Here is a 64821-nt window from a genome sequence, read left to right on the forward strand (position 1 = left end):
TTTGCCTCTTTTTTTTAAAGCATTACAGCTTCTGGCTTTAGCACAGGAGAGTAATCACACCTTTTGAAACAAGCAAAAATACAAACTGCCTACTTGATGTTACCATCTGCTTGCCCTGACAAGAGAAAAGATATTCTTGACCTAATACAACAGTGCACATCAACTAAAATCACAGGTACTTTAGGCAGGATTAAAATGTAATATGCAGTAACAACAATGGTCTAAGGCAGGAAAAACTTGGATTGTTGAACATCTTATTACAAAACACATTCTCTTATTCTGTATTAATGAGGCAAGGCTCATTTCTGTAAATGAGATATTACCCTGTGCTAAGTGTCCTGGCCATGCATGAGGACTGCCCTGCCCCAACCCTTCCCACCTCCTGCCCAGTGACTTCCCTGAAGATGCCTGTTGATCATGTGCACAACCATGCAGACAAAACTACTGACATTTTATAAAGGACTGTATTAATTAAGCATTGTTGTTGAAAGAACAAAGACTCTCAGCCATTTTTCTAGGGAACTAGAAGGATTCCCATTAGATGCAAAATCAATGTAACTTCTCTTTCTGGGAATAAAGTCTACACTTGGTGTCCTCTCCCAAAATCCAACAATAACTCCCAACTTTGCAGCAGACTTTCACAATCAGGATTCTCCATGTCCTTCATTAACAAGACAATGAAAGCAAAGGATACTGAGACAGAGCATGACCAACATCCACATAAAACACATAGCTCAGGACTAAAGATCTGCACAGTTCTGCTACCGTGGTGTCATATTTTAGGAAACCTACATTTGTAAGGGACACTGAAGGAAATAGACAAACACTTAAATAGCTAACTCTGAAGAAAATAAAAAGTAATCTACTATTCCCTTTTTGATATTGAATAGCAAGTATAAAATTACACGTGGAATCTCCTATTCTAAAGTAAAAAGTAGTGTTATGTCTGACAGTAAAGCTGAAAGAAAGAAAACTATAAGAAAGTCATAATAGTCCCAGCCCCCACCTCCTCTCTGGATCTGCCTGCTCAAACAGATCAGGAGCAGACAATGAAATTCTTCCCTCCTCCCATTCTAAGAAAACAGTGAAAACTGTCAAACTCACGAGCCATATTGTTTCCTAATCTACAGGGGCTGAGAATATAAATTATATTTGCCTCAGGCTGGTCCAGCAGAGCATGCTTTTTTGATTGTCATATCCAGTTAAGAAAAGCAATATGCTTAAAATGGAGCTTCTATTTTTGACTAATAAACATGCTCTGGTCCAATTTTTAACTGGCTCAACCCATAACAGCAATATTTGATATCCTCAGTATGTCTATGCATTAGCTCTTTTTCTCTTAAAATGGCAAACAGTAAAACAGATAGCCAAACACAGCCAAACTCAAAAAACCATTTATCAGTGACTCAATTCAGCTTGTAACAATACAGATGTTGCCAGCTTTTATATCCCAGACAAACACTAACCTGATAAATGGGAAATAAGCCTTAAAGAGCTTGCCTGCACTGGGACATGTCACTGTCCAAGAGCTACACGCACAGGCTGGAGCTGACGGAGGTTTAATGCAGATCTTGGTTTGGCAAGGTTTGCTGAGCACTTCCCTTCTGCTCACTGCAGAGATCTGCCACTACTGAACCTGAACTGCTGTGACTCCATGTCCCAGTTCAGGAACACTGGGAACATGCCAAGAGACCAGTGAGCTTGGTATTGCATCACGCAGCCATGGCCCGTCTGGCACTCAGCCTGTGGCTGGCGTGCACTACAGCTCTTTAGTTTTATTTTCCTTTCTGAAAAATATTAAAAAACCAATACAGCAAAACACCATGCAAAACTACTTCTGGTGCTTCTGCAGTTCAAGCTTTAGGTCAACACCAATGTTGGAGTATTTACTCGAGAGCAGAAATTCAAGCTTGCTGTGCTGTAACCACAAGAAATAAAGAAAATGAACCCAAACCAAATTTCTTCCAGCACCTCAAGAACAAGACTGGCAAAAAACTCAAATAATTTCAAGGAATGATAGACTCACTACTTGTTTGCTGTCCTTTCCTTCCTATATATGCTTTCCTTTCTCTGTGTGGTGATTAGTCTTACACTGGTGAAGTTTTTAGCGTGTTAACTGGAGAACATACTAATCCAATTATGATGCTATAGGATTTTCTTAAGATTCCTGAGAGTTGTATTGGTCATGGATAGACAACTACATAATTGGAACTCTTTTTTCCCCCCTTTCATTTAATTGAGGAAGCATGGAAGTGGCATTTCGATTGTGACATTTATTTTGCTTTATTCCTCCAGTGAAGAGCCACAACAAAGGTTACACTTTCAATGCGTATTGAAGAGACAGAGTAAATTTTGCATTCAGTTATTCATTTATAGTTGTAAGAGTATAAACTGCTGTTCAGCAAGTAATTCTGTCTTTGTTTTAAGTCATAAAAGTCAAAATATCATTCCTGCTGCAACATTTTGAAAGTCACCCCACGTTATTGCTAGTTTCACCTCCTTTCCCTTCTGTCACCACTTCAGCATACCGTATTTTTTTAAGGTGTCTCTAAATTAACCACCAAATAATGAAAAAGTTTTTTTACTTCATTTCTTTTATCACCGCAGGGTCAGCATTTCACTCTACAAAGATTTTATATCTCCTCTGTTTTCACTGTAGAACAGCCTTACAGTAGATCACGTAAGTCCTCAGCACTACGTTACTATCAGGAAGGTGCCCTTCCATGCATACCTTTTTTGAGGGAGACCCACCTGGCCCAGCAAATGCTGTACCCCTCCCATTTCTCTTCCATGTTGTGGAGCAGCTGGTCCCTAACTCCCAGTACCCTTACTGGTGGATTAGATAAACATCTTCAGATTCCTTTTCTCATCAAATTCTCCAGATGCGATTCAGCACTGCTTTGAAAAGGAAAGCTTCCAAACCAAAGGATAGGCAGCTAAAAGCTGAGGAAGCAGGAGGCATTGGAAGGCCTACAAATCTTTCTTCATGAATGCAAACCAGCTACACCTGGCACACAGAGCCACACGGTTGAAGACTGCAGTGGTTGATGTATTAAATACCTGAGGACAACCATCAAGAGCAAATTCATTACAAACCTCTCAGTGTGCACAACACAACCTGTGCACTTGGAAAGCAAGCAATGCTGAGCTTAAACTGTATTTTAAGACATCACGTGAAAAGAATGGGGAATTCTGCTTCTGCTCCTCATTCCGATAATTATCACTCCCCACAAACAACAGGGATATGTTTCATTCACAAAACAGTACTTCTGGCCCCATTTTGAGACAGTCAAGTGCTGCTCTGTTCAGATTTGCAAGGTCTACATAACCTTAACAGCTAAGTCCCATCATGAAAAGCTACTTAGGAACAACTCTGAAATACATCTGATTCTGTAACATGCTTTAGAAAGTCAGACAAGGTAGATAAGTCCCTCTTTTAACATGGACTCTGATCACAGTTGAAATCAAGACTTTACACCTGTTAGTTTTAATAAGAGGTAGGAGATAGATACCCTTTTTTCACAGCACAGGGGCTTCCTCTCTGAAGGGTGAAGCCACTGTGAGTCAACAATGACACTTAGAGAACTTAATTACAGCATTTCCCTCTCTTACGAAGGGAAGGTAACCAAGAACTTTACAGTTCTTGCAGATGAAAAGAGCACCTGCTGCTTAACTACCATTGGAACCAAGCCCAGCGCATGCAGACGGCAGCAGACGGGGTGACGGGAGAAGTGGATGGTCCACGCTGGGGAAACGAGGCCCTACCGCCCCTCACAGCAGCGGGCAACCCCGGCCACTTGCCCTCATGGGCTCTGTGGCCGCCAGTTTTCAGCAAGGCGACCCCTCCGCTTTGATCCGGGTAGCGACTGGGAAGCTCACCCCAGGGAGCGCCCGCAACCCACCACCAGGTCCCATGGCCACCACCAGCCGGACTTTGACATCCCCCCTCACCTTCCACCAGCTCGTCCAGGCTGGTGAGCTTCTTGCTGCCATCGATGGTGTAGATGGTGCGGACCCCCTGGGGCAGGTTCACGTTGTCCGACAGGGACCGGGTGAGCTCCACCAGGAGGGCGTCGAAGGAACGGAAGCGGTCGGGGGAGATGGCGTACACCAAGCCCTTGAAGTACCTGTCCCCGTTGCGGTAGAAGCGGGCTTTGCGCGCCTTCTTCTCGGAGCTGAGCGCCTGCAGGGTGCGGGTGCGGTAGAGGCTGCAGTGGGCGCTGTGCGCCGGGCTGGGCACCAGCCCATTGCCCCGCGGCCCCGCGCCGCCGCCGGACCCGGAGCCTCCGCGCCGCGGCCCGGAGCGCTGCTGCCGCTTGTCCCGCTCCTCGAAGTGCTCCAGCTCGATGCTCCGGCTGCTCGCCATGGGGAGCCGCCTGCCCGCCCTCCCAGCTCCGCTACGAGCTGCTACGCCTGCCCGCCGCGCTCGCAAGGGCTCGGGCCGCCTAATTGAGCATCGCGCCCGGCAGCTCTCGCCGGGAGGGCTGCGGCTGAGCGCGGAGCCCGACCTGGCCCGCCAGCGCAGCCCCGGCCCCGCCGGAGCCGCCGCTACCCGCTGCTGCGCCCGCGGCCGCGCACAAAAGCATCCCTCATGCCCGAGCGCGGCTCCCCCCGACTACGGGCGATGCCGGGGGCCGAGCGAGAGGCTCGGAGGAGCCCCGCGGCCGCGCCCCCGCGCTGTGCCCATGCGGGCTCGCACAATGCGCGGGTGCCCTGCTCAGCCTCTTCCCTTCTGGCTCCGCTGGGCAGCGGCGGCGGGGCCGGAGCGCCTATTCCGCCAGCTCCGGCTCTGCTCCCGCACCGGAGGCACCGGCACCGCCACTCGGCGCGGGGAGCGGCGCAGCCTCCCGGCTCCCCGGCGGGCCAGGCGCCGCTGCCCCCGGCTCGGCAGGGAAGCAGCCGCAGCGGATCCGGCGGGAGCGGCGCTGGCGGCCCGGCCGTGGAGCGCAGCGGAGCCGGAGCGGGCGGGGCTGCCGGGCCGGGGGCCGGGCGGGCGCGGGGGCGGTGCCAGCTCGGATCGCGTCCGGCGCGGGGTTGGGAGCGGCCGTGGGAAGGGTGGGAGCGGCCGTGGGAAGGGTGGGAGCGGCGGCCCCGGGCGGGGAGCGGGAAGGGAAAGGGGTTCTTCTAGGAAAGGGCAGTTTGGAGGAGCAGTTTTCCCGTAGGGGTAGCGCTGCCCTTCTTGCGGCCGTCCAAGGGCCCCGCGTCCTTCAGGCTGCCCGCCAGCCCTCTCCGGGCGTTACGTGGGCTCAGTCACTGCGTTAAAACGCTAAAAATGTACGGCCCTCAGCCTAAAATACATCCCGTGGGGTAGAAGAGTACGCATCCCTGTGGTTTGTTGGAAGAACTGCTTTAAATGGCACGTAGTGATAGGACATGGGGTGATGGATTCAAACTGAGAGTAGGCGTAGATTGGATACTGGGAAATTCTTCCCTGTGAAGGTGGTGACGCACAGGTTGCCCAGAGAAGCTGCTGATGCCCCATCCCTGGAAGTGTTCCAGGCCAGGTTGAACGGGGCTTTGGGCAACCTGGTCCGGTGAAAGGCAGGGGGGTTGGAACTAGATTGTCTTTGAGGTCCCTTCCAATCCAAATCGTTCTGTGATTCTATGATTTTCCTTTTGTATTTGCCACCATCTCTCTCTGGGGACTCAAATAACCCCATTCACACAGCCTAAACCTCCTAAATGTGCTGCAGCTCACATTCCATGGCTTCCCCAGGGATCTTCTCAGTGCTCCTGAGGTTGCTCAAATCAAATTCACTTTTCATAGAAATGGCCAAAAAATGCACTGAAATGGATGCAATTTCAACTTTCTGCCAACCTACTTTCAACCATTACAGGACGAATTTTCTTTTCTTGGTGTGATGAGAATGTAAAAAAATGTACAAGATTTTACAATTATGTACATGTTTCCCCTTTTTTTAGGTCTCTTGCATTGGGAAGTGCCAGTTGTGTTATGTTGTTATAGATGACCACTGCTTGTGCTCTTCTGTCCAATATCTTTTGCCACACTTTTGATGGATTATTTTTCTCTTTTCATGTTTTGAAACGCCAATAAAATTGAGCACTTTCTCACCATTATTACTGGGTGCCTTACAAAGTAGATTAAACATCTAGCTACAATATTCTAAAGATGATACATGGAAAACATCAGTGAAACTCACTCTTTATTGAAGCACCAACTTCTGTGATGCCTGAAAACCTCCACAGGCAAAAAGAAGTGATAAACTATGGCGCTGTATTATCTCCTCTTGTGGTAAAACCAACAAAGGGAACTGAATGAGAGGGAATTTTGTTACAGTCAGGGCAAATACACTTGCTAAGATTAGACATGCAGGTCTTGCCTAGAAACCAGGACCTAGAAGCAACAAAACAGCATGGATTAACTTTTTAGACTGTCTTTGATACGTAGTTTCTAGTTCTGATTACAGGCAAAGTTACACAGATGAAATTTAAACTCACGTGTGTAACTTTGCTCCAAAGCGGATGGGTCTCAGCTGCAAAGCTGTATTTTTTCCAAACGGTACCACTCTGCATGGGTGTGTCTGGCCTATGCAGAACAAGTCACATTTCTTAGTTCAAACCTCAGCTGAAGGTTATTTGGACTAACCTTTTTGAGTTTACTCAGAAGCAGGTCACAAAAGCCCAGGGAAATTTAATCCCCCCACCTCATACACACCTTTTGTCTCTCTGAGCTGTTAAATATTGCCACAGTACAGTGCTCAGCTGTGTGTAGAGGACTCATGCAGACTAGCATGTAAATATATATATGAATTTAATGTATTGGCTGTGTCTGTGACTGAATATAGGTTAGAGAATCCAGTGCCAGGGTTATCATTTCGCCAGTTTGAAGTTTTGTTGCTGGGTGGTAGCATAGGTCATGTGCAGGGCTTGCTCTGACTTCTGAACTCTCTAGCTAGAGATGGGATGGAGGGAAAGGGATTTTGCACAACTTTTGGTAAAGTAAAGCTAAAAGGGAATTCTCTCTCCTCCTCAAAGGGAATTCCTGCTACAGAGATTTTTTTTAAGCCTGTAGAGCAACTGTGTTTTATAGGGCATATAAACATGAAACTGACTTCTGGTCTGTAAAACTACTTCTGGACAAAGAGGCTATTTACAGAAAGGCTGGGATTAGATCTGCATGTGTAACTGCTAAGGAACCTCAAACATGGTCCTTCAACTTGTGCTCTCTTTTTTTTTTTGCTTCTCCTCAGATGTTGTGTGTGTTTTTAATAAGCTCCATAAGCCCCCGTTGAGAATGGTTCACAGTGCATCCATTGGTGTTTATGCTTTGCCTTTTCTTTGCCACCTTGCTTCCCCTACAGAGTTGTCTGTTGTCAAACAGATGTTTTAAAAGACTTTCCAAGATGAGGAATATAATGCCAAAACAACCCCATATGCAGCTGAAGGACATTTGTTGTTACACTTTAGAAAATTAATGTGATTAATATGCAGTCCAGTAGGGAACTGAGCTATGCATTCCCATTGTCTTCTTCCAAAATAGGGTTGACAAATTAGCAGTTCACTTAACAGCAAGCAAGGTTACAGGTATAAATTATACCTTGCTTATTAACCTAAATCTCCAGACACCATTAAAATGTGATTATTATTCATTCTTGCTCTATAAATATACATTTCCTCTTTGAAAAGAAAAGAGCTTCCAGTTTTCATGTCCACCTAATTAATCAGTTCACTCACCTGACTTTGCTTTGCTTTTTTTCTTTCTCTTTTATTGTGGTAGGCATAATGAATTCTTGGTTTAAATCTCTCACTGCATCTGGAAGAGCTCCTGTGTGGTTTTGTTGCTCAGTTGGTTGCTTGTTTGGTTGTTTTAAAACAAGCAAGCCCTGTGAGAAATTCCTAAAAGGAAACCAAGAAAACTTTACCATCCCATGGAATGTCTTTTCTTCTTCTGTTACTTGAACTCTTTACCTTCCTGTTTGTAATCAGTGACATTCAAGACACTTAGAACATTTAATAGGATTGAGAGGTGACATTCAGTTCAGAATCAGAGTTTCCAGTGGGTGGTTTTAGAAAAAAATTATGTATCTGAGCTTTACATTTAGCTCATTGATTCCACCTTGAAAATAATAATACATAATGTTGCTAAAGAAAGAAAAAACCACCATAAACTTGGAGTTTATTATCTGGAAAATATTATTTGAATAATTCAATAAGAAAATGTTTGTTTATAGCACCAAGGATACCAAATTTGTGTATTTAAGCAATTAAATGATTATTTGTAATGATTTTTTTTTCAACCCAAGAATGTTAAAATGTTTTTAAAATATTCATACAATAAAATCTCTCAGCATCCCTGTGAGATGCTGTGCCCTACTTCATAAACACATAAAATGGGAAACCAAAAGCTTAACCAACTTGATCAAGTAGCAGAGAAATATATCAGCATAGGTGGAATAAGAAAGATCCTCAGTCCTTAGTGAGCCAGCTGTGCCCAGGTGGCCAAGAAGGCCAGTGGCATCCCGGCCTGGATCAGCAATAGTGTGGCCAGCAGGACCAGGGCAGGGATCATCCCCCTGTACTCAGCACTGATGAGGCCACACCCCAAATCCTGTGTCCAGTTCTGGGCCTCTCACTACAAGAAAGACATTGAGGTGCTGGAGTGTGTCCAGAGAAGGGCAATGGAGCTGGGAAGGGTCTGAGGGAGCACAAGTCCTGTGAGGAGCAGCTGAGGGAGCTGGGGGTGTTTAGCCTGGAGAAAAGGAGGCTCAGAGGAGACCTCTCTCTCTGCCCCCCTGAAAGGGGGCTATAGCCAAGTGAAGGTCAGTCCCTCCTCTCAAGTAACCATGGATAGGACAACAGGAAATGGCCTCAAGTTGCACCAGGAAAGGTTTAGATTGGATATTAGGAAAAAATTATTCCCTGAAAGGGTAGTAAATCTTTCGAAGAGGCTGCCCAGGGAAATGTTGCAATCACCATCCCTGGAGGTATTTAAAAGGTGTGCAGATGTGGCACTTGGGGACATGGTTTAGTGATGGACTGGACAGTGCTGGGTTAACAGTTGAACAGGATGATCTTAAGGGTCTTTTCCAATCTAAATAATTCTACGATTTCATAATCTTATTATGAAGCTGTTATTCTTGCATTAACACTTCTTGATGAATGGGAATGTGAGTCTGAAGGTTGTTGAATATTGAATTATCTCTCTACAACTTAATGTATCATAGGGAAATGTCTGAGTCCAGGGTCTGTGATAAGTCTGTGTGTGTATTCAGAAGGCCTCAGAATGGTTCACCTGTTTTGATAGATTAGATGAAAATGCCATGCAGAATTCAGTTACTTGCTAAATGACTTTTTACACTTCCCGAAGGATACCTTCATCCTTAAATTTGTCTTTAAAGAGTACTTCTGAGCATCTATTTAAGAGTTCTGAAAGTAGTAAAAAACCATATGAATAAAAGCTGTGTAAAACCAATGTTGAACCTGGAACACAGAAATGGAGGGAAGGAAAGATCCTCACATTATGTTCTACTTCAATTTGCTGTACCAAGGAAGACTCAAATGTATCAAAACCTTACTTAAAAGTATGATTAGTCATCCAGTGTTAAAAATAGGAAAAATGTAGGATCTTAAAAAAAAACACTGGAGCATTATGTTATTTCAGATGTTAAATAACTTATGAGGAGAAGATTCCAATAAATCTTTCAAAGATCACTGCCAACAGGTATTTGTTATAGGGAATTTCCAATATAATTAAAAATGAAAAATTAATGGGCTTTCTGAGACAGCTACTTCAGCAAAGGTGTCTGAAGTAAACTGATGCCCCAAACCTGATGTAAACTAGAGATGAAAACAACAATGAAACAGTACGGAAACAAATGAATTGCTAAAGGGATTTCTAAAAAATGTAGTTTTATAATATGATGGTTACTGAAGCAAAGGCAACTACATAGAATTCTCTCATCTACACTCCTATTCCTATATGTTTTTTTTCTCACCCACCTGGGGCTGCTGCCCTTATTTGAATCTGATCTTTGAAATCTGAATCCGGGAAATGCTCTGGGTAGAATAATAAGCCTCATCTCCAAAAATGTCATAGAGCAGGAAGTTAAGATAGCATATTTAGGTTGCTTTGAGAACAAACCCATAGTACAGTGTAGCTATATACCAAGAGCATCAGCAGGCAATAGAACAACTGCAGAGAATGAAATGAACAATAATTTTGCCCCTTGCTTTCTTCTGTGTCACAGTTGACTTCACTGGCTTCAGGGCCCTTTTCATCCAAGGAATGACTTGTAAAACAGGAGGACAGTGTACAAATGACATCTTTTGATAATATGACCAAGATGCAAGAAAAGTTGAGGTACCACGTTGCATCAGAGCAGTTAGCACAGCTGTCAGCAAAAAGACAGGCTTTCAAGCCCACAAACCCCTTTCACATCCAAAAATCAGCAATGTATTAGCACCATTTAAAAGCAATTTTGCTCTAAGAAAAATTACTTAAGCAGTTAATTATGTTAATCAAAGTTAAGATCAGAGTGGCATATTAGCAAGAGAAAAGCAGGAGATTTAGAAGCCTTGTGATACAGAGAGTAAAATAGGTGATGGTTGCTTGTGGGAAGTAGAGGCAGAATGAGGAACTGCTTCGAAGGCAAACACTAGGTGTAAAAAAGATCTCCTGACTTTACACTGGATCTGTGAATTTCAATGCCTAGAAGAATATAGGAATTTTACTCCTTAGGTTTACTTTCTGTCTGGACCTTGTAACTCCCTTGAGGATTTTGAAAGTCATAATTAATGCAGTATAGAACAGTGATGCTTTACAGAAATACCTTGAAGACAGGAGAAGTGGAATGACATGTAGAAGTAAAGGTGTAAAGTCATATATACATATATATAAAGAGTAGTTCCTACTCCAAGGTGGAGTAGAAACTCACCGCTGGGAAACAGAAGAAAAGAAAGAGGGTAATAAACTGTTGATCAGAAGTTTTGTCTAAGCTACAAGAACAGTAAATGTAGCCTTTCACTTTCTTCTTCATCTGAAGACCAATCAGGTGCAATATTTAATTAAAAAATGGTGCAAGGAGACCTTCAGAATAAGCAATTGCTGGATGTAACTTAGATTTTTTTAAAGAATAATCAAATTTTATTTATTTAAAAGTAAGCAAGCTATTACTGCTGGTCTGTTGATATGTTTAGGGTGAACATGGTGATGTCTGTGGATGCATATCTTGCTTTCAAAGCCTTTATATTAGCCTTACCCTGTTTCTGCTTGGCTGTGGAAGTCCTGGGCCATGGTGATATTCCCAGTGATAGACTTTATAAAGCATCAAAGCCTCCTCTGTACAAATACAGAGATGGAGATGATCAGAAAGGGTTGTAGAAACTGCTGATGACAATTTTATAGCATTATTTAAAGATCTGTCTGTCACTTAGCCAGCTACTGAGGGGGACTGAGTTGTATCCCCTTACAGTGTTTTCACTCTTTTTGTGCTAATATATGCTCCGTGCACATCACTAGAGCCTGATTTCAGCTTAGTGCTTTAGAGAATTCTTGCATCTAAAGATAAATGTTGTTCTGGAGGTGAGAGATCAAACCCAATCCTGGCCATGCAGGCTTGTGTGACTTCTTTGGTAATTGTGGTGCGAATATTTGTGTGTGTGTTGTCAGATTTACTGGAGAACGGCATGCTGCTGTTTTGTTCCTAATTACCAGAAAAGGTTTTAGTTAACTTCAGCAAAATTTTTCTGTCTGTTCATCAGCACAGTACAAAATGAAGTTCAGTCAATAAGGTCAGCTCCTGTACAGGAAAGAAAAAGCAGCCACTTGGCTTTCATTTGATGAGAGTGTTGCTTTAGCTTTTGAAAGGAAATCAGATGCAGTTTTGTGAAAATCCTTAATCTTCTCCTGTTCTATCACTCATACTTTAGTTGGCATGTTTTATTACTCCTTGTATTTCTGACAAGAAATCTATACATTTGACTTCTTGCTGCCAGCAAAACCATTTACATTAGGAGCAGGACGATGTCTCTCAACTACTACAGCCAGCATGGTCGAAGTCATGTGGGAAATTTGCCAGATTGAAATTTTGGTCTTAATAAAATAATGAAGTGCTGCTTTGGGGCTTAATTTTTGGGGGTAATGTTGTGAATATCATGTTAATTTTCTCCAGATGACTTAGATTGAGACTACTGCTGCCTTATGACTTCTTATTTTAATGTTTCCTTTAGGATCACTGATCCTTACTGGTCTGGAAAAAGGAAAAGAATCTGATTTGTCAATAAATAAGGAAACCATGAGAGGTAAGTGGAGGAAATCTGGTGAGTGTCTTAGGTCCTGGTAGCATGTGTGGGTTTTAAACGGAACAATTTGCTGCAAAACCAGTCATGTGACAGAAAGTGAACAATTTGCTGCAAAACCAGTCATGTTTCTTCCAGACAGGGTAGTAGTCTGTGCTGCTTTTTAAAGAGCTGGAAATAATATAGAATTAAAGCATTTGCATGGAGTTTGTCAAGTGCAGCCAACTCTTATTCTTGAGAAGGCAGAACCTTAAGCAAAATAATTTCAAGGTCAGTTGTGACTCAATTAGGAAAAATTCTTATTTATGTTTCTAGCTGAGAGGCACAGGAGATGGGGGGGCACAGACGAAGGGGCGCAGAAGCTGACTGCTGACAAAAGAACAACTATGGCTATAGGCACAAAGTAACCTTGGGCTGTTCCAGAGTTCTCAAAGTATTTGCTGAGCCTGAATTTGACAAAAGTAATAATTTTGAAACTTTTTTTTTCCCCTGAAGGAAAGTTAGATGCTAGGGTTTAATTGGAAATGAAGCCTTCTTGGAGAACTTAAGGTATTTTCATTATGAACTTCCTCAAATCTCAGAGATGGGAGATTTTAAATGCAATAAACCCCTTTGGTTCTGCAGCAGTAAGGAGAAACAAACCATTCCCACAGTACTCAGTTTTAGCTCTTCCTTGTTTCTTTCCATAATGACAATGGATTAAGTGCTGCAAGTACACTGAAAGGACTTAGTGCTAAACTCAGAGAGGTTACAATCCCAAGAATTTGTCTGGAAGGGGTGTGCCTGCAAATGGTAATTTATCAGCTGAAAAACCTGACCCATGCATTTGCAGAACAGGAACATTAATAGTACTGATAAACACAAGAGTTGAAATGAAGTGTCCTGGGAAGGGTTTTTTCCTTACCATTAAATATTTGGGGTTTTATTTTGATTTTTTTTCCAGAATTAGAAAGTTCTTTAGTCACTCCTATATTGTTCTCCTGCCACATACAGAAAAAAACCCTAAATGACTGAAGTACAGGGAAAACAAAAACCATTCTATGTTCTATGTCTTTTTCCCTCAGTGATGTAAGTCACTACATCTAGGTTACTGTGAAGGAGCCAGTGGTGAATTCTAATGGTGAGAAAAATCTATGGAAAAAATCCTTCTTGGAACTTCTACTCTTTTCTTGTAGAGACCTCTTAGGAAATGTGATAGCCCTTACAGGTCTTTATAAAAAAATCAAAATTTTATTTATCTATATTTTATATCTACACACACACATATAGTGTCTGTGTGTGTCCTACTTATAGAACAGCAAACTGTAACACCTGGAAACGAGTAGTTAGCAGATAACAGGGAATTAGGCTAATAAGCTGCTTAACAAGGACATATGCCAAAGTAGTTTAAATTGTGCTAGTTTGCAGTTCTATTCTTATGTAAGAGGCATTCAAATATAGCAAGACATGCAGGGGTAAAAAAGCGTATAAGACTATAGTTCATTCAAAGTCCAAATGCAAGAGCAGTAACTGTCCTATTTCGGTGTTTCAGCCATTAATAGACAGGCTTGTGGTCCAATATGAGCGGGGTTTACACCAGCTGGGATGGTATAGACTTGATTGATGTGCAAAGCTACATATTTCAGCAGATATTCCATCTGTTCTGTTGTCTGATCCTCTCCTGGCAAATTAGTCATGAAAGTCTGCTGTTATCATACTGTGGAAATATTTCTAGTTTGATTTTTTAAATTTTAATTCTATTTTAATTGTAGAGTTTTGTGTCCCACTGACACTTTTGTTTTGAATGGCAACAAAACAACTTTGCTGTGCACATGGTGGAACTTTTGCCACCCTGCTGCTCATTTACTGGAGAGCAGGTAATTCTCTGAGACTTTAGTGACCTCTGAAATTGTAGGCCAGTATTCTTTGGCCTGGGAACACCTATTACATGGAAATGCTGTGGATTAAAAAGGGAGAATAGAGGGAGGATTCATATTTAGTTTGTGAAGTATTTCTTATGTGAAAACCTTAGCAGATAAAAGGTGATAATCTTGATTTTTTTTTTTTTACTTGGTTTGATATTGCTTTTATTTTATCCTTCCTCCCCTCTGGAAGATTTTTAAATGTGGGGAAAAAAATTGACACAAACTTTGCAACGTCTATCTTTGTAAAAGATACATGTGTTAAATACTGCTCAGCTATTTGCTGAATAGTGAAGGTTTTGTCTGGATCTGAGGAAAAAACATCTTCTGAGAGCTGTGTTTGTAGTCAAGGGAAGACTGGCTATACCGATAGAGGGTTTGGTCAGATTATTCTGCCATCTTGTGGGTAATTCGAGGATGTGGAGAATTTTTGCTTCTTTATTTTAGAAAGGAGAGTTTTATATCTTTGCACGTTAATATTTGTAGAAGGAAAATTTTGATATTATTATAAGAAAGGATTAAATGTGAAAAGAACATAATTTCCAAATGCATCAGGTTTTTTTTAGCTAATTGTGTTTGTATCCTATTATGCAGCTTAGTTTTTTCTCCCTTTTTCATCTCTTTTCTTAAGGAATATATTTTCTACCTATGACATTTAACAGTGATGAAAAGGGAAATTTAAATCATATTTTCTGGACTACAGTTCTTTGTCTATTAGGAAAAAAAACCCAACAAACAACCCCCCCCCCCCCCCCCCAGTAAAACAGAACAAACAAACAATTCTGCACTTTTGCCTGAAAGATTCCTTTTAGAGCAGATTGCTTGACTACTGTATCTTTGTGTCTCTGTTGCTGAGGAGTGCTGTGTGACCTATTGCTGTCCTGCTTTTCTTCAGTACTGCAGTGGATTAAGCTGCTTCCCAGCAAATTATTGGACATTTCTTGACTGAGGGCTAAGAAGGGCTACAAGAAGAGCTCATGCATGACTATAGAATTTTGTAATTCACAAATTGGGTCTAGCTAGCCATATCTCTGTCTATGTGCTGTTATGTACTGAAAATAAATAGGTTTTTAGTGTTGTCTACATCTCTGATGGTTAAAAAAAAAAAAAAGGGAAAGGCTATTTGATGATGGAGACATCAACACTACACATTAAACTTGTTTAATCTAGACCTATCTCTTTGTGCAATTCAGAAAAATAACATTTGGAAGGCCTTGGGTGACTTCTTGTTGCCTTATTGCTATTGCACAAGTGTGCTGGCTCTAGCTGAGAGTAATGAGCTGTAAGAAGTGATATCCAAACATATCATAAAATCATAGAACAGTTTGGGTTGGAAGAGGCCTTTAAAGGTCATCCAGTCACCCAACCAACCCCCTCTGCAATGACTAGATTGAATGTGTGTATATATGTATAAAAATGTCTATTACCCAAAGAGTTTACCTTTAAAGCAGGCCAGAAAGAAGAAGGGAGGAAGAAAGGGCATCTTATCTTCGCTTTAAAACAGGGAATTAGTACAGAAGTGCTGTGGTGAGGCTCTTAGACCTTGAACTTGTATTTCCCTTTTCCCCAGACCACTTTCGTCTTTACACTTTTATGTATTGTGAATTATTTACAATGGCAGCAGATCAACAGGAAAATAATACAAATGAAGGGTAAAAAAGCAGTTCTAAAGTCCAGTTTAAAGAAAAAATACAAAATCTTTCTACCTTTCTCTGAAGCTAGCAAAAATGCAGACTCACCCTTACAGGCTACTGTGCCTTAGGATGCTTTTTCACTGATGGAAAAGAAAGGGAAAAAAAGTATTGAAAAAAAAATACCACACCTCTTTTGAATGAGGCCCTAGAGGCTGTGACACAAGGTAGCTGTTTCTGCTAAGGAGCAAGAGGTATTTGCTGGAGAAACCTCCCTGTGTGCCAAAGGAAACAGAGCTTGTGTTTGGTTCTTTATTATTAAAAAATACGGAGGTTCTGACAGGTTCTGTCAGTTTTACTTCTGCTGCTTAAAGCTGACCCTTCTCCATGTGTCTTTGTCTCTGAAAGAAGTTAATTCTCCTGTCAGCTCTTTGGCTCCCTCCGTTCCCTACCTGAACTACTATCTGTGGTATTGTGTGTGCTGGCGAATTAATCAACTACAGCAGACTCTGAGCTGTGTCATTGGAATAGCTTTATAGGTTTGCTTTTCTTGATTTTTATGGGGGAAAAGATTTTTTGTAGAAGGGAAGGTTGTAGGTGATGGTAACTGTTTAATCAAGTGCACCCAAGTCGAAAAGGTTGTAAATTAAAAGACGTGTAATTAAGTTTTAGCTGTAAATGGGGAAATACTTCACAGATCCCAGACTATTTACTCATCTCATCAAAAGTGGGTTTTGTGGTTTGCTGTTGTGGATAAATAGTTTGTTGGACTTCTAAGAGAAAACAAATCTGGAAGAAACAAGCAGTACTGAAATAGAAGGTTAAAAATAAGCAAAGAACTAAAAGAATTGAAGAAATCACTCTGCTTCTTAGGTAACAGTGCTGTAGTTGTGTTGTGGTTCAGCGTGTACAAGCTGACATGCAAAAATGACAATTTACATTAAATTTTCTAAAAAGGATTTTGGAAGAAAGTTAAAATTAAAATAATTGGAATAACTCTTTAAGAGGTTGTAGTTGTAAGGTTTTAAGAATCTCTTACAAACATTACAGAGAAGGCAGGAACACAACAAGAATGTTGAAGCTTGAACACGGTCAGCAAAACCCCTGGCATCAGACAAATCAGGAGCTGTCCTTGCTAAAAGGCAAATGAGATAGTTACAAAAACACAACTACATCGACAAAAACCAGAAGACTTGCAAAGTAACTGCTCAGAGTAATTGAAGAAAAAAAGTCATAATTTTGCAGAGCTGGAGTAAAACCCACTTACTCAGAGCAATGTGGTGTCAAAAAAAGATACTGGTATCAGCCACCTGGTGTACTGACTTGCAAAGTATTAGCTGAATTAAAAGTAATTTTATTTTTGAATTTATATAAGGCTTCTGGTCACCTAACAAGGTATTAATCTCTTTTTTCAGCTCTTTTGGTTAAGATCTCTACTACAATGTCATCTGCCTCTTTGCCTTAAAATATATCCATTCTATGCTGCTTCTCAGCTAGTATTTTCTATGCTCTCAAATCGTTTTCCCAGAGTAGAGAAACCAAACCATTTTGACAGAATGCTGACAGACATGCAAAAAAACCTGCAGCACGAGAGAGATCTCACCCTTTCAGTACTAGTGGAGAAACTTAGAGTTCTTTAATGAAACTGGTATTTTAAAACTAGATTTGTGACCTTTATTGCTGCACATACCTTGTTCTTTACAAATAAACTACCCTTATTTACATTTGGGTGCTTAATTCTAATGGAGAACAGCTGGGTGTTCTGTGCTGTGGAGAAAGATGATGGGCTATGTGCTAGCACTTAATTAAAACTTCTAATGATACTCAATCGTCATTCCACAGATACTATGATGCTTGAATGCTAAGGAGTGGATTTTGCTATTTAAAACTCTGTGTCCTACTATGTTCCTGATTAAGCACAGGCTCTGTGCAGAGCCTACCAATATGTGGGGTTTGAAGTCTGCATAGTGATTTGTATGTCCAGGCTGGAAAATTGAAAGATGCAAAGGAAACAAGAATCACAGAGCAACCACTAGATTGGAAGAGATGTCTGGAGGTCATTTTGTCCAGCCTCCCATTCAAAGCAGGACCAGCTTCAAAGTTAGATCCAACTTTGTCAAGATCATGCAGCAGAGAATTATGCAGACAGAATTAGAGTTCCGACATTTCTTTGATGTAAAGCTGTTAAACAAGCCACCAGAATCTGTTTCACATACTCCATCTGTGAAGCAGAGATAATTCTTGCATAAATACCCCCAAAGTATTTTGATCTGTCTGGGTAAAATAAGAGCTCGAGACAGGAGCGGTTCCCTTCAGTACTAGGGTAAAATGATTTTTTTCTCCTTTTCTTGAAGATGTGGAGGAAGTATAAAAGAAATGTTGCATTTCCTGTCAGTATCAATGAGGATTACAAGTACTATTAATATCCTTTCCATTGAGTAAATAGGTCAGATTCATATTTTCTTGCTATTTAGAGTTTGAATTGCCCATTTTGCTGTTCAGCCACTTAGGGGAGATGCTGTATTTGTGACCACAAAAGTTTTGAAAGCTTCTGTTTTTGTGCAGTTCATGCAACTATTCACATCAGGGAGAATAGAAATACGATCCCATGACATTATTTATATGAACTGAAACAAAAAGGTCATATTCTAACTGTGCTGGCTTTAGTCTTCTCCCTGAACATTGATGAATAAATAAGGAGACTCAAATAGTGTGTGTTAGAGACAATGGTTGAGCAGGCAGCTAAATCCAAACAAGAATCCCCACGCTGAAAGCACGGTTGCATGTACTGACTGGGCAAAAGGTTACACTTCTCTGGCTTTTGTACTGGCAACACTGGGTTTAAGTCTTCTACATGCAGCAATTAATTCTCAAAACCCTCTCAGAAAGCCTTCTTCTTTTACTAGCCCTCAGTCCTGTTGCAAAGGTGACAAAATCCACAGGATGCAATTTGACTAAGATCGTGTCAGTCAGTGACAAGAAGAGGGGATATTGTTATACCCTCTGCCTTCTAACTTGCATTTCAGCCTTCTAGTGTAGACTGGCAGAGCAAGGCCAGGGCAGGCATGTCAACTGGCACAGAGTATGGGGGCTAGGTACGAAGTACAGGGATTCTGCCAGATGGGAGGGATTTTTAACAGCGGAGTTAGGGCAAGGGATGACAGAAGGATTAATGAAGAAACATCTTTAATAACTGCTACCCACCTCTTTATTTTTCTCAGCAACACTTCTGCCATGATTTGGCTGTGAAAAATTTGAGTTCTGAAAGATAGTTTAAATTTTATTTTATCATTTTTCAGTTTTTTCCTCCAGCCTCTGAGCTCTTTGTCTTATGCCTTTTTATTTTGTTCTTTGTGGTATTTGCAATATTTCCCAATTTATTTTCTTCTGGCAATTTTAATTGCTATGCTGTTTTACTTCCCTGCCAAGTCATTAATGGCAAGACATGTAGAATATGTCACAGTTGTTGGGAATAAGTCAGGTTTATGCTTCCTATAATTAGGAAAATATGCAAGTATAGATATAATGCTTGCATTTACTGATACACCTCCTCACTTCTATAAACACAAGCTTTATAAATACTCTTTATTTGTTTTCATTGATTGACTTTCAAAAGGTGAAACAGTTCAGGCAAATCCCTAATGAGTGTGGCCATTAGTTGTTTTGTTTCTCTTGTTTGGATTGTGGTTTTCTGGTGACATAACACAGTACTTTCATGCACATGTGAATTGGATCCCCAAAAGATTCTATCAAATAATTTTCAAAAATTCTGTTTCCTATTGTCCCCTGCCCTCTGCTGATTTTTTTTTTTTTAAGGTATGTTTTAAAATGATGATTTGGTACAATTTGTAAACTATGATGTTTCTAGAACATGGCCACTTACCTGCTGCAGAAGTGATTTTGTTCCATTATTTGGCCCATAATTGGAGCTGAATTTACTGACAATAATCACAAGAAATTTTTTTGTATTTGTTAAAGTGGTACCAAATTTGCCTTTCTTTTCTCCCATTGCTTCATACCTCTTATGGCATGCATGTCTTGAAAAAGGAATACCTCTCTCTGAAGTCCAGAAGTCTTTAGGTACATATGGTCGTGTTTAAAAGTCCCCTCTTACCTTCAGGCAGCACAATGTATTGCATACCTCTGCCACTTGATGACTTGCCAGTTCTGTTCTCTACTTGCCTCACAGAAGGCATGTTTTTATAAAGCAGTGCAATATCTCAACGATTTGATGTGCCTCATTAATTTCTGCAGCCTCCTCATTTATTAAAAGTCCTTCGTTGTCTCCACTTTTATTCTTTTCATGATTTGTTATAACCCATCCAATTTTCTCTTAACTGATTTGACTGCTCTAATTCATTCTGCATTTTGGCTGCCCTTCTCTTTGCTGCAGTAAAACACCCAGTATATTTGTATTCTGTTACCTGCATTACCCAATTTCTTTTAGTCTTAGATTCATGATTAGTCCCTGGTTGCTTCCTCTTCCTTGTATTCTTTTCCAGATTTTTTTTTTCTGTACAGCTGATAACATCCCTGCTTGAAAAGGAGTTTTCACAAAAGGTTCCATTTCATTTTTGTCAAACTTAAATTAGAAATATCAGAAATGACAATTTTTAGACAGGTAAATGTGAGTCCAAATGTTTAGCACTCTGAGTAGGGGTTACTCTGGACAGTGTAAAGGGGGGTTACTAATGACTCTGATTTGTGTTAAAACTCCAATGAAATAGAAAGATAGTAGCAATTGACTCTCTAACTGGGATGTTGCTGGTCTATTAGACATGGGTCTGTATTCTTTTGTCCTTGAATTCTTTTCCAGTGTATTTCCCATTTCTAATGACAGCTTGATGCTTTTTATATCAGGTGTTAAATTAGGTGAGCTCTATGCTGCCTGATACTGAGTAACTTTAATATTTTATGCTGCTGGAATGTGGAGGGTGTTACCAGAGCAGATGGACAGCTCCTCTCCCACAAGTGCTCCTCCCAGGTGAAAACAAAAGGTCAAGAATCTACTGCAATCCTTCCTTGTGTTTTATAACTTAGGAGAGCTGTTTAGACTCCGCCTGGGGTTTAATAGGAGCTCTTCAGACTAAGACGTCCTGCCTACGGGGAGAATTAATTTTCTTTTGGATGAACTGTCATTATTGTGCTAACCATTGGAGCTGGGAAAAACTTGTCCCTAGCCGATCCTAACAAAATTAATGGGAGTCATGGGCTGACTTCTACTGAATTTACAGAGGAAATGTTTATCATCAGGTGCCCATTGCTCAGCCTCTATCAACAGAAACCTGTTGAATTTGCCTCTGGTAGTTCATAGTAGATTTCATCCATAGTGCCATGATCAAGGAATCAGGAGTTATATATTTCTTCTGCCGTAGGCAAAGTGTAAGGACTGACTGGAAGATCTTGGTTTGTTTATGCTGTTCCATTTAGTTTTCAAACAGAGCAGATCAGACATTAACATTGTATCAGCCAGTGCAAAGGTAAGCCAAGTCAGGACTGGGTGATGAGAGGGGAAGTGTGATCAATTTTATATATTAAAATTTTAAATTTGTCATCAGTGCTAGGATTATGTAAAATGTGGTGCAGGGGCACTAAATTATTGCAAAACTGCAAAGTGAGGGACTATCCCAAGGATGTGAACTGACAGCTCAGGAAAGCCTCTCCTAGAGAACCCTAATGCTTGGGGGAATGGATAGCAGAATGAGCACCTCTGATGCAGTAGTTTGTGGAAATACAGGGAACACTGAGATCATTGTGAAGGTCTTCTACATAGCATTGATGTTTGCACTTGGAGAGCGTTGTGAACCATTCTGCAAGATTTGTTTTGACATCTGTCTTCCTTTTGCTTCCTGAGAAGATTGTGTTCAATGGAAAAGGCCTTGGATTTAGAGTTTAGGAAACTGACAACAAATGGCAACTTGAAAGGGGTGATAAATTTTCTTTCTTCTTTTTCCCCAAGTTATGAATTTCTTGCGTTTTTAAAGAATGAAGTAATTTTTATGCAAATTAGCAGAAGAGATAAAAAATGTTTCTCTTTTGATTCTAGCAAAGTAAATATGTTGATATCCAAGCTTTGTTTTGGTCCATTTCACAAAACTCCCAATTAAATAGGATGCTGTCAGAACCAATTTACTCTTTTAAAGGAAGGTAGTTTAGCACCTCTGCCCTGTGAAAAGTCAGTTTACTTTTTCTTCATTGGGTCTTGAATTTTGAAGGCATGGTTAGTTAGGAAGGTACCTGTCAAATGTTAAACCTGTAAGTTAGATATCAAATTGTGATTAGTCTGGCTTGTGTAGTCCCCTGTGATGACTTATCTTCATTATAATCCATGAATCATAAAAAATATTGAATATTGAATATTTGGGCTATACAAAAAGACAATTGATTTGAATAAAGATGAAAGCAATGTCACAGCACAATTAATTCTAGTTCCTATACCATTTATAGGAACAGACTTTATATGGTTTTTAATAACTAAGATACAATTTTCTATAATACTTTATACAGTTATTCATTAAAATCCCTACAGGAAATTCCTTCAAATTATAATATTATATAAATAGACTGGGCTAGTACAACTGCTATTTGAATCTATGAGAACAATGCTGTAATTTAAAGTATGTTCATGCAGTTTTTATACTCTCAGTCAAATTAGTTTAATTTAATCCAGTTCCTAACTTATATATTATGTAAATCAATGTTCTTCCATGGGTATTTTGCTCTGTGAATGGAAGACGTTACCTTAGATATGCTTCTAAAATTGACTTTAACTGCCAATTTAACCAAAATTTTACCCAATTCAAGTAATCCAATTTATCTGTGGTCAGGATTTCAATGAACAATGAAAAGGTTGATGGTTTTGTTTGTCATGCACCTGCTGTGTACAGGACAAAATTTTGTTCAGCTGATCCTCTTGGTATAGGAGAAGGGCTTCTTCATTTAAGATCTGAAAGAATGAAACAAACAAGCAAAATTAAAAGCTCCTAATGAGAAATTGTTGCTAATGTAGATTCTAGGCATTCCTTGGGGGATCAAAGCAGAGATTACTTCAACATTCTGGAAAAGTTGATATAAGAGTGATACAGATAAGAGTGAGAGAACTCTTGTTTAGGTAGTGCTGAACTTGTGTAATATAAACTATCACCGAGAAATGCCTCTGTATCAGAGAAGGTGGCAAATGCATTACCAGTTTGTGCTAGTTTGAAAACAAACCAGTGGGAGGCACCAAGTCAGAATAACAATTTAATGGAATTTAAAGAAAAGGAAACGAAAGTAAAAGAAAACACTGACAGAGTCAAGATACAACCTGAGTCCCTGTTAGGCAGGGTAGTGGTAGCAGTCTGGTGGAATGGTGGCTGCAGTCCTCTGAAGTGGTGATCCTGTGGTAGAAGGGGTCTGCTCTTCCTCAGAAAGTCCAGCGGTGGCTGTGTAGCTCCTGTCCTCTGGAAATCCAGTGGAAAGAGTGTCTCTGGTGTTCAGAGTCCCAGATTATATCCACGATGGGATGCGTGGTTCCTCCCTCTGGGTGGAGCATCTCACAATAGGGTAATGAGTCATGAGGCCAAGTGTTGATTAGGCTCATTAACAGAAGATAGTCCGGAGGGAGTTATCTCTGAGTCATGCAGCAGGACAATGATGGGCCATTAACAGAAAAACAGCCTGGGGGGAGGGGGCAAGGAAACACTGCCCCACCTGATTTCAACAGCTCATGAGGATGGTAATACAATATACCTCAACCCAGGACACAGTTTTGAAAGGACTGTGTTTGGGAAGAGCTAGTGTAGCTTCTGCAGGAAACAGTCATGTCTCATGATTCTGCTGTAGTTCCCTGAAGGAATCACGGTTGTATGTTTGACAAAGGTGATCTAATTGAGATTGACTTTAGAAGGTCTTCAAAATCCCTCCAAAATACTTAGAGAAGCCAAACTGCCGCAGGATAAAAGGAAAGGTCTTCACATATATTAGTAACAGTTGAAAAGACAGGAAAAAGAAGGTAGGAACAAATGTTCAGTTTTCTCAGTGTAGAATTTTCACCTGGCAAATTCCACTGAGATATGCATGAGGACACATGTTATTCAGTGCCATCAGTCTAGGAAAGAGAGTAGAGAGGGAGGTGGCAACATTTGCTGATGGCAATAAGTTGTGCAGTGAAAAAAAGAGAAAACTTTCTGCAAAGAAGAAAGGTCTTGCGACATGGAGTGATAAAATGGCAGATTAAATTCACTGTAGAGAAAGGTACAGCAACACAGATGAAAAAAAAGATTGTTGGCTCTATACATGTGGTGAAGAGTTCTGAACTAGCTAGTACCAGGCAGGAAAGAGATAGTGCAGTTATGAGTATTCTAATGACAATGTAAGTGCAGTGCTCTGTAATAATCACAAAAAAAAAAAAAAAAAAAAAAAAGAAAAGGAAAAAGATAGCTGTTAGGAATGACAAATATATAGAGAGCAAACCAAATATCATACGTTTTCTGATCCCAGAAGTTGATAGCAGAAAGAGGAGCAAGGAAGATTGAAGTTACAGAATGATTTCCGTACGAGAAGTGACTACAGAACTAATGACTCTACAGTCTCTAGAACTCTGCTGATGTGGAATGTAATAGGATTTATTAAATGATGAGCAACAGTGAGAGAAGAGGTAGGCTCCAACTGATCACTGCCTTTTCTGGACTGTGGAAGAAAAGCACCAAAATGAACTCTCAGGGGGTTCAAAACAAAAAACCAGAACTGGGTGTGTTTGCATAGTGTGCATCTGAACTGTGGAGTTTGCTGCCGAAGGATATTATGCATGACAAAAGGTTTGTGCAGGTTCAAAACCATGAAAGATTTCATCTAAGTTTGTTAAACACAATTATTAGACCTCTAGCAGATGAAGTCAGCTCCCCAAGTCACAGACTGTTGGAAGCTGGAGGAGTACTGGGATGCATCACTGCGCGTTTGTTCTGCTCTTATGTGCTCCTCTCGAAGCCTCTATTAGGCTGCCATTTCTGGAGAGACTAAATGGACTATTTTTATGTTCTCATGTATCGAAGATTGCAGAGTAATTTCTGTAAGCTGTTAATTTGTGTTTGTACAGTATATAACTAGCTAGAACCTAAGCAAGCCCTTCTGTGTAAACTAGCATTTGGTGACATTAAGAGAGAGAAACACACAGATGCTATATTGTGGGACATGGACAAACATGAACACGACACAGTAACATGCAGGAGACATGTCAGAATGGTGGGGCTGGGACTTACACTTGAATTCATCACTGTTCAACGAGGCTTATTCTCAGTTAAAGTATCTCACTTTTTTCATCAAGGGAATTGCTTGAGCTAAAATTAGATTCAAAGGTGTTAATGCCAGAAAGAAAGGGAGATTTTTGTCTCCTGCCCTCTGGTAAAGCTATGTAATTGTGTAGCCGGTACATTTTCCTATTTTAGGTGACAGCATCTTTAAGCATTATGGTTTCTGAAGGGGACATGTGGGGACCTGCTGGTAATCAGAGCTGGGGAGCAGAAAATTAGTAAGAAACCTGCTCCTGTAACATGGTCATAGAACAGCAGAGCAGAAACTACACCTATTCCCTGCTAACACCTAGATTGTCTAGATGATGTGCAGGCTTTGCTGTTTCTGTGTGATACAAACCTGCAAACATGTTCTTTCAGATGTGGAAACAATTTCTTCTACAGAGAGGATAACCCTTTGACCTTTTTGGAGGAGATTGTTTTGCTGTGGAATTGATATGGTATTAATCACAGTATCGACAGTATTGCACTATAGTGCTCTTAATGTCCTGGATTTGAAAATTTTCTTGGCTAGAACGGTTTTTTTAAACTCTACACATAGGACAAAGGTGGCTGAAGCTGCCCTAGGTGATAATGGAAGCAGCTGCTTTGACTGAAGGGTTTTTTCTGTCAGTTTTCCTGTTCTGGGTGGGTAGTGTGATAGACAACTCACCCTTTTAAAAGTGCCTTTTTCTTCCACCACTTTGTTTATACCCTGGGAATCATAAAGGTGATTTTGAGAGGACTTGGATAGCTGTTTCTTTCTTTCCTTGCACGGATGTTTGTTTCCCCTGGGAAATGTGCACTCCTACCCTTAGGTGTCACTGTTTATCGTTGTTAGACTTGCAAAGGTTCCACAGGCATTCAGTTTGGCTGAATGGTGGTTTTGCTCCATCCCTCAGGAGTCTTGGCAAGTGTAATGTGTGTAGCCTGCTCTGCCAGTCTGTGCTGCCTCACATACTTGTCTCCCTCCTACATCAGAGAATAGCAGTGACAGCCTGTGTAAGGCTGTTACCAGAGATCTATATTAGTGCAGTGTTATAAAAGATACCTTGCCAGTAATTTCTCAGTGTGGGATATGTCTTAAAATGGGCTTGATGGTTGTATGCACTTATTTTCTTTAAAAAAGAGTGATATTGCTAGTAAGCATGAAATTTCTCAGAAATCTAAGTTGTGAGCCCGTTAATTTTTTTTAAAACTCTTTTCAATTTTGCTTCAAAAACATGTAGGTTCTGGCAAATTTTTCCCTTTCTAGGTCAACTTTTTTTTTTTATATCGTCATTTTATTAAAAAGAATTAAATCAATGTTTATATGTATATAAGTGATGGAAAAAAAATATTGCTGTCAACACTTGCCATTTACCCAAGAATTAATTCTTATCTCAGACCATCTATCTGATGGCTTGTGTCATTATACTGACTCCTAAGCAAGCACTTTAATTTCTTCCTGCTTCATACAACTGCTGTATGCTTCAACTGTAGCATACAACTTCAGAACTTGTAAAATTGCCAAGGAGAGCTATTTCACCTGCCATCCATCTTTTCCTACAATGAATATCTAACACTGTCACACTCAGGAGCTTCAGTTATTTACAGTTATATTCACTAGATCTCACTCATTACCACTGAAGTTGGGACTCCTCTGCAAAGTCCTTGCTCTGGTTGCAACAAAGGAGGCAAGCTGTGTCTACCACCACCTCCTCAGGAGATTGCTTGCTTTGGTAGGCAGGGGTTTTAAACAATTTTTACACTTGCAGAAACCCCAATTGTTCTTACAGCATGCATAAAAGCCTAATAATTGCAAAAGTTGAACTACCATGCATAAGAAGTTTACAATATTGAATATTTGCAACATCATATAAAAATACAGCTGGAAGAAAGCTAATGAGTTGGGAAAGTCTAGGTGATCAGTTTTTATTTTTCTTTATTTGTTTTATGTCATGAATGCTTTAAAGAAAATTTCTCTAAGGGTGGAGTCTCTTGTTTTTAATCCAAGAATGACCCTAGCATTACGGGGGGAGAAAAGTAGAGCAGACTGGCCAGCGGATTACCCAGGGAGAACTCTGGTATTTTTAACCATGCAAATAGCTAGTCATCTGTTTTGACATAAAGAGGATTACTTTTGCTTGATAGCTCTGTGTTGTGTTTTTGCTGTGCCCGGAGTATGAACCCTGCAGCCTCCAAATAAGGGGAAAATGGCCGTAGATCACATCATAGCTTTAGCTCCAGGAAGAAAATGCTGTGGTCATTTACAATGTTTAATCTAGATTTGGACAGTGGAGTGCATGCTAGCTCATTGATGGCTACACAAGCAAGAAATGCAGCAGGGATTGCTACACTCCCCACATGGGAATTTCCATGCTCATTAAATGGAAATTAAAACACAAAGCTCACTTTTCTGTCCACAGGCAGAATTACTTTTTATTTCACCAATAAGGAAATCAAGGAGCCATGTGTATCTCCTGCAGGGTTCAAATCACAGCCAGTTCCTCCATGAGCTGGCAACCATATACATCCACAAGGAAAAGTGCAGAAACAGAATGGGAAGCACCACTTCTAAATTACAAAGGGAATTTTTCCCCTGTTGCTAAGCTATATGTCTCTTGTTATAACTCCCCTAACAATGCTGGTTTAGGAGACTTGTTGATTTGGCAAATTAATAATTTTAAGTTACAATATGGAAAAGGGCGAATTTTGCTCCTGTTGAAAAATCTGAAAGGCTGGCAAATATAAGCGGAAAACTATCTGCAAAGAGAGTGTCCCTGGAGATTTTCACATTACTGGCCAACCTGCTCTTGGTATCAGTAAGTTTAAATGTTATTTTATGAGGATATAGTCAGCAGGAAGAATTTTTTGTTATTTCAGCTGAAAGGAAGTCAAAGCCCAATGACTTTTCTGGTATGTATATCTTAAAATTGAAAACTAGAATAGTGTTCATTGCAGGTTTTAGTGTCAAACTTATCTGATACCTTTCAAGTAGGATACTAATATAGTCTTGTTTTATCAGAGCAGAGGCCATTGGGTAAAACCTTTAATTGCAAATGACATTCAGGTCTATTAAAAGCAACATAGGTCATCTTGCATGAAATTTGAGTGGAACTAATAATGTAATTGCTTTGCTTTTTTTGTTTTGTTTTGTTTTTATACTCAAGGACCACAGATACTTTCTCCTTTTCCTGTCTTGGTCATTAATTTTATCCTACATCTGGATACCCATGACTTTGAAAGTGCATGTTTTTCCAAGTACATATTACCAAGATACATGGGTAGGAAGTGTATTTTGAAACTGTTTCTAGCTGGTTTGTTGAGTACACTCAATTAGAAAAGATGTCTGGCCAATTTTTCTCTTCTGTGTTGTTTGGCTTCTGTTGAATCTTGAATTTTAAGGTATTCTGAGAAAAGCATGAACAGAAGAACATTGTATGTGCTGGCTACAGAAATACAATGCTATAAAGAAGCAGTCTGAAGATAAGTGATGTCTCTTTTAACATTTCCCTGAATTAACTAACTATAGATATTATCATCTGCCATTAATTTTAAAATATGCTTAGAGAAACCTTTCTTAAGAGAACTTGGAACAATGCACTGTCAAAGGTGAATAACAAGAACAATTCCCTGCCCTGTACACTCCCTGCCTACTTATGCAGTGTGCTGTTTGGTTTGGTTATTTTTTTCAATTCTGTTTCTATGAAGTCATTATTTTTACTTTAGAGAGGCCTAGTTTATGATTATTTTTTTAAAGCTTGAGTTTGGCATTACTACAATGGCAGGAAGGGAAGGAATCATGGTGTGTGTGGGAATGGAGCAGCAGTTATGCCCTCACCCTTCCTTACCTGTTTGGAAATTTCTGTTTCAATGACTGACAAAACCATGGTCATTTGTGTGATAGAAGCACTAAGAGCAGACTGGTCAAGTGATACCTTCTGGTATCAGATATGCACAGCAAACGAGATTGTAGTCTTGCGATAATGAGTTTCTTGACTTGTCCAAGGATGTGGCTTTAGTATCTTAAGAAACCATTTTATTTCAACAACAAAGTCTGTGTCTTCCTTGTCAGGATAATCCAATGATGCAACTTTGACACACATTTTTCTCATGTCCTTAAGTTCAGTTACGAGTTTTGTATCAGTATTTGTAGTCTGCTATGTGTGTTTTTTTCATATTTTGAATTCAGTTGTTCACAATTAATTGCCTGTTTTAATTAAAATAAGATTGTGAGCTGTCTGCCTCGGTAACATCTTTGCCAAAAAATGTTCTCCAGAGGTAGAATTCTACAGGGTTTCAACTATGCTTTCTTGGTCCTTGATGTGGGGCCTGCTCAGTCTCACCTAACACTGCACGCTGTCCCTTGGATCCAATCATTCTGTGCTCCCATGAGGCTGTTTCTGATGGCTAACTGGACAGCCTGGTGAGACAGTAAGGAGACGGAGTGCTGTTGTGTTGGCAGAAGTCAGGAACTTCACTTAGGAGTCAGATTTTTGAAGATAGACTCTGGATTCAGTTGCTCCAGCTTCTCCTGTGCCAGATACTCTGCAAGGGAGAGTTACACCCCACTATGGGAGGCCTGCTGGTCCACAGAAGTTGAAATAGCTTGAGAGAAACCAAGAGCAACTGCAGGAGTAGTTCTCCTTGGGGGCTAGAGTTTGAATAGCTCAGTGAGTGGCAGATCAGCAGGTCTCCAAATGAGGCCATCCTTTACTGAACTTGGCTGAATAGGGTAGATAAGAGCAGTTTGTCATTCCAGCTTTGACAGTTATCATTTTGGAATAGCTAATGAACAGAGTGAGGTGAATCAAATCACTCAAGTATGTCTGACCTCTTGTACAACAAAATGAGGATGGCTTTCTCAAAGGTTTCTTATGAACCTAATGAGTACTGTGACTGGTATGAAAACAGAGGAGGTTAGAAAATGCTAGGTACAATTCTAAATAATTCTCTGCAGTGTACAAACTTTCAGCAATTCCTTGTTCTCTACTTGTTCTCTCAACTTTTAGATCTTAGGATAAGGTTTGAATTTCCTGAATTCCTGCTCACAATCTGTTTCTACTATCTAGAGAAAAAGAAAAAAAGACTTGGAAAATTATTTCATTTCAGGGCTCTCAAGCCCCACATAGTGTGCATTTTTGTTTATAGAGACAGAAAGGTCAGATGAAGCAGACTTCCATTTGCTATGCTCAGCAGCTGGTTTGATAATATTATTCATTCTCTTCTGTTTCCTCAGAGCATATCTCCTTCCAAACCAGATCTTCTCATAGAGGTAATGCCATAATCTTATCAACACTTTAAGAACTTTAATATTCTCTCTGTGATTGTCTCTCCTAACAGTTTTCAAATAAAAGATCATTTGTTCAGTGACCGTACTGCCTTTCTTGTCTCAGAAAAGTGTTTGAAGAGAATTTGAAGTCTTTTACAGCCGAGTGTAGCAATGCAATTCATTCTCTTCTGTCTCTTCTTGTAGTGTCTCAGGAAGAAACCTCAAATTTCTTCCTTTTTTCTTCACTGCCAAGGAATAGAGGAACACAACAGTCTTGTTGCCCACAAATCACAGCAGGAAGTTATAAGCTCTAGTAGTGGTATAGTTTTTAGAAACCTCTTTGAATGGTAACAGAGAAATAAAAAGGGAAGAAAAAAAGAAACCACAAAGTGGTTCAACAGTTTCACAAGCAGTGGACAATTACAGTACACTTTATTCCTTCTCGTACAACACCCTGTGTAAAATGTCATTTATCTTCTAGAAATTATGCCCTTTATTGTTGATTCAATTTTTCTTTACAAGTCCCTTCAGATGTGGGACCATGGCTAAGCAAGCTGTTTCTTTCAGTAGCTTTAGCCCTTGTAAGCTGGCCTACCAGGTAACTTTTGCAACACCTTCATGCTAAGTCCCTTAATCCTTTTCCATTCCTCTCACCCACATGCATCTGGGAATTAGAATGCAATTCCAGTGTGGCTAATGTAGATGTCTACATTAGCCACATTAGCGATAAGGAGTAACTTCCTCAACAATGGGGGAAGTCCTAGTGACGTAATTTACTCTGCCTGTAATCCATCTTTCAAAGATTCTGTTACCAGAGATCTTCCAGGATGATATACCTGGGTCTATCCCTCATAAAAGGAAGGAGCTGGACTCTGATTGCTTCCAACACCTTCTCATTTTATGTGAGGGGTAATAAATGCTTTACTCTAAACACTGAATGACTAATGACTATATCTAAACACCAGGACCTGATCACATTGATTGTCCTACTTGAAGACTTGGCCACATTATATTACAGCCCTCTCCCACCCTTCATGTCTGTTTTTCTTCCCATGGGAAGTAATGAATGGGGAAAAGTGGCATGGGGATTCAGAAAGTTTGTAAACGCCTGCCTTGACATGAGGTCGGGAGTCAGACAGAGACTGCAGCAAGACCAAATGGCTGGGAAGGGCTCCCAAATTCTGCAGTTAGGATATAGAAAACATTTGATATGAGAAAAATGTTAAATAGGTTGCTACTAGAAGCATGTACAAGGAATGTGACAGTCTGGGGCCCTTTTTAACAGTTGCAAAAACCTAGGGTATTTCAGTAGAAATAGTACAAGTCACTAGTTTAGCTTGTCCATGACTTACCATTTAAAATTTCCCAGTAAATTGAGGTTGTTTAGGGGATGCCTTCTTCAGATCCTCTCAGTGCAGGAATATAGTTATGAATCCCTTACGGAAATCAGGATTTGACAGAAAATGAGAGGGTGATTTAAGAAGAGAAAGTCTAATGATGAGAAGTAGCAGCAGTGAAAAAGCTCTGAAGGAGGCAGTGAAAAGAAGCAAAGTTGTTAAAAAAAAGAGAAACTTTTCTTTGTCATCAAAGAAATTATAGAATAAACTGGACTGATTTCCAAGCCACACTGTGACACAGCTTCCCTGTTTTTTGGGGGGTGTTAAATAATTCATTTTAGTAAATACCCAAATTTTGGAATTCTAGGTCATCTCAGACATGGAGCAGCAAGAGGTTCTTTATTAATCACCTGTATCCTATCATATAATCTCTTCTACTACACTCACAAGAAAGAGAAAACCTTTGGACACAGATCTGCTTTTCCTGGTAGACACATTAAACAATTCTGCAGTAATCAGGTGTTGTATTTAGAAGTAAAGCTACTGTGATTCCAGAGCTTTACTTTCAAAATCTGTCTAGCACTAAATTCCATCTCAACAAACGCATTTGGCCCTTTTCTAGCCTGCTTGACTTTTCTCTAAGAATAACCAGACATTTCAGAGTAAGTTACAACACTTGGAAGCAGTAAAGAACCATTTCTACCCTTCTGCCTCATTACTCCCTCCTTTGTTTCATGTTGCTCTTCTTCCTGATGCCTTACCAGAGTAAATGCCTGAGTGTCTCATGTTTATTCACCAGGCTGCTGATGATAATCATGATGAAATCTCAGTAGCTTTCAGCTAGGGCAAGTGTTATTTTTTTAGAAACCATTTCGATTCCAAGTTATTGCATATGATATCTTAGGCCTTGATCTTATGAAAATCATACTTGATGCCAGGAGTAGTCAGACTGGTAAAGCCAAGCACATACATAAATGTTGGCAGGATTTGTTCTTTCCTAAGTGTAAGAGTGAAATAATTTAACAAATTGTGTCATACATGTAAGGAGTATTTATCAGGCCAACATAGAGCAGCTGTTAATAATTTAAAACTGCAATCCATGTATCCATGTCAATATATGTGGATATATACCCCAGGTGAAATTCTTTGGAAACAGCCATCACGTGGTATGTTGTAAAACAAGCTGGAATATACTGCTTGTGTGTTTTGGTGTGGTTAAAGTGCTGGGATTTTAGGACTGCATCTTGTCACGGTTACAGAAATAAAAATTCTTCCAGGTTTTGTTACAAGAGCTCCTGTCTGCCACCTTGTGTGACAACATCTAAAGTACAGAATTGGATATTTAGAGGAAAACTAGTAGCAGTGGTCGTCAGATTTTAGAAATAAGTGCTGTACCTTCAGATCATTGCGGTATGGACTGCCTTGGAAAAGTACTCAGCTGAGCACTAGAAAAGTTCTTTGGGAGAGAAGGACCTGCACACACATTGTGAATATGTAATAATTAGAGAGACCAGACTAAAATATTTCTATGCAGAGGAGTAATAAATGGAATGCAGGTAGCTGTAGTGCTAACAGATCACAGTCCTGGTCTTATATGAAGGGAACTAGAAAACTGCCATTGCCTCTAAAAAGCATAAGGAGATCCTATCCTTTACCTCTATATTAATTGGCAACATTTGTTTTTTTCATACTGCTCTTTGGCCTATTTGTCTTAAGCTTGGGGTGATTAAGAGTTACTAATGCTTTGCTTGTCATAAATGCTCCTTCTTTTTGCCTGTGTGGCATAGACTTTAATTTGTAGTTTCTAATTCCATCCTTCCACACTGAGCTTCTGCTGATCTGCTCTTTATATCTTGTTTTCAAAGTACTCCAGATGATATCAGCTGGATTTATTTTTCTGCCCCAAGATACATTTCCTGCTTCCACTGTTGTAGTCCAAATGGGCTCTACACCTCTTTAATTAGCTGTGTTCCCAGCTGTTAGTCCTTAGAGGTACTGCCAGCCTTTAATGGAGTTTGTATCCAGGCGGAGAAATGGGAGACTCTGAGTTAACTTGGCACTGAGATCAGTAGGAGAAGAGCAAATTCAGCATGCTAACAACATTGAAGCCCAGGTGCATGTAGGTATTTAATTTTTCAGGTTTAAACTTCTGACTCCCCCTAGATTTCAGTGGTGAGTTATCCCTCTAATTAGGAGTCATGGCAGATAACTTCTGCTCCTTTTACTTGCCTAAGTAACCTAGTAAAGGCAGGGGCACTTCTGGACTAAATAAGGTTAAGTGTTTGGATACACTACAAAGCAGGTCAAGGGAGGTGATCTTGCCCCTCTGCTCAGCCGTGGTGAGGCACATCTGCAGTGCTGTGTCCAGATCTGGGCTCGCCAGTACAAGAGAGACATGGAGCTCCTGGAGCGGGTCCAGCCAAGGGCACCAGAGATGATTAAGGGCCTGGAGAACCTTTCTTACAAGGAAAGGCTGAGGGATCTTGGCCTATTCAGTCTTGAGAGGAGAAAAATGAGAGGGGACCTCATCAATGTCTGTCAGTATCTGGAGGGAGGGTGCCAAGAGGATGGATCCAGGCTCTGCTCAGTGGTGCCGAGCAACAGAACAATAGGAATGGGCAGACACTGATGCACAGGAAGTTTCACCTGAACATGAGGAAGAACTTCTTACTGTGCAGGGACAGAGCACTGGAACAGATTGACCAGAAAAGTTGTAGAGAAATCTCAGTGGAGATAGTCAAGGACTGTCTGGATACAATCCTGTGTCATGCACTCTGGGATGACCCTGCTTGAGCAGGGAGGTTGGACCAGATGACCCACTGGGATCTCTCCAAATCTTACCCATTCTGTGATGCTGTAAAACAAACAAGTTGTTTAAATTACTTAGCTAATGACCTTTGCTCATTATCTAACCCCCTTACTAATACTTATAAGTGCAATTAAACAAATGTGGAATCAAAACCAAGATATACAAATCTAAAATTAGAAAACTAATTAGTTCTTTATTTCCTGGTTTTAAAGAGGAAACATTTTTCACCAGATTGAGAAAACTGTGAAAAATGTCTCATTAAATTAATAAAGTATTTAAAGATAATCTTGATAATTAATGTGCTTACAGTTGATCTTCAAAGACTTGAAATAATGTTGATATGTAAGTACATAGGCATTTCTTATAATGTTATACAGATATTTGTACATGTATGCAGTGAGAGATGCAAGGACCTTTCTAGGGTGGACTTCATCTGGTTAAACTCTAGAAGTTTAACTCTCTAAAGTTAGATATTTACTTCAATCTGCTAATCTAGATTGCCTCATTAGTCAGTGGGGAGAAATAAGGAACTCTAAAATGTCTTTCTGGCCATCTTATGAAGGATGAGACAAACCATAAATTGAAAGTTCTCTTTCAGAGTAGAGAAGAGCCTGTTCAGCTTGCCTGCTACTTTGATGTTTAGCTTCTCAGCAGCTGACATTTGAAGAAAGACCACCATTTCCTATGACAGTAAATAATTTTTCACTACAGATGTCACACCATTGGATTGAAACAGTGAGTTATTAAAGCTCTAGGAAATCCTCACCATCCTTTCCATATGAGACTTTGGGAAGCTCCATAGGAGATTTAGAGCTGTGTGGGAGTAGGGTGTTTTTACAATGTGGGAGGGGTGGTTTTTGATCAAAGGCTGGAAAATGTGTCCGTCAGTTTGTTCATCCTCTGACTGTAGGAGTTAGAATTCCTGCTTGGATACAGAATCCTTGCTGTGACTTCTGAGGAATGTTAGAAGATGAGAAAGTGGAGAAGAACATTTCATTTGCTCAAAAAATGTTTGTGTGGCTACAAGATGAACAGCACCTTGTAGAATCAATCCCCACAACACCAACCAACTTAATGAAGATTATTCCTGAAGCAATCTATTCATTACTGCTGATGAAAAATCTTGTGCCTGCTGAATGTATACTGCCAGACATTCTACTCCCCCAGAATCGCCCCGTGCTATCATCCTACACTGAAAGTTTACACTTCCTCGGTCTGCTCTAGTTTATATCAAATGGAGATTATTAAGTTATACACAGGGGAACAGGTGGGTGGAGCAGCTGGCATGAGAAGTGAGCAGCCTGACAACAGAAAAAAAATCAGGGTAGATTGCAGCACAAAAATTTTCCTAGGAAATTGCAAATTTCACAATCTGTTCATGAGAACTGATGGTATAGCTCGTGTGCCAGGTAACAAGTCTGGGAGACTCTAGACTTCACTGGAAGCAGACTATTCAAGACCTTCAAAGATCTTGTTAGTTTTGGCTTCAGTCTATTACACTATATCAAGCAATCCTACTCATTCTGGAAAGCAACTCTTTATGAATTTCTAAAGTAGATTGAAAAGGTCACAGTGGTTTTTCAGTCTTAATTGACTGGCTGACTGACTGGTTTACTTGTATTTTTTATTGCAGATGAAACCTTAAAAGACAGCTCTGTGAACTCTCAAAGTCATGCAGAATTTAAGGGCTTTATCTTTGGTTTAATTCACCGACATGAGGAAAACATCATCTTGAACTGGTTCAAACAAACACCAGTTAAAGAAAGCTGCCCAATGAAATAAGCTCCCCTGAATTTGGGTGCAGTGTGGAGGGTGACCTAATGGAATGAAGAGTTAGACATTCAGCAGTACTCAAAATTTAGATTCTAATGAACTGGGATAGCTAAGGAGAATGGAGTGAGTCAGGACAACTTGATAAGGCTACAGTGGCAAACTTTCCACAATAAGTAAATGCGTAGACGACAAGATCAGATGTGGAAGAAAAGATAAGCTGCCAGTTAATGTCTAATACTGTGGCAGTTTATCCTTTAGCATTTAGAGGGATCCCAGACTGAAACAGCCTCTTAGTCAGGTCACTGTCTCAGGACACAGCAGAACAATGTCTTACCTTTGTGAGCTCAGTATTGTCATGGTTTATCTCTGACTGTCTCCTGTTTTGACTTAAGAAGCTTTTCTCATTCAAGTTTCATTAAAACACATATGTTTCTGTAAAAAGTTGCACTTCTAACAAATCAGCATTTTTCAAATGAAAAGTGTTTAATCAAAAGGTTTCCAGCCAAGTCTAATTATAGCATCCTTTCTAAATGTTTTGGGGTTTCAGACAGCACTTCAAAAAGTAACACAATGAAATATCCATTATTACTGGTCTTTCACATTACTCAAATTACAAGAAACAATTAAATATGTCATAAAAGATATCTTGATAAGCATTGGATATGCCACTGAATAACATTTGGTGTCTCGAATTTCTAATTTATCTCCCTTAAAATCAAACTTCTTTCTACTTCTTATCTGAATTACTGTTGAACACAAGCCATAGTTCACTTGGACTTCCTTTCTACATAAATTCAATTAAGAAATGTAAACATTTGAAGTCCTTGGGGGGGGAGGCAGTGAAAGAAAAGGAAAAATAAAAGGAAGACTGTCAGTGGAAAAGATGCATGTAGGCTAAAAGGAGAGAGAACTATTTTTATGTGGAGAAAAGAATCAGTAGTAGCTTTTGACATGGACAAAGTAATCTGTTACTAGAGGCAGCTTGTGACAGAGGTCAGTGAGACAGCTGTGCGTGAGAGAAAGGTAACCCAGCACAGTCACAGGGAACAAAATCCTGCTAATGGCAGGTGAATGTGTTTAGCTTTTGGGAATAGTTTTACTGTTGTGGAACATGCAGTGAGTGCTGGTTTCAAACCAGTATATTTTGTTTTTGTTGGCATGCTGCTTTTCATAGGCTTTTGTCAAACAATTTGCAAAGTCCTGGTATAATCTAAAAGGCTGTGGTAAATTTTACAAAAGTAAAGAGAGAAATATGACAACAATAGCAGGAGAGAGAATATAGGGTAAAAGGCTCAGCATGGATGCTCATCTGTGCATTATTTTAAGGCACACTTAATCCGGTAACATGGGAATTATCAGTGCAGGTTTGAGACCACTGCGCTGGCAAAAGCTGGATAATACATGCAAAGGCCAACACACTTCTGAGTCATTGTCTAGAGTCTGGTAAAGGAAGTGACAGCTGGTGGTGTTCTTAATATCAGCATCCAATCCAAGGAAACCAGCTGAAGCATGTAGCTGAGAAAATTCATTACCCATTTAAAAAGTTCAAAGGGTATGTGAGGAAAGTTAGAAAAAGGCTTTGGCTTTTGAACACTCAGCTCTTTCACAGGAGCTCCAGGAGATATAAAAACTTGTTTAAGAATGCATGCTGAGAATATTTCAGCTAAATGACTCTTAAAAACTAGGCTTGCACAAGGTATGAATTCCAAGCAAGTTGACAAAATCCTTTAGCTGAGATAGACAAAGCAAAAGAAAAACCCCGAACCAACCCACCACCACCACCACCCCCCTAAAATTCCTAAAACTCCAGTACCAGTGGGTGCTTGACATATATATTTGCTTTTCTTTGATATTGTTTAAGCATGTATGTTGAAAAGCATTTCTGCAAAGTTTCTACAGAACCCAGCCTGAGATAAGCATTCAAACTATGGGATCTCAGCATCCTGGTTAGGAGTAGACATGGATTTGGGTCTTTTTTACCATGGCAAAACACATGGAATGCAGGCCCTTTCTGATCACAGAGGAGGCTTATTCCATGAAGGGCTAGGAAATGACACCTCCCTTTAAATCATGTTGCTAGTGTTGCTCCAGAATAGAGAGGGTCTGAAGGCTGACCCTGGAGCTCTGGGAGACCTGACTGTTCTTGGGTGCCCAGCTGGAAGACAGCAGCAAACTCAACAGGTTGGGGTTGGGATGGCCACAATTAAAGAGTCATTTGGGGATGTAAAAGAAGCTCTCTCTGCTGGAAGTGCCCAGGGAGAAGGATTTGACAACATCTTGATTTAAAAAGAGCAGTGGGCTGTTTTCTCATAAGAGCAAGTTGGATATTATTACTCAAGTGTCAGATGGATTTATAAGATATTGATGAATTATAGCTATCTGTTTTGTGGCATCAATGTTGTCTGAGTAGACAGTGTTTTTATAATCTGTTTTAAATATAGCTTGAGCAGAAAATATTAATGTGAATCTAGATGCTTCAGGACTTGTCTAGCATTACTAGAATTGTACAGAAACAGCTGGACCAAATCTTTGATAGAATTTTATTACTAGCTCTTGAAAAGAAAAGTATTGTAGATTTGCTCACCTGGCTTCTGACCATTACACTGCTGCTCTTCTATATGAACTTTTAGTAGACAACCCTAGGCTTTCATAGTTTTTTGGTTGTTCATTACCACGCAGCAAAAATTTGAATCTTTTCCTGAATCATGGACTTTCCTGTTGCTGATTTGCAGAGCAGTTCAATTATTTTAGTGTTCTTTTCCTCTTGCACTTTCTCATCTGCTTTGTTTTCCAGAAGAGGGTCTTCATTTATTGCAAATTGGCCAAACATTATCAAAGCATAGTTATATTTTTCTCACATGCTTTTCATGTGAGAAAGTGAAACACCGACAGAGTGTTGTCTGTGGTGGCAAAAAGAAGTCTTTGTTTACCTACAGAAATAGAAATCAGCCTTACATCTGGCCTGACATTATTGTGTGCTAAAAGAAAAAGACACCAAGTTTTCTGTGTCCTGTGTCCCTAGAAAAGGCAGGAGCCCTCTTTCTCTTTAACAACTCTATTTTCAGAGTATGCAACTGTCCCCAATGATCAGAGCTCTCAGACCCAGATTACTGTAGTCTTTGGTCTTTTCTTTTGGCCATGATATTGTGGCTGAATTTACTACCCTGTGCATCTTTTAGATATATATTTTGCTTTTTTAGGTTTTCAGTGTTGGAAACAGACATAGTATGGATGAAAATTGGCAGAAAAACGTGAAAAGCTTCAGGATTTTGAGTCAGGTGGCAGAACATTCGGGAAGCTTCTGGCACACCACAGATGGTCGGTATAAACTGTTGTGGCAAGGCAGCTCTGCCAGGAACCCCATGGAGTTTATTTCTAAAGTAAACTTTTAAAAATACAAAGGATAAAAAATTAATATAACTTGAGATCACTGGTAATATGTTAGTTTGTTGTAATGAAGTTCCATATTGTCCTATCCTTTCCTTCCCCCTCCCCCAGTTATACAAGATTAGTATCCCCATTTTCTAATTCCATCTTTTCTGATCTTTGTACTCTTTCAGACAAATCAGATGGCTGGACTGGGGATAAAGCATAGTATTAAACTATATAAGAATAATGTATTAGGTAAGGTAACAAATTTTATCACATTAAACAATATTCTTATTTAAATTTGCTATGAAGTGTGAAAATTTTGGCAGAGCTTTGGGAATAGGAATGGATGAGTCTAATACTGAAATTCAAGCAAGATTATTTTTTTCCTCCTTATTGATGTTTTTTTGGGTCTTGGCTTTTTTTTTTTTAACAAAGGAGAAAATGTTCTTAGAGAAGAATAATTTTCAGCCAGAAAATTCCCAGGCACACTGAACAAATTGGATTAACACAAAGTTTGGGAATTGATTGAGTTTTTTTCAAGAATATTGGCCATATTTCAGAATTTCTTGCAATCGTGATCCATGGTGCTTGGCAAATCTTATCTGCCAACTGATATTTCAAAAAGAAACCTATCTTCATAAAGTTAGTGTTAACTTCTTAATCACTTCTTTTAATTTCCTTATTAGCTAGAGAAGTCAGCATTTAGACATGTCAACCAAAATGTATAAAGGGATTCCAAGATGGCACTCATTTTTAATAATGGTTCCATTGTACACTACTGCAAAAATGTAAATACTGCTTTAGCTAGTTGAGATACCATCTAAAACTTTCTATCTCTAAGCAGGTCTTAATATCAATGTCAAAATATATTAGTTGTCAAAATAAGAAAATATTCATCTTATGTACCAGTAAGATATCTTCTAAGGTAACACCACATCCTCTTCTCCTTAAAGTCCCAAACATTGAATACAACTGTGTTTTTTTCTGTGACATTTTGTTGTGAAGTTCTACTCAAGATTTCTTTAAACTGGGTCATAAAGGAGGAAAAACTGAGGTTACCTGGGCGAATTTGATTGTTTCTAAAAGCAATGCATCTGTTGAATTTTCAATGAGAATTTTTGCCCTTTGTACCTCAGCCTTTCAATCTGGTGAAAGAACTTATTATTATGTTTCTTTCAGGTGGAATCCCTGTGAAGTTAATAGCAAAATTCCATGGGATGGAGGCTAGACTTTTTGGGTCACTGAATAGGTATCTGTCCTGAGAATTAAATTAAAGGCTGAACAGAATAGTTCTAGATTGAATGATGCCCCGTGCTCCTGCTTTTTTTCTAAGTTTTTTTCTCCCTTTCCTGTGTTTGAAAGGAAGTAAAACCCTTTCTAGCTAAGTCAGAGAACATAACCTATAATTGCTGTATGAATGGTCACAAACAAGCCAGGTAGAAAGCTTGGAAGGTGCATTAGTGAGATAACGTGAGGAGTTCAGCTTGAGGGAAATCTGGATTGGTGACTAATAACATTCATTCAGCAGTAATCTCATGTCTTTTATGTGGAGTATGAATGTTGTGTCATGCATACAGTGCCATTTTTGTCTTGCAGAACGGAACTGAGTTGGGAAAACACACAGACAGGGTTATATAGCTGCATTAACCTATTCTCATTATATAATTAGGTGTAATCAGTCTATGATTTACTATAATGTTCCATTTGTGGTGAATCTGTACGTGAAGCCATATTTTAATATTTCAGCCTCAAGACTGTTATTCTGGTGTGTTATTTGGTTGTTGTACCTTTCCACATCCATAGCAACAATTTAGGTATTCTCAGCATATAATAATTGTGAGAAAATCAAATTGCATCTGCTTTTGCCAAAGGAAGTCTGAATAAACCTTCCCTGGTTAAATATCACTTATTTCCACTCATGGGCTGCTTAAGCAAAGTCTTTGTCTGTTGATGTTGCTCAAAGTAAACTGACTGTAATGTAACTCTTCAGGTCAGTACCCTGATGCCACGAGCATTTCTTTGCTTCTTCCTGGAAAATTTTTCAGTGACTTTTCAGTACCTTATTGCTTTGAAACTGTTAGAGAATCACAGAGTGTTTTAGATAGGACAAGAACTCTAAGACCATTGAGTCCAACCATTAACCCAGCACTGCCATGTTCATCACTAAACCATGTCCCCAAGTGTCACATCTACATGTCTTGCAAATACCTCCAAGGATGGAGACTTGACCACTTCCCTGGGCAGTACTTGACAACCCCTTTGGGGAAGAAATTCTTCGTAATACCCAACCTTAACCTCCCCTGGTGCAACTTGAAGCTGTTTTTTCTTGTCCTGTCACTTCTTACTTGAGATGCTCGTAGTATTTTCACTAGCCTTTCCACTATTCACAGCACAGGGATGCAAAATGAAAAATTGTCTTCCTCTCATATCTTTAGAAATCTACCACACAATTTAGTGAGAGCTCTGAAAACAGTGTCCGTCTCCAAGACCTTGACATTACAAGGATTTCAGACATGACCTGTGAAATGCAGGGAGGTCTCCAGGCTCCTTTTTTCACTGAAAATTTAGCATGGTTCTGCTCATCTTCGTTTTGATAACTGTACTTTATATACCTCCTCTCTGCCAATGACAGGAATGGAAAATCAAGACTCAACCACTAACTCCATGGCCATTTCAGCCAGCCCATCAGAATTCCTACAGCTGGTCTCTGCTCAGGACTCATCAAACATCTCTCCCATCACAGTTTATCAAACGCCTCCACCTCAGCATTTCAAGTAACTCAAGCTGCTTCCTTTTCTTGCTTGCTCTCCTGCCAAAACCAGAAAGCCTTTATTAAGGGCTTCCCCGTCAATCATCCCAAAGGCCCCTTTGGAGATCTGATAAGTGTTCGCAGCCTACATTCAGGGACAGGCTGAATCTGTCTGGTGCAATTCATACAAAGGGATACAGAGGAAGGGAGTGATTTAACTAAAATGTGAAGCTTTGTTTCTATGCTGCAAGATATGTTATCATCTCTGTGAGCAGTGAGGTATTTTCAGGCTTTATAGAGTTTTGCATGCAGGGATTTGGGATCTGCCATGTCATTTGGGATTGTTAGGGTTTGCCTTTACTTCAGATCCTGAGAAAGTGGGTAAATTAGGCTGTGCTGGAGCTTGAGACTGCTGTGCTCAAACTGCTACAGTGGTGTTGGTAGCTTACAGTTGGCTTAGATGTACTCACATCCTGTGCAATCATATCAGAGCAGACATTCCCTTCATCTTGATAAGCCCATAGGGACTGGAAAAAGCATTTTAAAGGAAGCTAGATGTCTTATGTCACTGGTGCTCTGTATCCCATGTCTTACAATTTCACACAAAAAATTAAACGTTAAATTCTTTCCACCTCGAAGAATGGAGAGTGGGCTGACCTTCACTTTTTCAGGTAGTGCTGGAGACTTTGAGAAGTTCTGGGGCTGGGCTGGGTGTGCACACTTCATGGGGAGACCCACCAAAAACTCCCCATCTGCATAGGCTGCAGGTTCCATCCTTCTCTGCTAAGCTCCATTGAACAAGAAGTGAACAAGGCACCTGATTTAAAAAAAAAAAAGTGAAAGGAACAAGTGATTTATTTGTGATGCCAAAAGCAATCACGTTGCATGTTGAAGGATGAGATTTTATTTAGATAAATTACTTTATTCATGCAGTCCTGGTTAGTCTAATAGCCCTACTAAAACTGCACTCAAGTTCTTTTGCTGGCCTGTTGCTGCTGTGAATTTTGCATAGAAATCAAGCTGCAGATAGTTGATTTTACCTGATTTAATTATAAAATAGCTTTCAGAGCAAAGTAAAGAGATGAGCTGCTGCCTGCCAGCTCCAGGTGCTGTGGAGTGAAGTCCATGGAGCCAGAGCAGCAGTGGCAGCAGAACTGTACCTCATCACAACCTCACAGGAAAGAAACTGGATGTTGCCTGGTAACAGGAACTGTTGCTTTTCTTTTTCCAGAGGTTTAGCAAACAGCTGAAGGAACCAATTTGGAGAGCAGCATAAGGTTTGAAAAGAACAAATAGCTGTTGAAGAAAAAACAGGCGAAGAGTGAGATCAGAGATTGTTACTTGGATACAGCAAAAGCCAACACAACAGAAGGGCTGAGAGGAGAGGCAAAGGCGAAATAACAGTAGACTTATTTAAGCTCTGGGAGGTTTTTTTATTTTTTTTTTTTTCTGTGCTTGTACATCTAGTGTCAATGCAGCTCTTCTACACCCGGTGATCCAAAAGTGTTTTTAGAAAACTTTTGGTGCAAGTCTTCTCTTCCTCACTTTTCAATCACTCCTCCTTGGTCAGATTGTCATGTTTATCTTCCACTAGTTTTTACTCTTTATTTGCTCTTCAGAAGGCGTTCCTTTTGTTATACCTCATATAAAGTAAGGGCAGTACTGGTTTCAAAAAATGGCAATTTCATTGAGACAACCGGGTCACTTGACACACCTGGGTTACTGATTCTGGGTGTCTGGTGCCTCGCTACCTGCAGTTTCAGATAGAAGGCACTATATCATTACCACTAAATAATAATTTTTCTTCATAATCACAAAAGTTGCAGAAATAGACTGCAAATTTGCTTGTGTGAGCACAAGGATGATTGGAGACCCATTCTTGATCAGACAACACAGAAATAATGGTGCTGTCTTGGAGACTTCTTCCTTTAGAAGTGCTAATTTGAGTTCTGTTTTAGTGATGAGGGAGATGCAGTTGGACTGCTCAGCTCAAATTTTCACTGTGTTTCCTTTCCATCCACATGGCAAATGTACATTGCTGAATTCTCCCCGTAGATCAGGTCACAGAGACAAATGATCAATGAATTTAGAGCAAACAGGTTTATTTTCGATGTGTTTGCCATAAATAACACAGGTAAATACACAAGTTCACAGGTGTGAGTTATCCTGGAGAAGCTAGCCTGGCTCTTGATTGCTGGTGGTACCTATATAGATTACAGTATATATGATCTTATATAGATTCGAATTACTTCAAATACTTTTACCTTGGTTGTATTTACATTTTCACTAACATGTTGCAGCTTTATCTTACAATTCAATGACAGGTTGTGCAACTTCCTCTTTAGTTCCATACAGCATTTCTAATGGAGATCTCCCAAAATATCTTGCTGGAAGGGAAATCCAGCATAAGGAGCTAGGTATGAATCCATTTCACAGTACTGCAGACTTTTTGTGGTAACTTCTTTTTAGTGCTGGCTTGTGATTACCGTGCAATAATGAGCAGATATTTACACAGATACTCTGCTGGATTTCCTTTCTGTGAGATGCCACTGACCATCATGAGGGAGAGCTCATAACCTGCACTCAAGGTCTGATATCACCATTGTTTTGATCCAATATGGATTTTCACTCCTTGCCATCTCTGTTTATGTTAGTTTTCTCCTCTTTCAGTTTTTCAGATTTCGCACCATTTTTTTTTTCCCCCATGTAGAAAATCCCATTTCTGTACAATCATTTTTATCTTTCCATATTTTTAGGCATGAAAAGATAAATCAAATGTGTAAGGCTTGTAAAACTCTAACCCTTTTTCTAAAGAAACAATTTTTAGGTTCACTGCCTAGCTGTCAGATTTGTTCATCCCTCTCCTAAAGTTATTTCAGTCTGCAGTAATTCTTTTGGAAATTGTTATCTTTTATTTAAAGCAAAAAAAACCTGTGAGGAAATGTGTCCTCCAAAAAATATAAATTCTTAGAGGACACAAAATAATAATTGCATAATTTAAATACTATTAAAGAAGTTAATACACATATTTTCCATTGGGTTGTGTAACCTTATATAGTATTACAGCTCATTATTTTTGTGTATTACTGAACACTTCAACTGTACTTATATTTGATAATTAAAAGCATCTATCTTCAAAGAATAATGCAAGTGAAAGTGTCAAAAATACTGACATAGCATTAAAAATCTTTTGTTAAGAAAATGCGAGGAGTTTGTTCTCAAGAATGAAAGTTGCAGCTTTTGGCTTTCCTTCACTTGACAGATTTTAGACAATTCAGTAGTCATTCACATCTGTGGATCAGGCTTTTTTTTACTCTCCACAGCATTCAATGAACATACTGTACATGCCTTGCTTTTTTTTAACACACTATTAGCCCCATAAGATGAGAGATTTGCTTTTTTTCTTTCTTTGGTCTGGAATTATTCTATTCTATTCTATTCTATTCTATTCTATTCTATTCTATTCTATTCTATTCTATTCTATTCTATTCTATTCTATTCTATTCTATTCTATTCTATTCCTGTTATTCAAGTGACTGAATACCTTTATTCGGGAGTATTCTACTTATTTCTCTGAACCTCTTTAAAGTAAAAGGCTTTACTCAAGAGTGGAATCTGCCCTTTGTAAATAACCTTAGAATGTGTGGAAAAAAGAGTTGGAGGAGTAATTTAAGTCCCTGGAGTTAAGTTATGCTGTTGGCTATTATGCAGACAGTTCAGAAAACTTCTGTGAAAACTTGTCTTTAAAATTCTTGGTAATTTCTGAAAGGATCATGGAAATTTATTACAGTGTAAACATTTGTAGCAGCTGACTCTGCACCTGCATTCTCTATCAGAGAAATTTTGGTTATGCAGCAAACATAGGTTTGCACACTTATATGCTGTCTTAAAATGACCTAAAAATCTATAGAGGTTTTATTTTTTATTTCTCAATATGATGAGCCAGCTGGCACAACTGACAGGCTGTTCATGTAGAGTTGTGGCTCTTCCAGAAGATTTCCTGTAAAAATAATCAGTGTGTATTGAGATGTACTCAACTGGGAGATTTCCGTGTCTCAAACCATTTTCAGTATATGGTATTAAAAGCTTTTCTGGTATTTTCAACTTGCTAAACTTTGAGATTTTATTTTAATGACATACAACCTAGGAATTTTGGCTCTGATGAATAATCAACTGTGAGAGTAACCTCTTTTTCTAGATGTCTTGTAAAGCACTTAAAAGCCAATGGAGTGCTCTGTTCTATTGGCATGTTAAAATAATTCACCAAAATATCAGATGTTCAACAAGCTACAGGCAATCTTGTTGTGCATCATAGCTGCATATGCAAACCTACAGACATGTGGACCACATTAAACTGCTGAGCCCCTGGTCAACATAATCTCAACAATAAAATGAAACAAAATGGAAAGAAGTAAGCTGAAAGGAATTCCTTTCAGCAGTCCTCCCGTTGGTGCAGTGCCATTAGGAAGGGCTAAGCTGCTCCTGGATGTGCAAATGGCATGTAAGGGCTCTCTCTGTGTTGCACTGCCTCGTGTCATAGGCATGATAGTCTTGCTACTGTTGAATTTGGAACCTTAATCCAAGACCTAGCTGCAAGAATAAACTGGCTAATCCCAGGACTGCCTAGATTTCTCTCAATACAGTCCACATGCCAAGTACAGTTTTACTTACGGCTATGCTTAGAAATGTCAAATTCTGAAAAGACTGGGGATTTTGCTACTTGAATCTTGCCACCATTCATGAAGTGAGAGTTCCTCTGCCTTTTTCCCTTGGAGGCCAACACTCACTGATGCTGACCCTCAACACAGTGGGCATCCTGTTTAACCAATGGTTTAGTCATCAGGCCATCTGCCTGAGGTATGAGAGTCTGTGCTTTAAAATATCTGTCTGCTCTGGAGTCAGATCAGAGCGATTCCACTTTGCATTAAATATTTATTAGGCCCCTGAGTGAAAAAGAGGGAGAGAATGACTGATTCTATTTCGGTAGACAAGAGGCTGGGACATTAAACTGCAGTGTAAGAAAGTTCTGTATAGGTTCTTATTCCAGTGAAAGGGTTTAGGGTAAGGCCATCTCACAGTATCTTTTTCTTTGTCTGTGCTGTAAGTTTGAAATTTGTGCTCGCTGTACATGAACTTCACCGGTTCTTGCATTGGATGCTGTGACAGACCATTGGCTATGAATTTTACTTTCATGCTTTGGGTGCAGACATGACTTAACACTACTACTACTACTACTACTACTACTACTACTACTGCTACTACTACTACTATCTAGATTTTTTCTTAATTTCTAATCAAGTACTGGTATTCTATTTACTATCCAAGAATTGTACCTGTTTATGTTCTGCAGGATGAATGTTCCATGAAACTGATTTCTGGATTTCTATTAAATTGTGAGTTGTCTTTTTTTTTTTAAATTTATTTTTTCCCCCAAACTGATGTCAATGCCTGTGAATTTATTAAATGAAGTGAGTTCTGCTGCAAATCTTTAAGGGTATGAGAGCATATTAAACTGGCAGCTTTCCTAGTGAGGAGAGTTCGGTTCAAGGCTGTAGGTCAGTATTTAATATCCTCCAAGAGAATGATTCCATCTTTATGAACCATTGTCTTTCCCTAGGTTGCCTTGAGAGATAGAACAGATAAACAGTTGACTAAACCAAAGAGGCTGAATGAGTCTTTAGACATGCCTAGGAGCTTAGAAAGGGAAACTATGTTATGGCACAGAAACAGCATGAAGGGGGGCTAAAACTCACAAACCCAGTGATTTTTCATGGTAAGTTCTGCAGCAGAGAGGGCAAAAAGGCAGAAAGCGTGGTTTCCAGTGACTTCCAGAAGTTCTCAGCAGCTTCAGCAACCTTGGGAATGTGGGCAATTTAGAACCAGACCGATGAACAAACATCAACTCCAGCATCATAGGTTAAGTCTCCTAAACATCTGCTGTGTTACAAATTTCTATCCTTCAAATCCTTGCTTCCATCTGTATGTAAAAATCCACCAAAGCAGGTGCAACAGGAGACGGGAGGGAGGGCTCCCGAGCCTGAGGGCCACAAAACTTGCAGTGAGGGATTTGTCCACAGAGCTGTAACCTAAGCACTGGGTTTGAGGTGCTTGGTGAAGCTGCTGAGCATCAGAAGGTGGCAGCATTGACGAAGGAAATGAGTAGAAAAGACGAATTAAAGTAAATATTGATATATATTCTGTCTTTTTTTACTTTGCACAAAGTAGTATTGTAGCAAGAAAACGGTAATAAAAGAATTGAATGCAGAATAGACCTTATTGTGTCTCTGTTGATGAGCAGCCCACTGAGTTGAACAGAATATTATTGTGAATTAAGGTGGCCATCTAAACACCCTGTGCATTTATTACTGGTGAACACAGTTATTGAAGTCACAAGCATGTGGGAAACAGAGTTTTTGCCCCTGTTTAGGCTAAGTTGAGATCTACTGGTCCAACAGGAAGCTCAGTGGTATGTGGTTTTGCTCAAACCATTGGCTCTTAGATTCTCAGAGGGCAGGAAGCTCTGTGTCTGACATTACTGGCACTGCTCTGGACTGTGACATGTTCAGCTTTATTGATGCATGACTGGTCAATATCAAATGTGTGCTGAGACCGTGGAAGGGATCCCTTGCAGATTTGCTCTGGAGTTCAGCCTAAGCCTCCTCAACATGGATTTGTATGTGAATAACACAACAGCAAACAGAGCTTATGCTCTTCTTGTGGGGAAGTGTGATATTTATGTGATTCTCAATGCAGCATCTTGAAACAACAAAGCCCTGGCATTTATGGCTGAGGTAGATGGTTGGTGAGCGTGGGCTTAAGGGCATATGTATGGAGAACATAACTGTCCTCTTATAGACACAAACAGTAATTTTACTTTTATTGGTTTGAAAGGGACTTCCTAATTTGGAGCCAGCTGTAACAGGCAGTTGTGAGAACCCCACACAGTATCTCTTGGAGAAAAGGATTTTTCCATATTTTCTTTCTTTTTTTCCTCTTTTTTCTCTTTTCTATTTTCCATTTTCCCCCCTTTTCCTTCCCTTTTTTCACCTTTTCTTTTTCCACCTTTTATTTTTCCTTTTGTTTTCCTCCTTCCTGTCAAAAGAAAAATAAGCAGAGTTTGTTTTTTCTTTTCCGCTTTCTCCTGCTTTCTTTTCTCTCTTTGCAGACTTTCAGCCTTGGGTATCACAGACCACAGAATACATTTTTCACCAGTTTCATTTTAGCAGTAACATAGGTCCACAGTGGGGAAATCGAAAGGAAAATCAGACTTCATGGCTGTGTGACAACTACTTCCTCAGCTTCTTACCTACTTCCTGATAGCTCTGATGGATTTATTGTGGCATGTTCATTGCTTACTCCTGACTCAGTTGTTCCTGTTTTTAATAGTCTACCCAAAAAATTCTTCTTAAAATTTAGGAATACCATGGCAAGATTTTGTACTTATAATCCATCCCTTTCACTGAATCTTTTTTTTTTGTTTGTTTGTTTTTTTTGTTTGAAACCTCCTTCAGCACTACACTCTCAGCTATCAGCCTCTGCTTCACCTTTTGTCTTGTTGTCTCCATTTTCGGCTCAGATTTTGTCATTCTCTATTGGGACTTCCATTTCTTCACATTTTTTCTTATTATCAAGGTATGTGTGTGTATATATCTATATATCTGTATATCTATGTATCTCCTGTTTTTGTGTATTAAATATACCTTAAATTCATATCTGTATTTATATATTTTGGATGTCTTGATGTTTACCATATAGAACAACGAATTGGATTCCTTCCACTTGTGTCCTGTTGAGAATTTAGCACTCAATCATCTTGTCAATGAAAATCTTGTCACTTACTTTAATAGGTTTGACTCCGTAGAACTTAAGGTTAAACACTTAACAAAGTTGCCTCTTGGCAAGGTATTTGTTTTCCTTCATATGTGGTTGTTGCTGATGGGAAGGGGGAGAATATCCAAAAATATTTTTCATATCATCCCTATAGGATTCTAGGTTATAGTACTGTTCTCTTTCTCTAGTTTACTCCTGTAGCAGCTGAACAGATGAAGACATATAGGGATGATCTGCCTGTTGAAAAGTTTATTTAATGATCTGTGTCCTGCCTTATGTTTAGCTTGCCACCCAGACACTTTACCATTACTCATGTGAGGTCATAGCTGCGATAGAGAAGTGAAAATCCTGTATCATGTTACTGGCATGACTTAGAAAAAAATTTATGCCTCAGGTCCAAGCAGGTGATTGTGGCAAACTGGATAGAGCACTGGGGTTTTGTGGTTACATCAACACATGTGATGTCAACTCACAGTTCATTCTGTTATTCTTTTCTGCAGTTTGGATTGTGCACTGCTTCCTGTACTTCCCTGTTCCCAGCTCCTCAAAGGTGATGGTTCAAATGCCTCTTCTGCACCTCAATGCCTCAGACTGACTTAGAGAGTTTGTTACAGGTGACTTTCAATCACTGAGCTCTTAGACATCTGATTTCCCTATTTCTAGAAAACCTGAGATGGTTTTGTACAAAATACCTGTATTAAATTAAAAGAAATACTAAAAGCCTGCTGGCCTTGAAGCACTATTCTAATCATCCTGTAGTAGTAAAACTTTAAAATTAAATTTCTGTAGGAATTAAGTCCAGCACTAGTGTTATGCTTAAAATTAATACTAACTTCAAACCTTTTGTCCAAAGGCCTCAGCTAGCTTTTCATGCTGCAACTTTTGTGTGCATAATTAGATTTTTATGGATTTTCTTCTGATATTGTGTTTATAATCTTATCAGAGCAATATATTGTGTCATTGTAAGTACTTATTATGTACTGTAAGCCACGAACAACGCCTCTTTGTAATAGCCTACTCTGGTAGTCAATGTGTATTGTATGATGCACACAGCAAAAGGATTCAGATTTTAGGTTACAAAATTAGCATTCTTAAAAGACAGATTGCAGAATATTAAGAACCTACTGAAGATTCCTGGAACATCCAATTATTTTTGAATGAGCATTTTGTCGTAGATTAATCTATCCATGATGCCTGCCATTTTGGAAGTGTCATTATGGTAGACAAATAGGATTGGGTATTTCATTGTGAGAGCCTAACAATTTTCAGATTATTGGTGTATGTTGACCCATGGAAGCTAAAGGTACAAGACTTGGCTGTTAGGAGAGTCAATTGTCATGGTGCTAAATATGCCCATTTCCAGTTAGAGCCAGTGGTGCAATACTTGCTGCAAGAGATAATGGTATCTTTTTATGAAGTAGGGGTTGCAGTTGTTCAAATATAAGAAATAACCTTGGTTATATCATAGTATAGAAATAAGGTGTTTTTAATAGGGTACGAACTGGGTATTTTTCTTCTTTACAACTGGCATGTGAACATGGAAATTACTTTTGGGAATAGATAAATGACTTACAGTTCACTATTAGTTCTAGGCTCCTTTGTGATTTCAGTTCTTTTTCTGAGTTAAAGGGTAAAGAGGAATATATTTTTCTGCTTTTTCTGGTCAGCTAAGTCATAGGTACAATATTTAGTTTTTTAAATTATGACATCCTTATGTCTTAACACATTTTTACTTTGAAACAGTGGATCATAGCTTTTTTCATATTGGTTCAACAGCAGCTATCATGTTTGTTTCATTCAATTCAACATGAAACATGAAATTATTGTTTGCTTGGGAATTTTTTTTATCCCACTGGTGCATGTTAGCTGTTCTCTTTAAAGAGGGTTAGGTGCATTTTCTCTGGTGGTTGTCTCCCATATGATGCTGTGGACCTAGGGATCAAATCAGCCCATAGAGTGCTGGGATCTCAGTCCTGAACTAGCTTTGTAAGACTCAAGGACTTTAGCAGTCTGTTATAGAGGTGACAATGCTGTTACAAGAGAGCATGTTTTTAAGTGTGTTTCATTGCTTCCACGTGTGGATTTGCAAGCATTCCTGTATTCATGCACTGTATTTCAAGGTGCCAGGTCAACAGGCTCTCTGTCTGTTTTACTCTGCTCCAGATGTTGATTGGGACTCCCTTTGTGTACTCTTGCCTCCTATTTTCCCCCTTCACTTTAATATTATTTATTTTGTCTTTTTTTTTTTTTCCTGGATGATTCATTCATTCATTATCAGGATGTCATCATATTAAACTGTTGGGAGAATGGCTAATGATGAAATTGCCAGCAGGTGCTGTCACCCAGTTCATTGCTACATAGCTTGGCTACACATCTGCTTGGTGACGATAGCTCTGCTAGCCAGGTGCCTGATTCTATGTATCTCCCATTCCCCTGTACTATTTTCCCATTGTTTTCTTTCAAAATCTGTAGGGTTTTGTCAGGTAAAAGTTTGGGGTTGAATGGATGGGGTGTTTGGATACCAGTACAGCAAAGTTTATGCCACTGTAACCAGTGCAGGGACTCATTTTGCTGAGGGGTTTGTGATGATTGTGGGTCAGAGGCTCAGTGGCAGCAACTTTGTCTGATTTGGGCAGCTGGGGTTTGAAGTAAAATACCTCAAACTGCCTTTCTGTCTCAACACATGAGTTCTGATCTCAAGGCCATCTGAAAAAAAAATGATGCCTACCAAACCAAATAGCCACTAATCTATTCTACAATTTGATATCAGAAGCAGAAATAACCATTATGTTACCAAGAGTTGCAAGGTGAGCTTTTCCTAACGCTGGCCCTCAGCAGCAGTGAACTGGGTAGCATTCACTGAACTTCTAGGTCTCCCAGAGTTATTATACGGTTATTCTGTCAGACTTTGCCAAATCCAGGTGCAAATGTTAGGAACAAATATTAATTTTATTTTGGGTTTGTTTCGTTGGTTTGGTTTTTTTTTTTGAGACGGGGTGGGGTGTTGAAGATTTTTTTTACCTTTCTTCCATTTCTCTGTTTGTGCCACAGCAGTTGTTTTAGCTGCCAGCTCCTTTTGTTTTACTAACAGCTAATTCTTCCACAGAGAAGTGTGAGGGATGCAATGCCCAGGTTGCTGCACTGCTCTTCTTTTAGAAAAGGTGCTGCTGCCCGAAGTTGATCAGTTTTAGCATAATAGCCAGACCTTGACATTTTACAGCCTTTAGATGTTTTGTGTCTTTATTAAAGCAAAGTGAGTACATTCACAGTTTATATTTGTGTTTTATTTATTTACTGTTCAGGCTTCTCTGGTTTTGCAGAGAGAAGCCTTAAACCACTATTTAAGTCTCAAAGACCAGAAGGCAAACAAGAGGATCCCTTAGATTGTTGTCTAAAGCTCAGGACATTGGGCTGTGACTCACTATTCTGAGTACTTGAGATAGACAGACTCAATACAGTCAGTCTCACTTCTCTCAGCTGTTAGCTGCTTTGCAGTAGATAGGACAAACTAGAGAGCTCAGTGGTGTGAATCACTAAGCTTTTCCTAGCAGAGGAAAGTCTGCAGAAGTGAACACAATCCTGAAAAGAATAGTGGAACACTAATTGACACAGTCATGTTTTCAAGGAGAATTCACGGCATACTGATAGCTTGCCAAGCAGTATTGGCGTGACTATAAATTGCAGTGACTTGTGGTAAACACACTTTATTTTGCCTCTGATTTCCTCCTTTATGCCTTTAAATTCTATTCAGAAAGTACTTTGCTTTTTCTTAGGACACTTAGCAGTAGTAAACCAAGAGCACAATCACTAATTCTCCTTTTGCTTAAATAAAATAAAGCTTCTATTTGGCATGAAATATGGCAAATAAATGAATAAAACAGTTTTGTAAAGATTCTCATTGAATTTCATTCTACAAGATTGTCTGCAAAGTCTTCTTTTTAAACTTAACATCTAAGGGGAAAACTATACTGATTTTAACCTTTTAGTGTGCTGGTGCCATTTTTGTGGGTTCAGGTCATTCTTGTAGAAAGGGTGGCCTGTTATTTGAAGTCTGAGCACCCAAAACCAGAGCAAAATAGTGGAATTATGTGCAAAAGTAGAAACACGGGCCTATATGTTCAAACCTGTCTGTTAAAAACTAGTGTATGAATTCCTGGCTAGGCATGAAAACTGTGAAGTCTAATATTTTGTTGCACTTAGCTGATCCATTCTAGCCAAATTTGTCTGAAATAGTTGTTACGAGTTCTAACTCCTACCTGGGCAGGCACTTGACAAGGATATTTCAAGTTTAGTCAACCTTATTTTACATAAATATATAAAGGAAAAATCTTATATTTATGTGATTGCACATCTGAATTTAAGAACTGCTAACGGTTGCTCTGGAGAGCAAGGCTGAGGTTGCTTGTAGCTCTATGTTTTCATTAAGCAAATCATTTTGGAAGTGAAAGTGAAAAGAAGTTTACCTAAAGCTTCATTCTTTCCTCTTCCTCAACCTTTCTGTCTTAGTGCCAATTAATTAGTGTCTTATTAACGAAATTATTCAAGTTTCTTCACGAGATGCTGTTATTGTGGGGAGGCACTACTCACTTCCTGGAATGTAGCTCCCTGAAAAGACAGTATATTTTGTCATATGAAGAGGGATCCAGTCTTCATTAATAATTTAATGTATATATGTAGTCTACAAATGTCTTTCAGGGCAATTCCAAATTATGACTCTTATCTTCTTTTGTATTTGCCATGTATTATTATTATTATTATGCATTACTATTATTTACTGTGTGTTGTTCAGTATTTAGTGTTTATCTGGTTCATAGCAAGCATAGACTGAAAAAACCATCATCTATAATCTATCAAAGTTATAAAGCCGGTGCCTTGGAGACTGTACAGAATCTGCAGTGTTCATTTTTTTGACCACAATCATTACCAGATACAAAAATTAAGTACAAATTTAACAGCTGTCGTGTGTTCCCCATCTCTTCCCTGCCATTATTACTTTGAACAAGCTGCAAAAAAGTTACTTAATGCTGCTCTTCATGTCAAGATTCTGCATAAGTTCCTTCCAAGATTATTTGATGAGAAAACTGGATTTTGTAGAATACTTTAAATTTGCTTTGTCTATATAGCACTTCGTTTGATCAGTGAGCACCTCCTGTACAAGCTGATATCTACACACCTTTCTCATTGAAGAGAAAAATAAATAATTGATCTCCTTTTGGTGATTTGTTGCTTCACAGAGCTGTCATTCCATCTTGTGCATCCACCTCTGCAGCAAGGAGTTAAATGAAGGCTCAGTTGCTCCGTTTCTGCCTTAAAAATGCAAAACTGCCTGCCTTGTCTTATCTATAGTAAATGCTTCATGGACAGCTGGATGCAGAACTGAATCAGGATTGATGGGACAAAAAAGAAGATTAGGATACTGGTAAGAAAGTTAGAAAAAAGATGGACTACCCTCAGCCTTAAAAAAAAAGACAGTGGAAACAGGAGGAGATGAGGAAAGTTTGGAGAATAACAAATATCAAGAACTTGTCTAAATATGACTTAATATCCTAAAAGCAATATTGACTTAGAGATATCTATAAAAGGAATGAGAACTGAAGAGAAAAGAACAAGGACAGGAGCCATATAAATTTGGATATTTAAAATGATTTCTCTAGTTAAATGTTTTTAAACACTAGGAAAATATTGCAATTTTATTCACACACTAAAAAAAAGCCTCCTCACAGTTTCCCAAGTTTGATCACATTGACATACTGGGCCTCAGAGATTAGTGGATGGATAACTAAAATGCATGTGACAAAAGCTCAGAGCATCTAATAAAAGCCTTCTTTCAGAATAACTTGATGAGTTTGGTTAAGTCAGGAGAGAAATTACTTGGCCACTCTGTTTCTCACAGAGTTTTGCTACAAACCTGTCCAATAGCCAGCTTATTCCTTCCCCATGCCAGCAAAAGCCTTAGTTTTCATGCTTCATTGTCCTAAAAATAGAACCCTCATTAGTGTTTTGAGATTTATTGAGCTAGAATACAGTTTCATGCCCACAGCTAGGAAGTCTTCCTCTAACATCTTGAGAACTGAGAGAGTGGTATTAACTTACAAAGTGATATGATGGTAAGTTACTGAAATGTCTTTGTATTTTGTATTTGTCATTTTTGTCTCTGTCCCTGTCATGGAAGCTGCTGTTGAAATCTTTCAACATCAACACTCTGCCATTTAAAACTTACCCTGCCAGCATGCCATCTGTTTTGATCAGGGAACCACTTTCTACGTGAGCAGACTCCCACACACACTGCACTTTGCAAGAGACAAATGTGTTTGCTGGAAAGTAAAAAATCTAACCTTCCCTTGAGAAGCAATGCTCCTTGACTTAGTTTTTTTTAAAAAAACCTTATAATTAGATAAGTTCACTTTCTTCCCTCTCTCTCCCATTGCTTTAGATTTCTAGACAATGGAAAAAAAAAAAAAAGATAGTAAAGCAAGTCAAACCTTCTTGCATTCTGTATCCCCAAAGCTGGTTGCACATGTTGGTATATTTCCAGTTGGGAGGGAGACACTGGCCTTAAAGTTTATTTCTATAGGAAGTAAATTTTATAAGTTAAAAAAAAGGTGTTTTTTTTTAATGCACGGCTTCTTCAAAGAGCAATGGAAATACATTTATCAAAGTTTTTCTAGCTTTGTGAAAGTACCTATAGTCCATATAATTTATTAATGGTTACGTGTTATTTTTTAATTACAAATACTTTTGGTACACCTGGATGAGACAACAGTCTTGATATTTAAGCCCACTATCCCTTGATAGCCTTTTTTTTTTTTTGGACAGTGTACCAATGTCTTTCACAGACAGTGCTCAGAGCTTTGTAGGTGGAGGGAGGTAAGAGAGGGAGATGTGCAGATCTCTAGGTACAGCTTCTTGCCTCTTCTGGAACTGCATCATGTAATCGTTTCCATGAAGTTATCAAATTCCATCTTCCAGCTGCTTAGCTTCCTTGTCAAGATCTATATTCTTCTATCTCTAGTTTTGAGCCTGAATTTTTTTCATGGCTATCCTCTAGCTTAAATAGATCTCCTTCCCGTCTGTAATTTACCATGTAAAGTAATGATAAAGTGCATATCCCATCATTTCACTGATCTAAAATAAAATACATTCTTTTGGTCTTCCTGTATTGAAGTCACTGTTCTTCCAAGCTGGGAAGATTTATGAAGGGTCCAACACTGGTCAGGTGCTTCTTCCTTGTAAATTCAGCAACAATCCCTCTCATTATCTATTTTAGGAAGTAACAAATCTGTAAAAGAAATCCAGCTTTGGTTATTTTAGAGCCATGTGAAATGCTGTTAAGGGCATTAGATCAACACTCTGAAAGAAAAAAATGAACCAACACAACAAAACCCCTTAGTGTTCCACTGATCCCTCTTCCCCAAATTCCCCTGGGTGGTTTCATAGACTATTATCCTGAAATTTATTGTTTTCTATAATTAATATTAATGGGGCACTAAAATCCCTGATAGACTAGTGATGACACAGATGAAGCTCTTCATCCACAGAAATATAAACACTTGGCCTGTGAAGAGTGGGTCAATGTTAGGAAAATTGTGAGGCAAGCTGTTAGTGAATTATTGTCAAGGTCAGAGAATGCACATTTATTTTCCTGGTAGTTGTATCATTATCAGGCTCTTATGATATATCCACTTGCACTGAAAATGTGGCTAACTTACCTTGGTGAATTTGATTTATTAGCATTGCAACTGACAAGGTTGCCCGTTTGTTAGTGCTTATTTTATATTTGAATAGCTTTCAGCACATAAATTTGAGGAATTGCTTGAACACTTTAGCTGTTCCATATTTCATGGAGAAAGCTAGACTAGAAGAGTTCTGCTGTTGATATTTCTATCTTGATACTGACCACTTTTTTTAATAAATTAAAATGATGCCTGTATTTGTACTTAAGTGCTTCGTGAGCAGAATTTATTGCAAACAGTAAAACTTAAATGTGAAAACTCATTAGTTTTATTCTGAATAAACTGTGACATAACCTTTCTATAGAGTTTATTTTCCTTTCAGAGCATATAATGAATGTCTTTTTTAAAAGACATGGAATTCAAAAGAAAGTAGCTAATTACATGGGTTCCTCCTATTAAGCTTTAGTTAAAGAATGGATGGAGAAGGAGTAGATGAGTAAGTAAATGGTTCAGGATGGAAGAAGCAGCTCTCAAATAGGTCCAGAAATGAGGCTTTAAAGCCTTATTGACTCCAGTGGTGTTACATCAGGCAGAGGAGCACAGCTTAATTACAGCCAATATTAGCTCATCATCTTCCCAGAAGGATGCACTTTTAAGTAAACAGAATTGTATAAATAGCCAAATAAAGAAAAAAGCAAGACTAATTACTTGCTTTTAATATCTTGTAAAGTTCCTTTACAAGATATTGAAAAAGTCTCTATCCTTTTAAGTCACCTTCTTTACTGTGAGGAAGAAATGCTTATTTTAACTCACTTTATTCCCCTGTTTCAATGTGGGCCATCACCTGTGTACCTCCAATTCTATAGATCTCAGTTTGTCCTGATTTTCTAGGGATCAGGAAGAAAGCCAGTCAGAAGCAAAACTTACACAAACTCACACTGTGATGGGGCCCCATGTCATCTTGTTGATACTCAGGGCTCATCTCCTGCCCTACACCTTTACCTTTCCTACACAGAAGGTGAAGCTACTAACCTCATGTCAACAACTAGCAGCTGACAACCAGAGATTGTTTTCTTTTGAATTGCTGGATTTTACCAGGATGATTCAAGCAGGCCTTACCTGTAGGCTTTACTGTGGACATCTGTGTATCTGCTGTAGAAATCAAATGATACACATGTAAAATGGCAAGGTGAGTTGGGCATGAAAGCTCAGTGCTTTTCCTCAGCAATTAAGTCCACCAAGAATATTTAATCTCATTGCTGTTTCCTCTTAATCCACTGGGTCAAATTCAGGCACTGAGTTTTCATAATTTCAGGCCTTTTGCTATGTTAATTTGTATTAACTGAAAATTAACTCAAAGTCTGCCTCTCTGCTGCCTTTCTGCACAGCTTTCGCCTCCTGTAAGAGCTTTTTTCTGGTCGAGCAACAGAGCAGCCAACGTCAGTAGAGAAGTTTATGGCCAGAAAGGTGAGAAAGCAAAGCAGAGATCTAGAATCTCAATGAAATCTCAGTGGAATGCTGGGCACCCCACATGAGGGGTTGCCTCAATATTTCTTTCTGGGAAAAGAACATGAAAAAGTATTTTCTTCCTGAACTCATTGGGGGTTGCTGAACTGGTCTATGCACAGAACTGCATGAAAATTAGATCTAAGCTATTTTAATTACAAAATATCCACTGTATAATTAGCAACACTTAATACAATTTGTGTTCAATATATTTTATATGTAATTGAAATTCTGTAAGATTAAACTGTAATAATACAAATAATTTCCCAGGATGAAAAGTAGGTTAAAATAAGCAAATTTCATGCTTTAAACATTGCATTAAATATTCCCTAGTGTTTTAAAATATTGTGGTTTTTTGACTGTTAATCATTTCATTGAATAATAAATATGAGCTTTCCTTTTATGTAATTAATGCAATCCATATTTTTCAGTAGGGAAATGAGATGTTGAATCATACATAAAAAGTAGCTATGACTATTTTATTACCAAACTTAATTCAGTCATTTCCACAGTTATGGAAAATGTTATTCTCATCTTGGGGAAAACTTCAGGCAGTGAAAAGTAATTTTGTTTGGCTTTGAGTTGCCTGAATCTTTTGAGTTGCCTGAATCTCTGGTTAGGTAGTCCCTTCCTGGGAGGGCTGTGTGTGTGTGTGTGTGTGTGTCTGTATTACACATAGGCTGATTCTGTACAGTAGTTAGCTCTTTGCAGTATCAAAATTTTCAGAACCTTGTTACTAACATTATGTAAGGCATCTTTAACAATTTCTGAAAGGATATTGAGAGGTTAATGTGTATTTTCTAATATTTAATTTTCACTTATAAAACTGCAGTCTAACAATGTTGTGTGAAACCTATATGCAAGAATGATGATTCCCAATGCGTTTCAGGGCACCATGAGTTTTATTTCTAAGGCTATTACTACATTTTCTTGCAGCCATTCCTGTGATGTAAAATAAGGACATCATTTGAAGTATGATTATGCTTTGAATGTCCAGTGAAGCTTTTAAAATTATACCTGACATCCAGCTAGATGTAGATAGACATTGATTTTTTTTTTTTAAATTCAGTTTTTTCAAAGAAAGTCTGTTAGAATCCATGAGAAATGGAGGTAAGGAAACTTTCCAGTCTTGACAGTCACTGTAGCTGTTCTGATTTAACCCCAGACATGCAGCCACTTGCTCACTCCCTCCAACAGAATGAGTGAGAGAATCAGAGGTGTAAAATTGAGTATGGTGGTCACTCAGGACCAGAGAGATGCCATGTTGAGTGAAGTTATTGGGCACCAAAGCCACCTCAGGTCATGTCACTGATGCAGCTGCACTGCTTCTTGTATCTCTTGTCCTCCGCTGTGTTTCTCCACTCTGGAGTGGTTCCTGCTGTAGTAAATCCTGTAACATGCAACTCAAATCCTGGTTTACAGCAGTTTAAAGATAAATCCATTACAATCTCCACCCCTGGTCCTTTTGGGCTAGGTTATAGGGTTGGACATTGCAGTGAACACTTCCTCTTGTTCCTACTCGGACCAGAAACAAGGTGCTCCTTGCTGTGGGAATTTGGAAATCATGTGTATCAGAATTTAAAGGTATTTCCACAACAATCTCCACCCTGCTCCCTTTGGACCAGACAGGATTTAGTATTGCAATGAGCTCTTCCTCTTGCCCCTGCTTGGGCTTGGACTTATCCACAGACTTCAGCACCTTAGGGTTGTACCTGCTCCAAGTAGAGCCTTATCCATGAGCCGCAGTCTCACAGATACCCGTGTCGGCAAGGCCTTCCCATGGCTACCATCCCTGCAGAGATGTACCTGCTCTGCCATGGGCTTATTCATGGCCAAATACTTTGAGGTGCCCCAGCATGACCTCAGGCACAGCCACAAATGGTCAGAGTGGACTTGTTGTGGGCCCACCATCCCTTCAGAAGCTCTCCTGCTGGGTTTAATCCCAGCCAGCAACTGAGCACCACACAGGTGCTCCTTCACTCCCCACAACAGGATGAGAGAGACAATCTAAAGAGGAGCAGTGAGTTAACCCATGGGCTAAGATAAAGACAGGTCATTAGGTAAAGCAAAAGCCTCACTCACAAGCAAGGCAGAACAAGAAATTAAGTCACTACTCCCCATGGGCATGCAGGTGTTCAGCCACTCCCGGGAGAGCAGGGCCCCATCAGGGGTAACAGTGACTTGAGAAGACAAACGCCATCACTCCCTATGTCTCCCACCCTCCTTCCTCTTCCCCCAGCTTTACATGCTGAGCATGACTCCATGTGTTATGGGATATCCCTTGGGTCACTTGGGGTTGGCTGTCCCAGCTGTGTCCCCTCCCAGCTCCCTGTGCACCCCCAGCCCCCTTGCTGCTGGGGTGGGGTGAGAGGCAGAAAAGGCCTTGGCTCTGTGTAAGCCCTGCTCAGCAGTAACAAAAACATCCCTGTGTTACCAACACTGTTTCCAGCAAAAAACCCAAATTACATCCCTATGCTGACTAGAGGGAGGAAAATTTAACTCTACCCTAGCCAAACCCATCACAGTAGCTGAGAAAAGCTGCTGGCAAGTGTAATTCAATTACACTTCCTTAATTCTGACTTGGTTTTTGTAAGTAAAGCCCTAAGGATTAGTTGGACATAGGTCTTCTTATTAAAATACTTTTGTTTTTTTAATAGTGTGGGAGCTGGTATCTGGCATCCTTAGGCAGTTGGGAAAATTAGAGGCTTGGAATTATTACTATAGCATTTACTCATCAGGGTGATACAGAACTACACTGCAGTTTTCAATGGTCTATTCCTGCTTCTGCTGGCAGAGTAGCTGCAGTGACAGAGTGCAGTGTGGACTACAACAAAGTGTTTGAATAGACTTAAAAGTAATTAAAGAGGCAGTCTTTTCTGAGCTTTTCTTGTTAATGCTGCCCACCACTCAGGCTAGTTTGGTTAAGGCTAGTTTAGATACATCCATCCTAGCAGCAACTGTGCTTAGTGTACAAGTATTCCAAGTGAATCTGATGTGTGTGCTCTCCAGAGAGAAAACGTTACAAGATCAGGCCCTAATTATTTTATAATTGTGCAAGGCTTTAATTATAAGGCCTTAATGACTGGCTTCATTTAAAACACTTTAGGGACGTTGGGTTAAATAAAATGCTGTTGTTGAATTATTTTCTTTCCCAGCAGTATGAGCACTTTCTATTTCTCTCTCTCCCAGTAATCTGTGGTGCCTAACAAACAGAGGAATTATCCATGTAATTAAGAGATTCTGGGTGCAAGTTCTCTGATTATCCTTAAAACAGCTCAACTAGTAGACACCAGTTATCCAATTTTCAAGGCATGCACAATATGTTCCACTTTTCATCCTAGCAGAACTCAAATATTCCATGTTCTTTGCTGTTACAAAAATACAGCTAAAAGAGTTGAAAAGGCCACTACAGTCTGCTGTTTCCAAACTGGGTGAGAGAGAGAGGAGGCAATACTAGTGAAATTTGGTCGAGGTCACCAGTCAAGGATAACTGGTATCTGACCTCAATAAATCTGCATGGAAAGCAAAGAAAATCTTCTTTTGTAAGGGTGTCATCAGAAATAAAAGATCTCTATGCTGTTGTTTGGGTTTTTTTTAAATGCAGCCAGTGCTGGGGTGTGTATTGCCTCTTCATATCTGAAGTGTGCACTGAGAGTACTGGAGCTGAAATGAAAAGAAGGTAAAAGAAATGTCATAAACCACTGCAAAATATTAGTGATGCTGGTTAGGGATAGCTTATGAGCCCTTGTAAATACTTTCCTTGAGGTTTTGAGGTTAAATTCAAACTTAAAATGCAAGACAGCTTGAAAAACCCGCTTTGAGGGAAAAAACCTGATCTTGATAAGCTGAGGTTTTTGTCAGTTGGTGGGCACTTTATGATGGTGAAAAGTAAATTGGTATTTATACAGTTCCTTGTACTTTCCCTATGGAGTCTCTAAAGATATGAAGTTGTGATGGTAATATTTATGATAAGAAAAAGATATTTAGCTATTTTTAAGCTGGTCAAAAATTCAAAAGTAAAAATTTCTCTCTGTCGATCATAAATCAAAATAAAACCTAGAGAATTAATAAAAAGATTCCATAAATGTTCATTCAGGGAATATAGACTAGATTCATGGAAACATTTTATTTCAAAGAGACTGAAACTCTTTGAAGCCTATTTATATATATTTCAATAAAATATTTTGAATTCATGTAGTAATCACCCTCCGTAGGGTAATCTGGGTTAAAAAAGTGATCTAAATAATGGAGAATATTATGGTTTTTAGTTGGACAAATTGTAAAATACTATGCTTGGGAAGAGTATATACATTTTTCTCTCTGATAAAGAGACAAGTGATAACTGCCTCTCCAGGTGGAAACCTTCCTTTGGGCACTTGGAGTCTTAATGCTTGTCAGTTTGAGTATCTAAGCAGGCTGTGGGCTGTGTGTCCAGCTTCTCTGCTGATCCATGTAAGTAATACTTGAGATACAAGTGGCAAAATGAAGATTTAGGTAAATTTCTGGGTTGCCTAATAGCAAGTCACGTTTGTATGAAAATAAAGAGAGATTCTGCTGTTGTAAAAGTGCTTAAGATAATAAAAATTTTATCAATAAAATTAAATGTTGGAGTAATGGCTAGTGTTATTGAATAATATGAACACATTCAAGAAAATAATTTTAAAAACCTACTGTTCTTTAGGTTATGGTAACATAAAGAATAAACCAAAGCAAATATCAAATCAAACAGAAAATCTGATGCAATATCTAATAGAAATGGAAAAATCAGTCATCCAAACATTACCTAAAATTCCAACACCATTTTGTTATGAATCCCAAAGTTCTAGTTGTTGATATGGGTGTTCATAGAACTGTGTAGACAGATTTTTAATTTGTGTCTGAAATCTTGTCTTTCATCTTCATTCTTGTGACTTTCTCAAGTCCAACCTTTTCTTTCTGCCAAAAGAAGAATTTAATATGCTGATCTTAACAGCATAACCATTAGAATTTTAAGTTTTATAACTCCTGTGTATTAGGAGTTATGAAATGTATTAAAAACCAAGCAGAAAAGCCTCTTATATCCCCAGGAACCATCTTCACCTCAGTCCTTAGAGAAGCTTAGCTGTTTTCCAGCACTGAGAATTTCACGGCTTCTGAATCCAAGCTTGGAAATTATTGTTGTTTATGTGATATATGAATTTACCAGCTTGGACATCTTTGTATCTTTTCTATGTATGGTGTAGAATGTGCTTTGGATGCCTTTCAGCTATGTTTTCCTTACATCTTTTCTAAGCCACCCTTGGAAGTTAACAGCTTTGCAAATAAGAGGAATGATTCACTTCAGTTTGTATGATGCTGGAAATGTAAGTCATCCTGTTGCAGAGCTTACTGAAATTAGTATAGATTCCAGGATCAGCTTGTCATCTGTGCTCCAGATAGAGGGAGATTAGTGGGACAAGTTCATCTTCTGATTCTGTGGA

The 64821-nt window shown here is 39.2% G+C and overlaps 1 protein-coding gene and 1 long non-coding RNA gene across 6 annotated transcripts in view; one reads left to right on the forward strand and one right to left on the reverse strand.

Annotated features, from left to right (window-relative positions):
- DCLK2 (doublecortin like kinase 2) overlaps positions 1–4911 on the reverse strand; it is an 80817-nt gene extending 75906 nt beyond the window's left edge. For 2 of the 4 annotated variants that reach the window (XR_011150466.1, XM_069012821.1), the window contains exon 1: positions 3952–4910. Coding sequence is in view for 2 of the 4 variants with exons in the window: in XM_069012821.1 (XP_068868922.1) it covers positions 3952–4366 (415 nt within the window). In the remaining 2 variants the exon portion in view is untranslated. Of the gene's footprint in view, positions 1–3951 lie in introns of all 4 variants that reach the window. The other 2 variants (XR_011150465.1, XM_069012824.1) reach the window with 2 other exon arrangements.
- Positions 4912–33686: 28775 nt separating this feature from the next.
- Positions 33687–39859, forward strand: LOC138108969 (uncharacterized). 2 transcript variants are annotated; one of them, XR_011150165.1, is made up of 4 exons: positions 33687–33769; positions 35058–35194; positions 39433–39550; positions 39793–39859. It is a non-coding gene; the product is annotated as an uncharacterized lncRNA (long non-coding RNA). The 2 variants fall into 2 exon arrangements; XR_011150166.1 differs by lacking the exons at positions 39433–39550; positions 39793–39859 and adding an exon at positions 35370–37789.
- The last annotated feature ends 24962 nt before the right edge of the window (positions 39860–64821 follow it).

The sequence above is a fragment of the Aphelocoma coerulescens genome, chromosome 4 (genome assembly GCF_041296385.1).
Source record: "Aphelocoma coerulescens isolate FSJ_1873_10779 chromosome 4, UR_Acoe_1.0, whole genome shotgun sequence".
Classification (NCBI taxonomy): domain Eukaryota; kingdom Metazoa; phylum Chordata; class Aves; order Passeriformes; family Corvidae; genus Aphelocoma; species Aphelocoma coerulescens.